Genomic DNA, 72,089 nt, shown 5'->3' on the forward strand with positions numbered 1-72,089 from the left:
TTGAATGTTGCTGCTTATTGGCGCCATGTATATGAGACAACAGACAAGATTAGTCTGCAGGACGGTATAACGACGCTACACTCCGTATGCCAGCCATTCCTGGCATCACGCATGTGCAGTCTTCTATTATATAAATTCTTGCCAAGAATCGTAAGAATAATTTCCAACTATTTTCCACCAAAATTATTATTTAGTATGATTTCTTTTTAACAAACTGTAAAACTATTTTCTTGCTGCATAAGATGGTGTTACAATTGTTCTTTTATACAATGAACAATCTTATGGATCAAGTGCCGATGGTAAATACAAGAAAGGGAAGCCTAACATGGAGAAACAATAACAAGTAACATTGTATCGCCAGTGGGATAGTAAGGAATAGGAAATTGCGGGCAACAAGAAAAGCAATTCAAAGTATAGAGTCAACAATTATAGATCACTAAAATGGATTTATAAGTAGTGATTCTGAGTTTTTTTCTGAGGATTATTCCTTACACATTAGACTCATCTGACTTCAGTTCTCCAATCTTCACATTTTCTGACATCTCCAAAATAACTTCGTTGTGAGTCTGGGAGCGGTCATTCTCAATGACGGGACCATGGTCCCTTATACAGGGTTGGCCCTCTATGATGCAATAATCTGCCCCAGACTCGGCCATAGAGAATATAAGTTCTTCCTGCCATTTACAGAGCATTCTGGGAGTTGCATTTAGACTTCTAGTTATTGATAACCTATGTGTAAAATGTTTTTTCTTGCAGTTTTATAAAAAGTTTGTTTTCCCTTATGACTACAAAGATCAGAATATGAATAAATAATATAATTTGCTATTCAGTATATAATTTAACTGAAAATAATTAGAGTCTGGGTGTGCCCACTGGGAATTGATTCACATCCTCTGTCCTGGAAGGGAGTGGTGGGACAAAATACTAACCGTTCCATTGAATACTCAGGAAAGACTTCACATAATACAGTGGAAGGAAAAAGGGATCCCAGCAAACAAAACTCCCTAGAGCCTATGAAGGTATTGTCCAATAAACCTTCATACAACAGCACAGGTCTGACCAGCATCTACACAAAGCTTACACACATTGTCAGTAAGGCCAAGATCACACACTCAATTTTGATGCAGTTTTTGGCTCAGTTTTTTTAGCCAAACACTGGTGTGGATACAAAAGAAACGAGAAGTATCAGTCATTTCTTCACACCTTTCTTTCCTTTTGGATTCACTTCTGGCCTTAGCGGAGAAAAAAACTGGGCCAAAAACTGCCACAAATACTGCATCAAAACGGTGTGTGTGATCCGGCCCTAAAGGATTTTCTGCCGGATTTTAAGGGTTTGCATACATTTTCTATGAATTATCTTCATTGTTTAAACCATTTGTTCAAGCTTTATCACTTAGAGGGAATGTCCAGGATTCTAAAAATACAGCCGCTTTCTTTTAGGGGCAGTGCAACACATGTCCACAGCTTGTGTCTGGTGTTGCAGCTCAGCTCCATTGAAGTGAATGGGGTTAAACTGCAATACCACGCATAACCTGTGAACAGGTGTGAGGCTGTTTTTTGAAGAAAGCGGACATATTTTTCTAATCCTGGACAACCCCTTTAATATGTGATTGTAAAATAAGACTGAATTTCTATAATTATGACTTGATAATTAGGTAATTTCTTAAGGGTAGTAGTCCAAATCATTCAAAGTTATTTTCTGAAACCCATGCCATAATAATAATAATAATCTTCATTTCTATAGCTTCTTATGTTTATCTAGCGGTCTGTGGCCCCAGACAATTGTCCTTAACAAATATGCAGATGGCTGCACAGACTACAAGAAGGCCACCTATAGATAGATAGATAGATAGATAGATAGATAGATAGATAGATAGATAGATAGAATGAATGAAGCGGTGGCCAAGCATGCGTAGTACCACTCCATTCACATGGGGCTCCCAGGAACGACGAGGTAAGCCCTCGTGATCAGTGGTGGTCCCAGCAGTCGGACCCCCACTGATCAGATATTTATCACCGATCAATAAATTAATTATGGGAAAACCCCTTTAATATACATACCAGTAATTAGAATACATTGGTAATGCCATTTTCTTGAGGGTGGATATAAGCCATCGAAATAATGATAAAACACTGATCATAGGACGTTATCCATATGAAGGAGAGTTGTAGAACAAACATGGAAACAAGTGCAATCATATGTGAGGCGGATTTACTAATGCAATTATTTCCGTTCTCTTATCGCCATATGTATGAAAGCTCGCTAACACTTTAACAGACACAAATGAAAATTGGTTATGTTCCCCTCCACCCTCACCCAGTGCAAAATGATTTATCTAAGTGGCAATGAACAATGGTAGGTACAACATAACATTGTTTAGTAAATTGTGCTATATTCCACAAAGGCACAAGGTAGTGTTACTAAATCTATCACTACTGTGCTGTGCCTATGTTAAAGAGATTGTCTTACAGTAGCCTAGTCCCACCACCTGGATCCACTTGTATTCGGGCGGCGGATTGAGTCATTGTTCTGGTCAGCTGATGAGAATCAGCACTGTAAAAGTGGCTATGAGAGTCACTAAGATAGTCTATAATTTTGATATATTTGTAAAAATTTGATGCAGACCTCATCCCTATAAGCAGTGTCATATAATAATATGTAGAGAACTTACGCTGGATATAAACATCAGATAACGGTCTGCAGAACCTGTTGTCGTAAACAGGAGCTCACAATGATCTAATGTGATAAGAGTTGCCCCACTGCCCCCTGTGTCGGATGTTGGGAAACACTAGGTTTGGGATGTTGAATTTTAACATGTCAGATACTTTCATCCGGGAGACCAGCACTGCAAGGTGAATCTTACGGCTACTTATCCCCCTATGGCAATAAACAAGCATTTAATATACATGTTAGACCATGGAATTCTCCAGGAGAATGGAGCTCCAAACCCTTTGTAATAAACATTAGTACATGGAGCATAATCCCCTCTTCTACCACATAACAAAAGATTTACTATTGTTGGAAGTATATGCTATAAATCTTTTCAGACTAGGAAGATTATAGGAAATGCAGGAGGGAATTGGGTGGCGTAGGACTATGGACAATTACCTCTTTTGCTCTCCCTTTAATTTGGCACTGGCACCATGGTATATGAATTTTGATTAGTAAATAATTCGGTTTTTAATGTTATATTTATTCTGCTACAGAATATAGATGTTCTACTAGAATTTGCCCATTCATTAACCGCACTCTCTCGTACTTCAGTAAAGACGCACTTTTCCTAGAATTCATACAGCTGATGCACCTCAAGTAACTGAATTTGTGGTAAGAACGTTTGTGTTTTACTGTATAAGTTTTATGGATGAAAGAAAATAATTGGTTTCTGTCACCAGTGAAAATGTATCATTACTTGTGGCTCTATTTCACATCCGTGCTGTTGTGCAATTGTACCAGTGCTGTGCTTAAAAGGGAAGGTGTCATGATTTTTTATGTTTTTAAATTATATTGCATTTAATAAAATATAAACAAAAATGTTATTTATTAGTGTTGTGACTTTCTACTTTTTACTGTGTTCAAACTTTTACTTCTCTATGGGGGCTGCCATTTTTTTTTAATCTCTGTATGTGTCGATTAACGACACATACAGAGATGCTATACGGCACATACAGCCCCATAGAGAATGCGAACGGGAGCCGTTCCATTTTCAGAAGTGTACGCCGTCTGTGTGGGAACGGCGCATGTGCCGCTCCCACACAGACCAAAACGAAGCTCGTTCGTAGAGTGAAATCCAGCGCCATTTTCATGTGGACCGGAAGCCGCTGCCGGACAGTAAGATGACGACTTCCGGCCGCGGCTTCCGGCCATATGTTCAACGAAGCAAAGACGCAAAGAATAGGAGCGTAGACCAGCGGAGGCGGCAGGAGCAGGTAATTTATGTTTGTGTATGTGATGTGTGTATTATGTTCGTGTATGTGATGTGTGTATTATGTTCGTGTGATACTGTCTGCTGAGCCCTGTATCTAATCCTCCTACACTGTGCAGTCGCTCAGAAAATGGCGGCACACAGTGTAGGAGGTTTGAAGACATTCAAACCCCTCCTTCTCATGGCACTAGCCAGAATAAGGGTGGGGGGATTGTGGGAGGACACTAGAGGAGAGTGTGTCCACCCCAAATTTGCAGCATAAATCAATGAGGTTGCTTTACCACAGTGACCATGCTGCAATTTTGGGAACTGCTCCCTCTAGTGGCCAGCACATGGAAATGTTATAAATTTGAATTTCATTTATAATATTTCCTGACTTGTGAAAAAATTAAAAAACAATGTGTAATCACTCAAATACTAATTGATTAACTGAAAAAAAAATAATAATTTTTAGCGATACATTCCCTTTAATGTCACTGATGAAAAATCATTGATAACACCAAATATTTTGGTGCAGTAAAAAAGAAAAAACATCCGTAGTGATCCACTATAATGGCCCTCTATGCAGACACCCGTAAATGCCGCATGGAGCCGACAGGAGACAAAATTCTTTCCTAGCACCGCTGCTGGTTTGTTCTAGCGTTCTGCAGGTGTCACAGCTGTCAGGCTAGTAATATGCCACCAATGTCTGTGGGGAGACAACGCGTAACAAATGAAACAATTTAACCATGGAGGGTGTCTATGAATGTATATTATTCTCTTTTATTGCAATTGTAACTAAAGTTATGCAGACCAAAAGAAAAATGGTAGTAATCCAGCACTCAAGAGGTATCAGATAAAACGTGAAATTTATTAATGCATTAAAAACAGATGTCCAACAAGGAAAAAAATAGCTATGAGTAAGGACCGTAATGTCACACAGGTCTGAAAAAAGGTGAGCCATTTTAAACCATTGCTTCGTCCTTATTGGACATGTATTTCTAATGCATCAATAAATTTCAAGCTTTAACCGATACCTCTGGAGTGCTGGATTAGTAACATTTTTCTTTCGGATTGTCCTTCTGTTGCCGATGCAGCCCATTGTTTGTCCATTGCACCCGGAGAAACAGCACACCTGAAACCAGCATCTATACACGGTGAGAATACATCTAAACTTTCCCAATTTTTCTATTTAAAGTAATGCAGATACAGCTCAGAATCCACTATAGCAGTGATCCCCAACCACTGGGCTGCGGACCAATACCGGGCCACAGCATCTGGTAACCGCCCCAGTGGTTGCGGGGAATTCCGGGCGAAAAACCGCACCAAATTGTGGTGCAATTTTTCACCCGGAATGTCCGCTGTGGAAAACTGCTGAGCGATGACGTTTTATCTCAGGAGACCAGTTACATGTGATAAAGCGTCATCCTAGGTGGCCAGCCCTCTGACGTCATCCAGGTCAGCCTCCTGGGATGATGTTTCATCCCATGTGACTGCCGTTATAGCCTGTGATTGGCTGCAGCGGTCACATGGGATGAATCGTCATCCTAGGAGGCCGAGTTGGAGGAAGAAACAGACTTCTAAGTAAGATTTTTTTTCCTGAGTTGCGTTTTTTGTGACGGAATCGCTGCGATTCCGTCGCAATAAATGCAACAACTGGTATTTGTTGTGGGTTTTACCTCCTCATTGAATTCAATGGGGAAAACCTGCAAACAAATAAGCAGCGTTTACGCAAATACAATTGACATGCTGCGGAATAAAGCTTTGCACCGCATGTCAATTGTTTTTTCCGCAGCGTATGGATGAGATTTGTTCTCTCTCGTCCACTTTGCTGCTACTGTATTTTGCTGGGGATTTTCCGCAACAAAATCCGTTGCGGAAAATCCGCAGTATTTACGCATTGTGTGAACTGATCCAAAACACCAACACCCCCCCACGACCAGTTTGTGGAAAAATTGTCTTGCATGAAACTGGTCTTTGGTTAAAAAGAAGGTAGGGGACCGCTGCACTACAACAGTGTTTAAAAAAAATAAAATAAAAAAATATTTCTGGATAAATACTAAATACCCATACATACACACATAAGAGTTCAATGCAGGGTACTCTGCCTCATATGAGGGCAAAGATGAAACAAGTTTAAGGTGCAGGGATGGGCAACATTTCCTACACTGACAGGAAATGGGTGAAGCTTTACTTGCAAATATTACTCAGACAGTCATACTTTGTAGGAAATGTCTTCTGATAGCCACGGCTATTGGTTTCCTGTTTTCAGTTCACAATTTTCCTTTGGCATTACCTAAAATGGACAGGAAGGGCAGAGGATGAAGAGGTCACAGACAGAGTACAGTACTGCATGAAAATACTGAACCATAAAATCAAAACGTTTGGAAGGCATAGCCAACAAGCAGAGGAAATAACAAGTAAACAGATTGTATTTGGTGATGATTTCATTTGGATCTGGATAGATTATGGACTTTCTGTGCTAGTTACATAGTTAGGCCGGGTTTACACGAGCGTGTGAGTTATGCGCACGCAAAAAACACAGCGTTTTGCGTGCGCAAAAGGCACTTAACAGCTCCGTGTGTCAGCCCCGTATGATGCGCGGCTGCGTGCTTTTCACGCAGCCGCCATCATTATGACACTCCATTTGGATGTTTGTAAACAGAAAAGCATGTGGTGCTTTTCTGTTTTCATTCATCCTTTTCAGTGCTGTTGCGCGATTCACACGCGTCACACGGAAGTGCTTCGGTGTGACATGCGTGGTTTTCACACACCCATTGACTTCAATGGGTGCATGATGCGCGAACAGCGCACAAATATAGAACATGTCGTGAGTTTTTCGCAGCGGACTCACGCACCTGTTTGCACTGCCCCATAGACTAATATAGGTGTGTGCGAGACGCGTGAAAATCACGCGCGTTGCACGGACGTATAACACGCTCGTGTAAATGAGCCCTTACATAGTTTGTACGGTTGAAAAAAGACACATGTCTATCAAGTTAAACCAAGGAATGGGAAAAGGGAAGGGAAACATTTCTACACATAGGAGCTCATATTTTTTGTTCTAGGAAATTATCTAAGCCTTTTTTAAAGCCATCTACTGTCCCTGCTGTGACAGCTCCTGCGGTGACTATTCCATAGATTCACAGTTCTCACAGTAAAGAAGGCGTCACCTCCGCAGGTTGAACCTTTTTTTCTCCAGACGGAGGGAGTGCCCCTTTGTTTTTTGAGGGGGTTTTACATGGAACAGGATTTCACCATATATAAAATAAGTTAATCATGTCCTCCCTTAGTCGTCTCTTTTCAAGGCTAAATGGGTTTAATTCCTTTAATCTTTCCTCATAACTTAGATTCTCTATGCCCCTTATTAGCTTCGTTGCTCTTCTTTGTATTTTTTCTAACTCCAGGGCATCCTTTCTATGAACTGGAGCCCAGAACTGAACTGCATATTCTAGATGAGGCCTCACTAATGCTCTGTAAAGTGGTAATATTACATCCCTGTCCCGCGAGTCCATGCCTCTTATAATACATGACAATATCTTGCTGGCCTTTGAAGCAGCTGATTGACATTGCATGCTGTTATTTAGTTTATGATTTACAAGTACACCCAGATCCTTCTCAACAACGGACTCCCCCAGTATAGATCCCCCTAGGACATATGATGCATGCAGGTTGTTCGTACCCAGGTGCATAACTTTACATTTATCTACATTAAACTTCATTTGCCAAGTGGACGCCCAAACACTTAGTGTGTCTAAATCAGCTTGCAATTTACAATACTACATAGCTTGGTGTCATCTGCAAAAATAGAAATAGTGCTATTAATCCCATCCTCTATATCATTAATAAATAAGTTGAATAATAGTGGTCCCAGCATGGAACCCTGGGGTACACCACTTCTAACCAGGGACCATTCAGAGTAGGAATCATTGACCACAACTCTCTGGATACGGTCCTTGAGCCAATTCTCAATCCAATTACAAAACTATACTTTCTAAACCTATAGTCCTTAATTTACCCATTAGACTTCTATAAAGGACAGTGTCAAATGCCTTTGCAAAGTCCAAAAACACTATATCCACAGCGGCCCCTCTGTCTAGGCTTCTGCTCACCTCTTCATAAAAACAAATCAGGTTGGTTTGACAACTTCTGTCCTTCCGTGCTGGCTGTCACTTGTAATACTATTTTTTGTCACATAATCCTGTATATAGTCCCTCAAACATTTTCCCCACGATGGATGTTAAACTTACTGGTCTATAATTACCCGGGGAAGCCCTAGAGCCCTTTTTGACAATAGGCACCACATTTGCCCTGTGCCAGTCCCTTGGCACTATACCAGTCACTAGAGAATCTCTAAATATTATGAAGAGGGGGACAGAAATAACTGAACTAAGCTCTTTAACCCCTTAAGGACGCAGCCTAGTTTTGGCCTTAAAGGAACAGTGTCATCACAAATTATTTTTTTATATGTTAAAGATGTTAGTGCTTTATTAAAAACGTTTATATTTATTTGTGTGTTTGTGTTTTACTTTTTCTTATTTTTACACTTTTTCTTCCCTATGGGGGCTGCCATTTTTTGTTCCATTTCTGTATGTGTCGATTAACGACACATACAGACATGGAATACGGGTCCCGTCCCATTCACTTCTGTGTACGGCGTCTGTGTGGGAACTGCGCATGCGCCGCTCCCACACAGTCCAATTTGAAATTGGCGCCGTCCGGCGCCATTTTCCTGTGGACCGGAAGTCGCGGCCGGACAGTAATATTACTACTTCCGGTCGCGGCTTCCGGACTTGTGCACTTGGACCAGTGGCAGCAGACGGAGCGGACGGGCCGGAGGGAGCCGCGGCGGCAGGAGCAGGTAAGAGATTTCAATGTATGTTCGTGTTTGTGTGTGTTTACTACTGTATGTAAACCTACTACACTGTGTGTTAGCTCAAAAAATGGCGACACACAGTGTAGGAGGTTACACCGTTCAAACCCCTCGTTTATCCCGGCACTAGCCAGGATAAAGGAGGGGGGGGGGATGCTGAGAGCTCACTAGAGCGAGGGCTTTTTACCCAATTTTGCAATGCTGCAATTTTGGGAATAGCTCCATCTAGTGACCAGAAATGGGAAATATTCTAAATTAGAATTAATTTATAATATTTCCTGACTCGTGAAAAAAATAAAAAAAATTTGAACAATGTTTAATCACCCACACACTAAATGTTTAATAAAAAAAAAAACAACATGTCTTTCTGGCAACACATTCCCTTTAAGGCTCAGAGCCCATTTTTCAAATCTGACATATTTCACTTTATGTGGTAATAACGTCAGAATGCTTAAACCTACCCAAGCGATTCTGAGATTGTTTTCTCGTGACACATTGATAGAAAATTTTTAAAAAATAGCATTTTTCAGAATTTAAATGCATCTGCTTGTAAAACAGACGGTTATACCACCCAAAATAGTTACTAGTTCACATTTCCCATATGTCTACTTTAGATTGGCATCGTTTTTTGAACATTCTTTTATTTTTCTTGGACGTTACAAGGCTTAGAACATAAACAGCAATTTCTCATATTTTTAAGAAATTTTCAAAAGCCTTTTTCTTAAGGTACCTCTTGAGTTCTGAAGTGGCTTTGAGGGGCCTATGTATTAGAAATCCTGATAAAACACCCCATTTTAAAAACTAGACCCCTCAAAGTATTCAAAACAGCATTTAGAAAGTTTTTTAACCCTTCAGGCATTTCACAGGAATTAAATCAAAGTGGAGGTGAAATTTGCAAATTTCATTTTTCTTGCTGAATTTCAATTTTATTCATTTTTTTTTCTGTAACACAGAAGGTTTTACCAGAGAAACACTGCTAAATATGTATTGTCCAGATTCTGCAGTTTTTAGAAATGTCCCACATGTGGCTCTAGTGTGCTCGTGGAATAAAACACAAGCCCTAGAAGCAAAGAAGGACCTAGTGCATTTTGAGTCCTCTTTTTTATTAGAATATATTTTAGGCAGCACGCCAGGTTTGAAAAGGTGTTGAGGTGCCAAAACAGTGGGAATCCCCCAATAGTGACCCCATTTTGGAAACTACACCCCTCAAGGAATTCATTTATGGTTGTGGTTACCATTTTGACCGCACAGTTTTTTCACAGCACGTATTTGAATTGGGCTGTGAAATGAAAAAAATGACATTTTTTCCAATAAAATGTCATTTGTGATAAAAAATTCTTATTTTCACAAGAATTTAAATACTCCATTTTGTTGCCCAATTTGTCCTGAGTGCGGCAATACCCCATTTGTGGTGATAAACTGCCGTTTGGGCCCATGGGAGGGCTCAGAAGGAAAGGACCACCATTTGGCCTACTGGGTATTTTCTAGTGCGAAGTCATGTATGCAGAAGTCCCTGAGGTACCAGAACAGGTGAAACCCCCAAGATGTGACCCCGTTTTAAAAACTACACCCTTAAGGCATTCATCTAGAGGTGTAGTGAGCATTTTGACCGGAGACCTACACCCCATAAACTGTAATGTGGGTTCTCCCGGGTATGGCAATACCCTACATGTGGCTGTTATCAGCTGCCCGGGCACATAGCAGGGCTCAGAGGGGAAAGACGAGGGGGGATAAGCTGTGCGGAGTGCATCAGGGTAAGTAAAATTGGGGTAAATTATAAACCAAGGGATGTATGATAAATTTTAAAACACTTTCATACAGAGTTCTGGTTATTCGGGACACGTGTCACATTGATATATTGTGTCCTCCCTTATCCCCCTCTTATAGCAGACTTTGCACCTCTTTTGACTTTTTCCCTTCTTGCCAGTTTGGGGAACTTCTCCTGGAAAGTGTTGCCCTGGTACGATGTGTGTGGCCCCGCTTCCAGAAGTACTGGGTGCCCCCCTTCTTGGTCCCTAAAGATTAGGTTCTTGATAATCACCTCTTGAAATTCCAGGAAAGTTCTCCCGTCTGGCCTGCACATCGACGTAGCACGTACGCAATGTACAATGCCATCTGTAAGATGTGCCCGGCCAGCTTCTTATACCACACCGCATGGCGCTGTAGGGCTTCAGGATTTGATCTGACAAGTCCATCCCTCCCATGTACCTATTGTAGTCCAGGATGCAGTCTGGTTTGGGGGTGGCCTTTCCTTCATATATCCTAAATCTGTAGGTATACCCTGATGCACTCTCGCACAGCTTAGACATCTTCACGCCATACCTTGCCCTCTTACCCGGCAGGTACTCGCGGAATTGAACCCTCCCTTTAAAATGTACCAGGGACTCCTCAATAGAAATACACTTCTCGGGGGTGTATGCATTGGAAAACCGGGCTCTGAAACGGTCTAATAGGGGTCTCCGTTTATACAAACGGTCAAAACTGGGGTCATCTCGGGGTGGGCACGGCTTATTATCAGTATAATGTAAGAAGCGAAGTATTGCCTCATTTATTAATTTTTTTAGGTTCCAGTTCAGTTCTGAAGTTGCTTTGAGGGGCCCATATATTAGAAACCCCTATCAAACACCCCATTTTAGAAACTAGACCCCTCAAAGTATTCACAACAGCATGTAGAAAGTTTATGAACCCTTTAGGTGTTTCACAGAAATTTAGAGCAAAGTAGAGGTGAAATGTAAATTATTTTTTTTGTCAGAAAATCCTCTTTATGCCATTTTTTTTACAACACAATTGGATTTATCAGAGAAACGCAACTTAATACGTATTACCCGGATTCTGCAGTTTTGAGAAATATCCCACATGTGGCCCTCGGGCGGTAATGGACTGGAGCACCGGCCTCCGAAGCAAAGGAGCACCTAGCGGATTATGAGACCTCCTTTTTATTAGGCACCATGTCCGGTTTGAAGAGGTCTTGTGGTGCCAAAACATTGGGAACCCCCCAAAAGTGACCCCAATTTGGAAAATAGACCCCTTGAGGAATCCATTGTAGTTTTCTTGGGGTGCATGCGGCTTTTTGATCCGTTTTTATTCTATTTTTAGGTGGCGTGGTGACTAATAAACAGCAATTCTACTATTGTTTTTTTATTCTATTTTTTTTACAGCGTTCACCGTGCGCTATAAATGACACATTCACTTTATTCTGCGGGGCGATACGATTACGGCGATACCTGATTTTTTTTATGTCTTATGGCGTTTGCACAATAAAATACGTTTTGTAAAAAATCATTCACTTTTTGTGTTACCTTATTCTAAGAGCCATAACGTTTTTATTTTTCAATCAATAAAGCCGTGCGAGGACTTATTTTTTGCGTAACGAACTGTAGTTTCCATCAGTACCATTTTTAGGTACATGCAACTTTTTGATCTCTTTTTATTCCATTTTTTGAGAGGTGAAGTGACCAAACAATTGTGATTGTGGTACGGTTTATTATTATTTTCTTTTACGGCGTTCACCGTGCGGGATAAATAACGAAATAATTTTGTAGTTCAGGTCGTTACGGACGCGGCGATACCAATTATGTACAGTTTATTTGTTTATATATTTTTATTAATAATAAATGACTGAGAAGGTAAAAAGGGGGATTTTTACTTTTAATACTTTTAAAACGTTTATTTTCTTATTTTTACACATATTTTTTTTACTTTTTTTTTACTGTATTACTTTGTCCCACTAGGGGACTTGAGGGCAGGAGGCCCTGATCGCTATTCTAATACACTACACTGCACTACATGCGTAGTGCAGTGTATTAGAACTGTCAGCTAGTCACTGACAGCAAGCATAGTGGGTCCTGACGTTGTCAGGACCCACTAGGCTTCCGTCTATGGCATAGCCGGACGCCATTGTTTGGTGTCCGGTTGCCATAGTCACCATCGCCGGCCGCTATCGTGTAGCAGGCCGGCGATGGCAGCTTAACCCCTAAAAAGCCGCGATCTCTATAGAACGCGGCTTTTAAGGGGTTAATCAGCGGGGACACAGCGATCGGTCCCCGCTGTAGGAGCTGTGACAGCTGCTAAACAAGACAGCAGCTGTCACAGCTCCTGTATGTGTCGGGAGGACGGCCAAAGCGGCCGTTACTCCCGAGACGTGCTATTAGGTCATGGAGCGCGAACGATACAGCTGCCATGACGTAATAGTACGTCAAGGAGCGGGAAGGGGTTAAGAACTCTAGGGTATAACCCATCTGGCCTTGTGTACATTTATTTTATTTAACTTAGCTTAGACCATATGTACATTCAGCCAATTCAGTATATCAACAGATATATTAACAGCACTGACACCAGCAATATAAGCTGCTCTTTCTTCTGTTTATATACAGAGCTAAAGAACCCAATTAGTAACTCTGCCTTCTCTTGATCCCCTGTGACCAACTCCCCATTACCACTATTTAGGGGTCCTACATGTTCAAACTTTGTTTTTTTACCATTTACATACTTGAAGAATTTTTGGGCATTTGTTTTAGGGGGGATTCACATGAACGTGTATTGGGTCCGTGCGGGCCGCGTGGTTTTCACGCGCCACGCACAGACCAATACAAGTCTATGGGGCAGTACAGACAGTCCGTGCTTTTTGCGCAGCGTTTGTCCGCTGCGCAAAAAGCGCGACATGTTCAATATCTCCGCATATTTTGCACATCACGCACCCATTGAAGTCAATGGGTGCGTGAAAACCACGCAGGTCGCACGGAAGCACTTCCGTGCGAACTGCCTGTTTCGCGCACCAGCTGTCAAAAGGATGAATGTAAACAGAAAAGCACCACGTGCTTTTCTGTTTACAAACATCCAAACGAAGTGTCTTTGAGATGAGCGAACCCGGACAACCATACCGAACTTCACCGGGTTCGGCCGAACTCGTTTTGGCCGAACCCGGCAAAAAAATTCCGGTACGCGACGTCAGGAGATAGTCACTGTCCAGGGTGCTGAAAGAGTTAAACTGTTTCAGCACCCTGGACAGTGGCTTCCGATCCCAATATACATGTGTAAAGAAGTTCTGACTTACCGATAACTCCCGGCTTCTTCCTCCAGTCTGACCCCCCGGGATGACAATTCAGTCCAAGTGACAGCTCTAGCCAATCACAGGCTGCAGCGGTCACATGGACTGCGGCGTCATCCAGGGAGGTGGGGCCCGATGTCAAGAGAGGCGCGTCACCAAGGACGCGTCACCAAGGCAACGGCCGGGAGGGAAGTTCTCGGTAAGTACGAACTTATTTTTTTTTAACAGGTTTCTCGATATTGTGATCGGCATTCACTGTCGAGGGTGCTGAAAGAGTTAACTGCCGATCAGTTAACTCTTTCAGCACCCTGGACAGTGACTGACGTCGACTAGACTCATCTCTATGATGGCGGCTGCGCGAAAATCACGCAGCCGCGCATCATACACGGATGACACACGGAGCTGTCAAGTGGTTTTTGCGCGCGCAAAACGCCGCGTTTTTTGCGCGCGCAAAAACGCAACGTTCGTCTGAATAAGCCCTTACTATCATTGGTCACCTGCCTTTCATTTTGTATTTTTGCTGATTTTGTTACCTTTTTGCAGATTTTATTAAGCTCTTTATAATTTACAAAGGCTACAGCTGTACCCTCAGATAGTTATTTTTTCTTTTTTTTATATGTATTCAGAACTACCCACAGTTATAAACTTATTTTAAAAAAAAATAAAAAAGAGGACCTGCCAGCTCTTCTGATGTAATTTACTACTAGAAAAACAAAACAAAAACCCCCGAAAAAAATAGTAAAAAAGTAAGAAGCAAAAATTATTTGGATAGCCTAACAAACAAAATAGTAGTAGCAATTAAAACAGCAGGTACATAAAAACTGCTAAAATATCAACTTAAAGTCTGAGACACTGCCCTACCATGTCCACCCAAAATCATATAAATTATAGCAATATTTTTTTAGGATTATTAAGTTACATATTTTGTTTTGGGGAAAAAGAGAAAAACATGAAATGTTCTATTTCTGACTCTTCTTTTAATTACTTCTGCAAAAATTCAACAAGGGCCGTAATGCCGCACATTTTGTTTGTTAGCTTGCAATATTTACATGGAAACCAAGTATGTGTACAGTTTGATTTGTGCCATAGTAAAAAAAAAAAAAAAAAACCTGCCATCAACCCATCAGACACACCCTGAATTAAAACTGATGGATATGCAAGACAATGGCAATGCTTTTGAAATTTATCACAGCCAGGGAAACTTATTGTTAGGTTACTTTTAATAATAATAGCTTACTGTTTGTAAAGGGAGTAAATCTGATAAATATGAAATTCAAAATGCTTTCAAAAATAGAAGCGTTAACAAAATGTAAAGTGATTGAACAGAAGAAAAATCTAAATCAAATCAATAGTTGGTGTGACCACCCTTTGCCTTCAAAACAGCATCAGTTCTTCAAGGTACACTTACACACAGGTTTTGAAGAAAGGGAGGTTGTTCCAAACATCTTAGAGAACTAACCACAGATCTTCTGTGGATGTAGGCTTCCTCAAATCCTTCTGTCTCTTCATGTAATTCCAGACAGACTCGATGATGTTGAGATCAGGTCTATGTGAGGGCCATATCATCACTTCCAGGGCTCCTTGTTCTTCTTTACACTGAAGATAGTTATTTTAATTAAATTGGCTGTATGTTTGGGGCAGTTGTCCTGCTGCAAAATAATTTGGAGCTAATCAGACGCCTCCCCGATGGTATTGCATGACGGATAAGTATCTGCCTGTATTTCTCATCATGGAGGTTAATCGTGACCAAATCTCCAACTCCATTTGGTGAAATGCAGCCCCAAACTTGCAAGGAACCTCCACCATGCTTCACTGTTGCCTGCAGACGCTCATTTTTGCACCGCTCTCCAGCCCTTTGGCAAACAAACTGCCTTCTGTTGCAGACAATATTTAAAATTTTGACTCATCAGTCCACAGTACCTGCTGACATTTTTCTGTACCCCAGTTCCTATGTTTTCCTGCATAGTTGAGTCGCTTGGCCTTGTTTCCACGTCGAAGGTATGGCTTTTTGGCCGCAATTCTTTCATGAAGACCACTTCTGGCCAAACTTCTCAGAAAAACGTAGATGGGTGTACCTGGGTCCCACTGGTGTATGCCAGTTCTGAGCGGATGGCATTGCTGGACATCTTCCGATTTCAAAGGGAAGTAACCATGATGTGTCTTTGATCTGCTGCTTCAAATATTATTGGAAAAAGGGGAAGATGTAAAAGAGATGTATGGCCCTCTTCCCCTTTTTCCAATAATATTTGATACATTAAAATTGGTGTGGCTCTTCTTGCGATCATCTAATCTATTTATTCTCACCTTATCGTTTGATCTGCTGCACTAAGTTTCCTTGGCCGACCTCTGCGTCTTCGGTCCTCAACGTTGCCCGTTTCTTTGTGCTTCTTCAAAAAAGCTTGAACAGCACATCTTGAAACTCCAGTCTGCTTTGAAATCTTTGCCTGGGAGGTACCTTGCTGATGCTGTATAACTACCTTGTGTCGTGTTGCTGTGCGCAGTCTTGCCATGGTGGACCTGTGACATGAAACGGTATTCCACAACCGCACCTCTGTAGCATAGTTTTGGCTATTCCTCACCCAGTTTTAACCCTCCTACACAGCTATTTTTGTTACAGCCAATGACTGTTTCAACCTACATATGAAAATGATGATTATCACCACCTGTTTGGTATAATTGGTTAAATCATACATCGACTATAATCCTACAAAATCCATAACTTTTTTGTCAATTGATATAAAAAAATAAAAAAATATTAACATTTCTATTTTTGAAAGCATCCTTACTTTGAGGATTTTTTCCTGCCTAAAACTTTTGCACACTACTAAATAAATTTATATATATATATATATATATATATATATATACACACACACACACACACACACACACACACACAAACAGAAAAAGAATAATGGAAAGATTTGGATATCTTCCGTGTTTTGGAAGGACTCCTGGTCTTGGCTTACGAATACTGATGCAAATACTGACCAAATTACTGCCGTGTGAAAGAGACCTAAAGCACATTTCCAAGAAAAACAACAAGAAATGATCATGGAAATCGCCATTTCACTACATTTTATACATAGCTGTAATGGGGCTCCGTGGATGTGCTTAATGCCTCTATTTTACCTCCATATGCCTCTGAATTCATACAGATAAATGTAGAGTAAGGAATATGGCAAAAAAAGAAAGTGGCATGCTCCATTGGACTAGAAGGGAGAATATCTCCATACATTCGGCACCAACCAAAGTCTGTACATCAGCACACGACTGTGCAGCTCTGTACTACAAAGCCGAATAGCCTCCGCGCACATGGTTCTGCCTTGCTTCTATGGGAGAATACCTCCATACATACTCAGTCTTTTGGAGCATGACTTGATTTTCTTTTCCAGAAAAAAAAGGTCGGAGGTACATTAGAGATCTCATGCACCTCTTTCGCCGCTCTATTACGGCTCTGTACAAAATAGAACCGTAATTGTGTGGAACCGGGTGTGTGCTCTCTCTCCTGTAAGCTCATCCGTTTATACTCTAGACTTCTCCAGCTTTCGGTTTCTGGGAGAAGAAGTAGTCAGTCATATTAGTTCCCATGGGGCTGATGTCTAGGTCACCCAGAAGGTCCTCCCAATTCCCTCCCTATGTCAGTCACTAACAAAAAACACCCTCTGTGCCGAGACATGGTTGATTAAATGACTATAAACAACATTACATGACCGGATATTAATAATGTGTCAGACAAGCCATGGTTTTCTGTATAGGGATCCAACTTATTTTCTGCTTCCCAAACAGCCATGTTTGCCAGGAATAATTTATTTATTATACATGGCAGCACGCAGAGTGCATGCAAACAAAAGCCTCCGTTTAAACATATAGCGAAACATGGAGATACAGAAACTTCTATAGAATAATTTTACAGATGAATTATAGCTCTGAACTTGTAAGGAGATGGAATAGCTTTGTGGGCATGAGGCCTCAGGGTTGAACTCACTTACACGTGCTGCTCCGTAGTCCATCCATATGGAAAAGGTACAGAATATGGAACCAGTGTTATTCTATTATCCCAATAGAAGCTCTATTTTGAGGAAATATGGTGTGTAATATGGCATCCATACGGAACTGTACTGATCACAATACAGATTTCTTACTGCACACCATATTACAGACCAAAATAAATGAGGCCTAATGTAGACCGTATTTGGTTACAACGTCTTTTTTGTTCTTCTAAATAAGGAATGCTGGGAACGCTCAAATCTCTGGAAATCTGATTTAAGCTATTACTAAAGACTCTGATATAAAGTCATGTGTGAAATAGCAAAGTTAATGCCTTGCATTAGTTTCATTTGGATGGAAATTGGATTTGTACTTTGTTTTGTGCGCATACAGGGGAACTGATGTAAAATGTTAGGACACGGAGGTTGGGTTCCCACACAGCGTATACACTGTGGATTTTCCGCAATTGAATTATGTGCAAAAAATTTCGCAGCATTTTCAGTAGCAGCAAAGTGGATGAGATTTGAACAAATCCGCTCCATAAATTGACTTGCGGTGAGTTGTTTTTTTTAATCCGCAACATGTTCATTTATGCTGCGGAATTGTTGCACTTCCAATGTGGAGGTAAAACCCGCAAGATAGCAAATGTTGCGATTTTTGCATCAGAAAAGTTGCGATTCCACCGCAAAAATCACAAATCAGAAAAAAAACTAAAACTGTATTCTGTTTAAATTTCATTAAAAAAAAAAAACTTTACTTACTCCCCGGCTGATTCCATAGCAACCCATCCCTCTGTACTCCATGCAGTCCAGCCTCCTTGGATAACATTTTATCCCATGTGGCTACTGCAGCCAATCACAGGCTGGTGCAGTCACATGGGCTGCATCGTCATTACAGGAGGCCGGGCTGCATGGAGAAAAGAAGGGACGATTCGCTATGGCAACGTCAGTGAGGTAATTATTGCCTGTTTTGTTTTTTTGTCCATCTCGGTTTTCTGCATCAGAGATTCCGGCCTAAAATCTGCACCACAATTTCATGCGTTTTTTCAGCAGGAATTCCCTGCAGGTTTTTGGTCAGATACACTGCATACTTTTACACTGCGTAACCAACCCTGTGTGCACATACCCTTATAGAACGAGTTGCTATACAGGTGTCACATTCATATAAACAAATTAGAGGTTACTAAATTCCCAGAGTGTTAGGCTGGGTTCACACGACCATGTTACGTCCGTAATGTACGGAACGTATTTCGGCCGGAAGACCCGGACCGAACACAGTGCAGGGAGCCGGGCTCCTAGCATCATAGTGATGTACGATACTAGGAGTTCCTGCCTCGCTGCAGGACAACTGTCCCGTACTGTAATCATAATTACAGTACGGGACAGTAGTTCCACGCAGAGGCAGGGACTCCTAGCATCGTACATCACTATGATGCTAGGAGCCCGGCTCCCTGCACTGTGTTCGGTCCAGGTCTTCCAGCCGAAATACGTTCCGTACATTACGGACGTAACATGGTCGTGTGAACGCAGCCTTACAGATGTCACATAACAATAAAAAAGGTGAGAAAAAAAAAAACGAAAAAAACTTTATGTAAAAATCAAGACCTCTTCATAGAACTCAGCCCAGCAACTTTACAGTTCGGATTCTCAGATATGCTTATTATTATTGTTATAACTGGTTTAGTCTTTAGAGGCTTATACAAAAGAGCTAAAAGCGGACATCTCAATGGCAATGCTGTATCTATGTGTACTTCCTGTATAATACACACCACAACATTGTGTCCTACACCTAGCAACACCAACTCGAATCCCTCTCATATTCATAGCCATTACAATCATCTCCTACACAAGTACAGGTTTTGGTAAAAAACGATAAAGGAAATGTAATAAGAACAGGTGAGAACCTAAAACTCCAGTGGAAAGAGGATTTATTTCACAAATATATAAAAATAGAATAAAAAGCTTCATACATCAATATTTTATGGAATGTTTTTTTTATATGAAGACTATTCTTTTGTGAGGCAGCTCTTACGGATGTTTACACAGTGCAGATTTTGTGCAGTTTTAGATGTATTTTTGACAAACAATGAATCTTTAAAAAAAGAAAGACTACTCCTTTTTTTTAAATCCAGTCTTTGTTTTAAACCCCTTAGTGACCAGTCTATTTTAGACCTTAATGGCCAAGCTATTTTTTATGTTTTTCCATTGTTTTATACAAAGAGCTATAACTTTTTTATTTTTGCATCGCCATAGCTGTATAAGGACGTGTTTTTTGCAGGACAAGTATTTTTTATTTTTTTTTAATAGCACCATTTTGGGGTAGGGCTTAATAGATGCCTGTCAGAATCACGATATACTGCAATATAACGACCGCTGGTTGAAGTCCCCTTAGGGGGACTAATAAAAAAAAAAAAGTTAAAATGTGTTCGTTTTATTTTTTTTTGCAGATAAATGTCCTCCCTAGGATACTTTATCTGTTACAAGCCCCCCCCCCCCATTCATATTCCCGCTCTTTTTTCAATAAAATAGCCAGAATCACTAAAACACCTCTATAGACATAAACAAAATGGGGGCCTTGGCCTACCTGATATCCATGCCTACTATAGAGCCACGCACCTCGCTAGATTAGTCGTTTGGCATTGCCATGCCGATACCAAACTTTGGGTTCCTTTAGAATCCCATTTCTGTCCTTCCCTCTCCAGATTCTAACCTGGCTGCCCAATCCCTTACCACTTTCCATCCCACCATATCTCCCACTTTGACGATAATCAAATTATCTACTTATAGCCAATTCCTACCATGTCCTTTCCACATGCTTCCAATCCTGGGACACCCCTCCCTCGCACCAAGCCTGATATTTCGCGCTAAGACCCTGTCTTTCATAGATGTGCCTCCTCTGGCCGCAGCAGGGCCACACATTTTCCGACAGAGAACTCCTGGCCATCACTAGAAGCTCTCATGAATATATCAGATCCCTGCTCGTTGGGATTCTGGAGAGCAAACCAACTCCACCATTTCCACCTCTCCCTCCGACCCCCTTCTTCCCTTACCCGAGGGAAGACCCCACTCGAGACCCTTTGTACCAACCAGGGCCCGGTGATATATTCCTGGTCTACCATCTACACCATTTTGGCATTCCCCCAACACAGCCTCCACCACCCTTTGTGGGTAAATGGGAAAACTACTTAACATTTATCTTTCTCTGAATCAATGAATGAGAATATACAATCTAACACACGGCTCATCTTTATCAAGCCGAATCCAAGAAGCAGGCTACAAAATATTATCTAGGTGATACGATGTCCCATCCAGACTACGCCATGTTTCCCAACGTCTCGCTGGAGATGGCAGGATGCCGAGTGTCAGGGGAGTAGCGAAAGGCTCATGGGCCCCGATGCAAAAGTCCTTCATGGGCTCCCCCCGCCCCCAGTTCTCTTCATGGCTGACGGCCCACAGCTTTAATTTCCCCCAATTAAAAATCTATGTGTGTGTATGTGTATATATATATATATATATATATACACATATATATACACACACACACAAATATATAATTATATATTGGAGACAGCATATCTGTAGAACTATGACCCTGTAGCTATCGATAAGATTAGATACAGTGGCTCAGCAGACAGTATCACACATGATAGGATTAGATACAGCGGCTCAGCAGACAGTATCACACATGATAGGATTAGATATCGGTTGTTGGACTACATCGGATTCGAGGACTACTTCGATGACGGCAGTTTTTTACTCTGAACAAAATGGTTAACAAGGGTTTCAATAAAATAATTTTTCTGTCTTTGTGTTTTTTTAAACTTTATTACTACCGCCATAGTAATGGTCGCTGGCTGATTGACAGTGTCCATTACTAAGGCGGGGCTTAATGTTAGCCGGTGAAAAGGTCAACACTAACCCCCATTATTACCACGGTATCCTTCGTCACCTGGCTTCAGGGCCCAGTCTCAATTGTGACCGCCGCGACCTCAATGGCTATGTCACTGTCCAAATCGTAATATCACAAGAAGAAAAGAAGAAAACACAGGTATGATGAGCGCTACAGGAGGAAGCCAGTAGTTTGTGGATTAATGTAAATAATTACTTTATTGTTAAATACTAAGGCCTAGTTCACACAGAGTTTTTTGCAGGCAGAAAAATCTGCCTCAAAATTCCTTCAGGAATTTTGAGGCAGATCTTGACTTGCCGGCAGAACACTTGCCGTATTTTTTGGCCACAGCCATTGAGCGCCGCAGGCAAAAACCGCTGCGGAAAACACTTTCTCTGACTCCCATTGAGGTCAATGGGAGGTCAGAGACTATGACGCCTGAAGAAAGGACACAACGCTTTTTTTCCGCTCGCGGGGAAAAAAAAACACCTTTGCCCCCCATTGAAAGCAATGGGAGGCGATTTTGGACGTTTTTTGGCCCAATTTCCAAGGCGGTTTCCACGTCAAAAACAGCGCCAAAAAACTGTGAACTCCCCCTAAGCATTACGGCACCGAACCGTAATCATGTAATTGATAGAGGCACCACTTGGTAGTTATTAATCAAGTAATCATTTAAAGAACTACTGGCTTCATTCTGCAGCGCTCATCATACCTATGTTGATATTAGGATGTACCGTGTTCACAGTGCGGTCAAATTGCGTTTTTTGCAACGGTTTTCACAAAATCGCAGCACATGATGTGATTTGACAGCACTGTGTCAATTAAGCGTAATGTTTTTATGCGTCTTGTACTACTTTTAGGCTATGTTCACAAAAACGGCCCGAAAATGCCTCGCGGGAAAAAGAAGCGACATGCCCTATCTTCGGCCGTTTACGCCTCTGACCTCCCATTGACTTCAATAGGAGGCAGAGGAAGCATATTTCGCTGTGTTTAATGCCCACGGCGCTAAATGGCCACGGGCGAAAAACGCAGCGAAAATCGGCGTGCAGGGAGAGGAAAATCTGCCTCAAACTTCCAAACGGAATTTTGAGGCAGATATTCATCCTGCAAAAAACTCTGTGTGAACATAGCCTTAAGCAATCTTCGAAATTGTGATATAAATTGGTGTGGTTTGCTGCAAGTTTCATAATAGTGCCAAAACCGCGCCATTTTTGCCACGATTACAAAAATCGCGGCAAAACGCATGGTGAATTAAAAAACTTAAACGCTACAGGAGTTGGGGTCAGGAGAGACAAGTAAAGAAGAGACAATGGGGGATGCAGGGAGAGAGGGGGTTAAGGAAGCGCTCACCAGGACCTGAGAGGTGGACGTGCTTTCTCTTCTGCCGACTGTGCTGCTGCTATACTGTGGTAGAAGGACCTGATCGATGGGCGTGGCTTCTGTTCCTCAAAGGCGAATCAGGTCACATGGGCATGACGTCATTAAAGGTCCTTTAGCAAACAGAATCTGTCCAGCTTTAATGCTGCTTATGCAGCGTTTTTACATTAGTAACCTCACAAAAAGGTGATGGGGGGGCCGTGGGCCCACCAGGCTTCGGGGCCCGGTCGCAATTGCAATCGCTGCGACCCCTATAGCTACGCCACTGCCGAGGGTACCATACTGTCTGCCTTCTGGGACTGTCCAGTGTTGCTACCCTTTTGGTGAGCGGTATGGAGAATTACCACCCCCTTCTCTGATTATCCCATAACCTTCACACCAACATTCTGCAGGCTTCACTTTAGCGACATTCCTATGAAATCCTACAAAAGGTCTCTCCTTCAACATTCGGTCAACAGTGCTCGAGCATGCATACCAGCCTCGTGGAAGCACCCGGAGACCTCCTCTCCGATGTTAGTTCCTCTAACTAGAGGGGAAAAAAAAACAAAAAAAAAAAACACATGGGGGATCTAACCTCTCAATTGAAGGATCAACGTGATGAGTTTTCTAAAATCTGGTATCACTGGATTGTTTATAAAGATACTAGAGAATACAAGTCTATTATAACCTCTTCATATGGTACCTAACTATAGTCAAACATTCCTCTGATGTGGAGTCATCTCGTGTCCTCGGAATAGGTGATTTTATTTTTATTTTTTTCTTCCCTAACTTCCTATTTCCTCTTCGATACTGAAAGTATTTCATTTGTAAGTTTCTTATGTGACATGTCGGGGCCTGCATGCCCTTGTTATCCGATAGTGTGTATATATACTACCCCCTTGAAGATGGGCATATTCCACCTCCATCCTTCTCTTCCTATTTGTAAACCCTTTTTCTTTTTATAACTTGAAAAATGTTTTAATAAAGAATAAAAAAAAAAATACATCATCATGCAAGTTCAGTAGAATTGAATTTGTTTCTTTCTTGTTTTTTTTTTATCTATGACGCTGCGGTTTGTGTAAATAACTGCTGTATTGATACCAAGAATTGCCAGGCCAACACCCCAAGTATAGCACCCCAATTTCCAACATTAAGGCTTGGGCTCCATGGTAACAAAGCGTTTGCAATTATCGCACACATGCATCCATGTTAGAACGCAGAGTGATATCACCACTAGGCCTTCTTTACACCAGCATGCCCGATCTGCGTCCGCAAAGAAAAACAGGCTATTTTTCATGCATATGACTATTTGCGTTGCATCAGTGTGGTTTCCGTGTTTCATCCGTTTTTCTCCTCTACAAGCACTTCCTGGTTTTACTTTTTTTTTTTCCTCTGCATTTCTTTAGCAACGGATGCGTGAGAAACAGAAAGCACACGGATGTGGTCGGTGTGCGGTCCATCTTTTCCCACACACGCATAGACTTCAATAGGCGGGTCTGATCCACAAAAACACATCAGAATAGGACATGCGGTGAGTCTCATGCAACGGACGCATTTTCCGTGAAAAAAAACCAAACCAAGACTGTGTGAATAACCCCACTAAATTGCATTGGTCAGCGTACTGTCGGTTATTTAAACGTACAGCACACGGGCATAATGTGAATAACTACTACGACCATGAATCTGTCAATTCTAAACCATGAGGCATTGCCAAGACTTTCCTTACATTACAGAGAATAAAGTCATTGTTCTAATAAAGGTCACAACTGTCTTGAGTGTATGTGCTTTCCAATCAATTCTCTTCGGTCACTTCATGACCCAATTTCTGCAATTTAAATATATAACTAGATTACCCTCTATTTTTGCAAAGCCGCATTGTTTTGCCGCAATTTTGCTAAAACTGCAGCAAAAAAAAAACAAAAAAAAAAAAAACTCTGTATGACTGAAATCGACAGTGTAAAAAAAAAAAAAAATTCGTAGTGACATGTCCGAAGCTTTGATTGGTGGGGGTCTGAGCACTACGATCCCCACTGCTCGCTAAAACTTTTTCCTTTAAGCGCCAAGCGTGCGGTGTACGGACACAGACTTTCTACTGAGCCTGTACACTTCTTGCTCGGTTTCTGAGGAAAGCCGAGCTTGAACGAAGTGGCACAGCGCTTCTGCCCCTAGCTTTAGTGAGCGGTGAGGGTCTTCATGCTCAGACCTCCATTGATCAAAACTTCTGACATGTCAAATGTTTTTTGAAAAGTATAGCTACACTGACATCAGTTGTGTATTACTGGTAGAACGGCTTTAATCTACATTTATGTAGGGGTGTGATCCATTGTTAGAAAACTATTAGTTATTCCTGTTAGAAATTGATGGCATATCCCTAGGATCAGGAGAATGAAGGAGCTACTGATTCAACTCTACATCCCTTTCTAGGAGGTGAAAAAAAACCTGTAAAAAGGAGACCGTGCTAAAGCAGCATTCTCAAGATCATTGGGGGTCTAAGGAGGTCAGACTCTCACTGGTCATAAAGTGACGCCATGTCTAAGCAGTATATAACCCTTTAAAAAAGGGTAACTCAACTACCGCTTTAATAATCAGAAAAGGAGGACCCCGTCACCAGCAGCAGAGGCTGTGATACTAAGTGGTTATAACTTAGTCATAATATTAAATGTTCTTGCAGACATCAGTATTAGGGTATACAGATATAGTAGTGAGGTATATCAGACTCTGTTCTGCTGTAGGTAGGGGCCTATATTTTGTAACCTTGCACATGCTCCGATGCATTTAGTAGTGTGATCTGTATGTGCATGTCCTAGGTCTATAAGATATATGTTATATATAGATACAGTGGTGGAAATTTAAGCTCTCCTCACCAGTTTTCTTGTATGAAAAGTTACAATTTGCACAACAATGTTGTGCCTCCGGCACTTTTAAAAGGAGGTGGTTGGGGCTTAGCAGGAGGGGCCACTTCGGCCCGATAAATTTGCCATGATTTACGGCAGAAAACAGTCATAAATTATGGCACAAAATTTACTAAATCTCAGACGGAGTATATTTGATTTTCTGGCGCACGGATGGCCAGAGATGCGCATATTTTATTAAGAGGCGCATCTTACTCCAATTTTCTTTAGGCCTCATGAACACGACCATATTTTTGCGGCCACAATTTATCAGCATTTTTGCAGACCTATTCTTTCCTATGACCCCATGCACACGACCATCATTTACATGGATCGGTGCAGGAGCCACAAATTCAGAAAGCAAAAACTCAGGACATGTCATTTTACGGTCCTGATTTGCAGATTCACCAACACTGGTGAATTGTTGTGGATCTGTCAGTCCGGATGACACACAACGAGGATTTTTTGAGGTCCGATGGAAAACCCATTATTGTCATGTGCATGAGGCCTAAGATGCGGATGAAACGCCAGTCTTAATAAATTGCCACCAGTGGCTGCAACCAGTTATCACATGACTCTGTAACAGGCAACAGGTTGGCTTTAAAATTCACTTGTAAGAATGGGGCACTCTATGGAGATCATGTGCATGAGACCTTAACCCAAACGGTTCTTGAAGATTTAAGCATTCGTTTAAAGTTTAAGAAACCTTTTAATGGGTGAAATAAATACTCCAAATACATGCAAAGTAAAAAACGGACATAAAAATGACAATCATTTTATTATAGTGTACATTCAGGAAACACACTCACTATAACCCACCCCCAACAGTAAGTCAGCACATAGGAAGAGAAAAAAAATAAAATGTGGCTTTTACCTCTCTCTCTCTGTGCTCTCTACATTCTCCATTCACACCCCATTTGCAGGATTAAAAAGGGAGCTACATCCAGCAGCTAGAAGCCGTACAAAAGGTCAAAAAACTTTATTTAAAAAAAAAAAAAGTGAGGTAACCCCTTTTATTCCTGCTGATCACACACAGAAAGAAACATCCCGGTGGGAAGCATGGAAGACACTGACCCAAAAACCGCACCCAGCACGGATTTCAAAGCCTTAATAATGCCACTTTTACGCCAGGACTTGTAGTAAAAAGGGGCTTTGTGCTAAGGGAAAAATAAAAAATGTAAATTAAAAACGGATTGCGGAAGCAGGATAAAACAGGCCGGGGATGGGGCGCGCAGCATTAAATAAGAAGCATTACCTTTTGTATCCCCTGCCACTCCAGCGCCACCGCTCGTCCGCCGTCTTTGGTTACTGACCTGCAGTGATGAGGTCAAGTTAACACGTGACTGATGCAGTCACCACTAAGGCAAACGATTGGTTGCAGTGGTCACATGTATCGACGTGATGTCATCGCTGGAGTTCTGTAACCGAAGACCAGCGGGGGAGCATCGGAGTGGTGGCGCTGGAGTGGCAGAGGATAAGTAATGCTTCTTATTTTATCTCACCCCCCCCCCCCCCCAGCCTGTTTTTTCCAGTCAATCACTAAGAAATAACCACACTCTGGCAATAGAAAGGATTGGCCAATGACAAGTATACAGCTTCATAGTCATGGTGATCAAACATTGCAATAGTGCAAACTAAACATGGTGTTTTCATTGCTCAAGACGGTGATAATAGCGTCAAAGTAAAAGTGAAACTTAACCTCTCAATACAAGAGTAACTTGTAGTTCTGGTTTATGTACTTATAGGGGGTTCCTGTAGGTTAATATAACAGAGCATGAAATGTGCTGGTACTTTGTAGCAAGTACTAAGCGCCATGTTGCAGCTTTAACACTCACCTCAACCCAAAGTGCCTTAGGTGACAGCACATGTGTCTATCAAGAGTGCGGCTGGTCAGTCGCTGGTGAATTTCGTATTATAGACGGTTGTCAGGAGACATTTTGAAAACAGTGACAGCCCTTTAAAGTTTGTTCCCAGAGGTCTTTAAGATGACTGCAGAGGGCGTAGGGCTTATTTACTAGTGAACTTCCATTTAAAGGACTATGGGAGCTCAATATACAGATTAACCTCCAGTCAAGTAGAACATAAAAAAACAAAACAAATCTGTGGTCTTAAAGATAGGCTCTCAGGGACTGAATTTCGGCATAGTTTATATCAACGATCCGCAACCTTTGACTCGTGTTATTGGGAAACTACAATACTTAGCAGCCTAGGGCTATCATTGCATATTGGAAGTAGACTCTTAAAACCTGGAGATTGTAGACCCGCGCTTTATATAATAAACATTCAGTGCTCTGTTACATAACATTTTTAAAAAGGAACCTTTTAGTAGGTTTGGAGCCGCTAAACCACCAGCATGCCGTTATGCAGACGGAGTTTAGTGCTCTAAACCTTCCTACCTCACAAACAGACGTTTCAGGAATCAACTTACCTAGATCAGCCCTGGAGCGGAATCGGGCACAAGAAGCCTAGGCCAGTACACCGATCTAGCCCAGTGAACTGAACTCGGCTGCAAGTGCGCATGATGCCACCGGACTCCCCTCGGTAAGTTCCAATTGACTATTCCCTAAACGTCAGTTTTTGAAGTGGGCAAGTTTAGAGCACTAGGACCCAGCTGCATAACCGCATGCTGGTGGTATAGGGGCTCCAAACCAACTGACAGGTTTCCTTTAATTAGAAAAATTCCTGTTCTAGAAAAAAAAATAAAAATACACCAAGGTTTCACATATTTGCAGGCACTGAAATGTTATTACTAAGAGTTAAGCTATGTTCACACGGGGTATTTTGCCGAGTTTTGACGCGGAAACCGCGTTGCAAAACTCAGCAGAAACGGCCCGAGAACGCCTCCCATTGATTTCAATGGGAGGCGTCGGCGTCTTTTTCCCGCGAGCAGTAAAACTGCCTCGCGGGAAAAAGAAGCGACATGCCCTATCTTCGGGCGCTTCCGCCTCTGACCTCCCATTGACTTCAATGGGAGGCAGGAGAAAGCGTATTTCTCGCTGTTTTATGCCCGCGGCGCTCAATGGCCGCGGGCGAAAAACGGCGCGATAATTGCCGCGAAAATCGGCGTGCAGGGAGAGGAATATCTGCCTCAAAGTTCCAAACGGAATTTTGAGGCAGATATTCCTCCCCCAAAATACTCCGTGTGAACATAGCCTTAAACTCATTGAAGAATTCTGTACTTGGGTAAGCAAACAATACAGCAGAGAGTTATTTTCCCCATTCTATTTCGCTGACTGGGAACCACTCAATTTCAGAGTAAAATTTTCATAACTTGGTACAAATGAATAGAATATGCAGCACTGTAACCAATAGATTTTAATAAGGAAAGATATGAACGTTTGGTCACTTGTCCCTAAATGTATTATGTCACTTGACTCTTGGAACAAGACTGATGGCTCAACTAGGCTCAGTTTACACATTGCGGTTTCATGAAATAACAGTCAAGGACCAAGTGCAGAAAGGCAATTTACGTCGTCAATGACCAACTGTGTAAGGGTGCCCGTACCCGATGCGGCTGAGCGAGCCACGTTAATCGCAGCGTGGCCCAAAACCACGCAATTTACTTCAAATTGATGGTGCTTTTTATAGGCTTCACCTGTACTTGCCGTGAAATACCAATATTCGGTAAACCGTGTTTTGTTTTATTTGCCACGCAGTAATTAGGCGGGTCAACTATTGAATGTGGAACATAAAACAAGTTACTCCAGAGACATTCGATATTACTTAGCAGATCCTACCTATTTAAGCAGAATCTGCTAGACGTATAAAGTCTATGGGGCTGCTAGACATTCCCCAATGGGGAACGCAGAGATAAAAAGTTACAAGTTAAGAAGGCAATTGGAAGCCAAAATAATTATAAAACCAAGGTCCTTGTGCAGAGATCTTTGACTGGACTATTGCTGTATGGACAGGGTAAGTTTTGCTATACACATGCACAGCCACACAGATCACCATTACAAGCCGCATAAACTGATCTCTTCAACAGCTTAACATCTGCGGCGGAGGCTTCGTTACGAGCCTCATTCGCAGACCCGTGGGAAATGCCAGACAAAATAGCGCAGCATGCTGTGCTATTTGTCCGGTAAAATGACCAACATCAAGTATCCCCGAACTAACCCATTAAAGTCAATAGGTTTGGTCGGGCACGGTTGTTGCAAGTCATGTAACGGCTCCTGCGCTGCTGGTTTTCCATTGTTCTGCTCCTATGGCTGAGCAGTGCTACAGAACACCAGAATGCGGCCTTACTCCATTGATGAGCGGAGTACAAGCTGCTTACAGCGTTCAACGTACGCCCCTCGTCTATAAAATAAGCGGTGTGCCATTTATGTGTTTAGTAAACCAGGTACTGCCCATAAAAGTGCTGTCCCAACAGATCTGCCATCATGTCATTTGTGGGGGCAGCAATGTGTAAACCAGCCTTTTACATATGAAAGCCTTACAATAGAATAGGTGGCACAACACCCCCCCATAGCAGTGTTGGCACCAATAACTTCACATGGCCTCCACCCACAACTTTAAATATTGTCACTATCCCCTACTAAGGTGAAATTACATTTTCAGAATCTAGCACCTCCAGTCTAAGAATCTGAAGATCAATATTTCGTGCATCACAGGCCTCTGTCTAGATGGGAGAAGTGTAGTTAAAACTGACTTTTCTTTGGTAGAAGTGAGGGAAGGGCATATTTAGGGCGATTTCACAGAATTGGAGTGTACTGGCGGAAGAGTTCTAGGAGACGAGCGCTCTCTCAGGGCCTGAGATAACAGGTTGCAGCCATCAGACACGGCACAAGCTGAGCTCCGCAACCGGTCCTTATAGTCCGTCATCTTGCTGCTGCTGTCTGAGTGCTGGGTTATATCCCTGAGGCATTGGGTCAGGAGCACACAGGCCGACACCACACTCATGGCACCCCCTAAGATGGCAGTCTGCACGGCTTTCCCCTCAGGGTTCAGAGTGGCAGTTTTGCCCAGGAATTGAGGCTCTGTGGCAAAGCCCACCAAGGCATGAACCGCCTGAACCAGGGGACCACCGAAGAGGGCACAGCGGTTTCTGGAGAGTTCACTTGGAGAAGTCTTGACCTCCTTGATGCAGGCTAGTAATGCGGTGGCACTGGTGCTCATACACTTCACCCCAAGTTTAAACTGTTCCTTTGCAAATTTATCCCTGGACTTCTCGCTGGCAACCACGCTGGCATCTGTGAGGGTTTTGAGGTTAGTGGACAAGTTCTGGGAGACTTCTAGCAGGAGCTGAGGGGTGAGGTCCTGTAGAGGCACTGTCCGGAGAGTGGCACAGTTCTGCTCCACCTCATGTCTGCACCGAGTCACTTTGTAGCGATCCACCAAACCTGGCAGCGCAGCTTGGGCACCCGGCACCTCTACAGCTGCCAGGTAAGCTGCATGGGCAGACAGCTCAATGAGAGAGACCACCAAGTCCCCCATTTCCTGAAGACTCTCACCCACCTCTGTGAAGCGGCCCATGTTGAGCTGGCTCTGGACATCATGGGTGAGGATGGACAGTCCCTTGGTCCGAGCAATGACGGTGTCTCTGCACTTCTCGAAGGCCTCCCCCAGCTGGGCACAGCTCTCAGTCCTGACAGGCCGGGGCTCGCTGGACAGCAGGAGCAGGTCAGCCACCAGCTGCATCTTGGCCTTACACTGGTCACAGATAGTCAGTAGCTTCTTGCGGGGCTGGGAGCCGCCTTGGCCCACTCCAGAGGGCAGAGAAGACCGGGCGGAACCGGAGCCGCCGCTAGCCATCCCGCCGGGAGCAGCGTCTCATACCTCGGCCAGTGGCAGCTGTACCCCGCGATCTCCACCGCCGCATCATCCCATGGGTGGGTGGCGGGCACAGCCCGGGAGAGGCGGTGATGGTCAGACCAGGTGACGGCTCTCTGCCTCCCGCATGTCGGGATCAGCGAGGTTCTCAGTGCCCGGAGAATCAGTAAGGAGACCCGCCCAAAAGCTGCTCTGTCTCTCCCGGCCCGGATAAGGAACGTGGGACGGCGCCGCCCTGTGACGTCATCCAAACGACACCAGTGGGGAGCAGCAAACAGCGACACCTAGAGGCTAAACCACTACTCAGCAACACTGTACACTGTATGTGTCAGGCTAAATATAGCCGCAACCAGTAGAATTCCAAACCCCATCAGGCACTTGTCATGTTATCCTGCAGCCTCCGAATCTAGATGGCAACGTATGTTCTATAAGTTAGAGCTCAACATAGGCACACAGACACACACAATTTCAACTGTCCTGTCACTTGCATGTGACAGAGGCAGCTGGGAAAAAAAGTTTGGTGTGGATTATCAACCATAGTGTTTGAATTTTTTTTTCCAGGTACACTCAGGGTGTGGCGACTTTGGTGGGCGTATCTTATAGGAGCGTGGCTTATCTATTGGGTGTGGCTTATCTATTTGGTGTCATGGTTCGGCTTCAACTGCAAAGGGGAGACATTTCCTCAACCTGTTGCAGGAAAATTTTATGGGCCAGTTTGTGGAAGACCCGACTAGAGGTGAAGCTCTGTTGGATCTGGTCATTTCTAATAATGCAGATCTTGTTGGGAATGTCAATGTTCGTGAAAACCTCGGTAACAGTGATCATAATATAGTTACATTTTACCTATACTGTAAAAAACAAACGCAGGCTGGGAGGGCAAAAACACTTAATTTTAAGAAAGCCAATTTCCCCAGGATGAGGGCGGCAATTCAGGATATAGACTGGGAAGAACTAATGTCAAATAATGGTACACGTGATAAATGGGAGATTTTCAAATCTACTTTGAGTTATTATAGTGCAAAATGTATTCCTATAGGTAACAAGTATAAACGACTCAAATTAAACCCCACATGGCTTACACCTTCTGTGAAAGGGGCAATACACGACAAAAAAAGGGCATTTAAAAAATACAAATCTGAGGGTACATCTGTAGCCTTTGTAAAATATAAAGAGCTTAATAAAATCTGTAAAAATGTAATAAAATTAGCAAAAATACAAAATGAAAGGCAGGTGGCCAGGGATAGTAAAACAAATCCCAAAAAATTCTTCAAGTATATAAATGCAAAAAAGCCCAGGTCTGAACATGTAGGACCCCTAGATAATGGTAATGGGGAGTTGATCACAGGGGATCAAGAGAAGGCAGAGTTACTAAATGGGTTCTTTAGTTCTGTATATACAACTGAAGAAAGAGCAGCTGATGTAGCCGGTGCCAGTGCTGTTAATATATCAGTTGATATACTGAATTGGATGAATGTAGATATGGTCCAAGCTAAATTAAATAAAATAAATGTGCACAAGGCCCCGGGACCAGATGGGTTACACCCTAGAGTTCTTAAAGAGCTTAGTTCAGTTATTTCTGTCCCCCTTTTCATAATATTTAGGGATTCTCTAGTGACTCGTATAGTGCCAAGGGACTGGCGCAGGGCAAATGTGGTGCCTATTTTCAAAAAGGGCTCTAGGTCTTCCCCAGGTATTTATAGACCAGTAAGCCTAACATCCATCGTGGGGAAAATGTTTGAGGGGCTATTGAGGGACTATATACAGGATTATGTGACAATAAATAGCATTATAAGTGACAGCCAGCACGGTTTTACTAAGGACAGAAGTTGTCAAACTAACCTAATCTGTTTTTATGAAGAGGTGAGCAGAAGTCTAGACAGAGGGGCCGCTGTGGATATAGTGTTTTTGGACTTTGCAAAGGCATTTGACACTGTCCCCCATAGACGTCTAATGGGTAAATTAAGGACTATAGGTTTAGAAAATATAGTTTGTAATTGGATTGAGAATTGGCTCAAGGACCGTATCCAGAGAGTTGTGGTCAATGATTCCTACTCTGAATGGTCCCCGGTTATAAGTGGAGTACCCCAGGGTTCAGTGCTGGGACCACTATTATTCAACTTATTTATTAATGATATAGAGGATGGGATTAATAGCACTATTTCTATTTTTGCAGATGACACCAAGCTATGTAATATAGTTCAGACTATGGAAGATGTTCATGAATTACAGGCAGATTTAAACAAACTAAGTGTTTGGGCGTCCACTTGGCAGATGAAGTTTAATGTAGATAAATGTAAAGTTATGCATCTGGGTACCAACAACCTGCATGCATCATATGTCCTAGGGGGAGCTACACTGGCGGATTCACTTGTTGAGAAGGATCTGGGTGTACTTGTAAATCATAAACTCAATAACAGCATGCAGTGTCAATCAGCTGCTTCAAAGACCAGCAAGATATTGTCGTGTATCAAAAGAGGCATGGACTCGCGGGACAGGGATGTAATATTACCACTTTACAAAGCATTAGTGAGGCCTCATCTAGAATATGCAGTTCAGTTCTGGGCTCCAGTTCATAGAAAGGATGCCCTGGAGTTGGAAAAAATACAAAGAAGAGCAACTAAGCTAATTAGGGGCATGGAGAATTTAAGTTATGAGGAAAGATTGAAAGAATTAAACCTATTTAGCCTTGAAAAAAGACGACTAAGGGGGGACATGATTAACTTATATAAATATATTAATGGCACATACAAAAAATATGGTGAAATCCTGTTCCTTGTAAAACCCCCTCAAAAAACAAGGGGGCACTCCCTCCGTCTGGAGAAAAAAAGGTTCAAGCTGCAGAGGCGACAAGGCTTCTTTACAGTGAGAACTGTGAATCTATGGAATAGCCTACCGCAGGAGCTGGTCACAGCAGGGACAGTAGATGGCTTTAAAAAAGGGTTAGATAATTTCCTAGAACAAAAAAATATTAGCTCCTATGTGTAGAAATTTTTCCTTCCCTTTTCCCTTCCCTTGGTTGAACTTGATGGACATGTGTCTTTTTTCAGCCGTACTAACTATGTAACTATGTAACTATGTAACTATATAGTGTGGTGTGGCTTTTCAGAATTTCTGCATACAAATAATGAACAAAAATGTCTGCACTAGTTTGGCTGACAGCTGCTATGGTGGCCGGTATCTCTCTGGTTATCTGGCTGTTTACAGGCACGTGATGTCTCACTTTATCACTAGGGTTAGGTGATATGTGCTGATCACTACTGGTAGTGTAAAAACCAGCGTAGATAGTGCCCCCAGTAGATATTGCCACACACTGCTTCCTGTAGATAAAGTGTCACATGGCCCCTGATAGATAATGCTACATGGCCCCCCTGTAGATAGTGCCACATGCCCCCCCCCCGTAGATAGTGCCACACACCTACCTGTAGATAGTGCCACACACCTACCTGTAGATAGTGCCCCCAGTAGATATTGCCACACACTGCTTCCTGTAGATAAAGCCACAATGCCTCCTGTAGATAGTGTCACATGGCCCCCGATAGATAATGCTACATGCCCCCCTGTAGAAAGTGCCACGTGGCCCCCCCTGTAGATAGTGGCACATACTCCGCCTGTAGATATCGCGATACTCCTCCTCCCAGTAGATAGAGCCATCATGGCTCCTTCTAGGAGGGGAATCTCCAGCCAGAGCAATGCCGACACTTTGGCCGGGGATTCCAGTGCTCCATATATAAACAGTCCATATATATATAAACAGTAGATCCAAGGGTTTAGGACTATGGGCAGCACAGCAGAACAGCAAAGCCCCCAGGGCAAACGGGTGTCGGCCTCCAGGAATCTGACTTGAAGATCCCACAGTGTGCAGAGAAGAACAAGAGAAAGAGGCAGCATTCCAAGTTGAAAATATCAAATAGATGGATTTATTCTCCCGTATGTGCAATGAAGTAGTGCAACGTTTCAGGTGCTCAATGCAGCCTTTTGTCAAGTCATCAGTGACTCCCACTATGAGCGGAATCCCAGGACAATGGAATGTTCGGCAATGCTCTGGCCAGGGATTCCGCTGCAGGAGGTGCCCCTGACGTCACTTCCCTTATATGGACAGTGAAGTCAGAGGCTCCGTCTGTGAGCGGAATCACCGGCCAGGGTGTCGGCAACGCTTTGGCCGGGGATTCTGCTCCAAGAGGAGTGAATGGCAGAGCAGGAAGCAGATAGTTTCCTGCTCTGCCATAGTATTCAATTGTATCTGCATCCTGAGGACGCAGATACAATTTAATGTAGCAGTTACCGGGACAAGTCCCGGGACAGTAATTTTCCGGGATAGTCTCTGTAAATTCGGGACTGTTGGTAAGTATGCTATCAACCCATCTCTGGGACTTGTACCCTACCTGGCCAGCTATAGCAGCCAAATATAGGATAGGAGAGGTGGCTGCGCATGCACGTGGCCCTCTCCACTGAAGTCTATGGGAGTTATGGAGATAGCAGAGTCAGCAATTCTTTAGGTCCCATGCACACGACCGTGCCCATAATCACGGCCGCGGACAGTCATGCATTTGTGGGCCGTGCTCCCATTATAAAGTATGAGAGCACAGTCCGTAAAATAAAAAAAATAGAACATGTCCTATTTTTTACGGAAGGTTTCTACGGCGTAGGCACCTTTCCGGAAATATATGGGAAGGTGTCTGTCGGGCATAGAAATTAAAGGGTGCGTAATTACGGACGAAATCTATGGTCGTGTGCACCATAAGCATATGTCTCCACCTCTTCTCAGCTGTTTAGGATCACAGAATGGCCAGGGTGGGCAATGGAGGTCCCCTTGGTCTCCAAGGTGGTGAATGCCCAAAAGGCATTTGCCCTCTATATAATCTGGCCCTGGCAATTGTTGCGTTATCAGCACACAACTGTTAGGAACATTTTTGTTACATTGTTGCACAACAATTTCGTGAAAATCTCATGAAAGTTACATGTATCTGATAGACAATGTACTATTACTTTCGCAAAAGATTTGTTGTGCCATAGAGATATTAAAATAAGTTTTGATCAGTGGGTTCTGGGTGCTGAGACCCCCAATGTTGCTGAAACGAAGATGCAGAAGCGCTCAACTGAGCGCACTGCACCTTTGATTGTGCTTGGCGCTACTTGTTAGGTTGAAGACTTACTCATAGACTTTCGATAAGAGCCCGTGTTCAGCCTAACGAGGAGCGCCGATCACATCCAAAGGTGCACATAGCTCAGCTGTTTCCGTCAGCCCTATGAATTACGAATGGAGCGGCAACACGCATGCCCGACCTCCGCTCCATTCAAACGCCTCCTAGCCATGGCTAGGGGGGGATCAGTGTGTGGAGATTGATAGGGGTCCCAAAGGTCAGACCCCCACCGATCTAGCATTTTTTTTACCTATCCAGTGGATAGGTGAAAAATTCTAAAGACTGGAATACCCCTTTAATTAAAAAAGGTGCAAAGTAAAAAAAATAATAAAACAATTTTTTCCATAAAAATTGGTTTCTATGTTGTCAAAGTGTAAAAAAAAATTAAGAACACAAATATATGGTATCGCTGTGATTGTAGCGATCCGAACAATAAAGTTACCACATTATTTAAACCACATTGTAAATGGCATAAGAAAAACAACTCAAAAAGCAACGGAATTGCTTTTTTTCCATCTCCTTTCCCCAAAAAAGTAATAAAAGCTAATCAATAAGTCCCTTTTCCCCCCAAAATGGTACCAGTGAAAACTACATTTCGTTCTGCAAAAAACAAGCCCGTGTATGGCTACATCGACGAAAGAAATAAAAAAGTTATGGCTCTTGTGATACAACAATGCAAAAACAAATTATATTCTTTTTTAAAAGTTTTTATAGCGCAAAAGTTAAAAAACATGAAAAAAACAATACATATTTGGTGTCGTCGTAATCGTATTGATCCAAAGAATAAATTACACTGCACGGTGAATGGCATAAATTTAAAACGCAACAAATAATGGTGAAATTGCAGTTTTTTTCAGTTTCCCCCCCAAAAAAGTTAAGAAATGTTAATCAATAAACTATATGTGCCATTGAAAAATGCAACTCATCTCGCAATAACAAGCCCTCATAAAGCTATTTTGATGAAAAATAAAAAAGTTGAGGCTCTTTGAATGTGACGATGAAAAAACGGAAAACATTGCTTGGTAATTTAGAGTCAAAAAAGGGCCATTCATTAACCCTTTCCCTGTGCTGCCAATTAGAATTTTTGATTTTTCGTTTTTTCCTCCCCGCCTTCCAAAAGCCATAACTTTTTAATTTTTTCGTCTACATAGCCATACGAGGGCTTGTTTTTTGCAGGACAAATTGTAGTTTTTCATCAGACCATTTATTGTACCATATAATGTATGTGGGGATCTGAAAAAAAAAATCTTTGTGGGGTCATAAAACAGCGATTAAGTCATTTTTTTGGGGGTTTAGTTTTTACAGCGTTTATTGTACTGTAAAAGCGACATGTTCACTTTATTCTGTGGGTTGATACGATTACGACGATACCAAATTTCTATGTTTTTTTATGTTTAACGACTTTTTTAATATTGATTTTTTTTTACAGCGTTCACCGAGTGGGTTAAATAACTTTATATTGTAACATATCAGACTTTTACAGATGTGGCGAAACCAGTTATGTTAACTTTTATTTTTTCTAACATTGCTTTAGCCAAAAAATAGGAAGTGTTTTTTTTAACTTTTAATATTTTTATTTATTTTTTTTCACTACTGAAAAATGTATTTAACTTTTTTTGACACTTTTTTATTAGTGTGCCTTAGGGGACTTGAACCAGCGATCGCTGGTACAATACACTGCTAAACTAATGTATTGAAGTATATTGTCAGTCTTACAGGCTCCTGCCAAGCCCTGCCGGAGGCAGTTAAAGAGGCTCTGTCACCAGATTCTGAAATCCCTATCTCCTATTGCATGTGATCGGCGCTGCAATGTAGATAACAGTAACGTTTTGTTTGTTTTTTAAAACGTTCATTTTTGGCCAAGTTATGAGCTATTTTATATATATGCAAATGAGCTTTGAAATGGACAATTGGGCGTTTTTTTTCGTTATGTCCAACTGGGCGTGTATTGTGTTTTTAACTGGGCGTGTTTACATGTATGACGCTGACCAATCAGTGACCAGTCAGCGTCATACACTCCTCTCCATTCATTTACACAGCAGCGATGTGCAGCCACATAAACAGAGATTAACGTTAATCAAGTGTCCTGATAATGAATACACATGAAATCCAGCCTGGACGTCATGTGTACTCAGAATCCTGACACTTCTGACTCTTTTCTTTGAGATTTCTAGCAAGGGAAACGAAATCTCGCGAGATTACGGAGGTAAACGAGATTTCGTTTCCCTTGCTGGAAATCTCAAAGAAAAGATTCAGAAGTGTCAGGATTCTGAATACACATGACGTCCAGGCTGGATTTCATGTGTATTCATTATCAGGACACTTGATTAACGTTAATCTCTGTGTATGTGGCTGCACATTGCTGCTGTGTAAATGAATGGAGAGGAGTGTATGACGCTGACTGGTCACTGATTGGTCAGCGTCATACACGTAAACACGCCCAGTTAAAAACACAATACACGCCCAGTTGGACATAACGAAAAAAAAAACGCCCAGTTGTCCATTTCAAACCTCATTTGCATATATATAAAATTGCTCATAACTTGGCCAAAAATGAACTTTTTAAAAAAAACAAAAAACTTTACTGTTATCTACATTGCAGCGCCGATCACATGCAATAGGGGATAGGGATTTGAGAATCTGGTGACAGAGCCTCTTTAAAGGGAATGTGTTGTCAGCAAAACATGTTTTTTTTTTTTTTAATTAAACATTTTGTGTGTAGGTGATTAAACATTGTTCTAATTTTTTTTTTTTTTTTCACGAGTCAGGAAATATTATAAATTGGATTCAATTGGATTCTAATTTATAATATTTCCCATTGCTGGTCACTAGATGGAGCCATTCCCAAAATTGCAGCATTGCATGTGGTAAAGCAACCACATTGCTTTATGCTGCAAAATTGGGTAAAAAGCCCTCGCTCTAGTGAGCTCTCAGCATCCCCCCCTCCTTTATCCTGGCTAGTGCCGGGCGAAACGAGGGGTTTGAACGGTCTAACCTCCTACACTGTGTGTCGCCATTTTTTGAGCTAACACACAGTGTAGTAGGTTTACATACAGTAGTAAACACACACTGAAACACAAACATACATAGAAATCCCTTACCTGCTCCAGTTGCCGCCGCTCCCTCCGGTCCATCCGCTCCGTCTGCTGCCGCTGCTCCATGTGCACAAGTCCGGAAGCCGCGACCGGAAGTAGTAATCTTACTGTCCGGCCGCGACTTCCAGTCCACAGGAAAATGGCGCCGGACGGCGCGCATTTCAAATTGAACTGTGTGGGAGCGGCGCATGCGCCGTTCCCACACAGCGGCCTACATGTTAGTGGATGGAACGGGCCCCGTTCGCAGTCCCTATGGGACTGGAGCTGCCGTATTCCATGTCTGTATGTGTCGTTAATCGACACATACAGAAATGGAAAAAAAAATGGCAGCCCCCATAGGGAAGAAAAAGTGTAAAAATAAGAAAAAGTAACACACAAACACACAAATTAATCCAAACGTTTTTAATAAAACACTAACATCTTTAACATATTAAAAAAAAATTTGTGGTAACACTGTTCCTTTAAGTGGCATTGAAGTGGTTAAATGGCCAGGAACAGAGCGCTCGCTGTTCCTGGCCGTTAGTCTCGGATATTAGCTGTAATACACAGCTGACACCCGGAGCGTATTTCCTGACTCGTGAAAAAAATAAAAAAAATGTGAACAATGTTTAATCACCTACACACTAAATGTTTAATTAAAAAAAAAACAACATGTTTTTCTGGCAACACATTCCCTTTAAGACAGCTGTCTTTAATGCAGGCACCAAGTTGATTTGGAGCGTGTAACTGGTCTGGAGGAGGCTGAACTCTTAATGGTTGGTAGGGGATCAAATACTTATTTCTCTGTGCACAATGCAAATAAATATATAGAATTTTGACTATGTGATTTTCTTTTTTTTTTTTTATATAATCTATCTCTCACTGGTAAAATTAACCTAGCCTAAAAATTCTAGACTATTCATGACAGTGGGCAAACTTACAAAATCAGCAAGGGATCAAATACTTATTTCCTTCACTGTATGTGCTGCAATGTTTCCTTAGCAGTGCCCAGAATATGTTTAGGCTGCTGCTTAGTAACAAAAGGAGTGGCAGGCTGGTGACAACTCCAGATCTCTATGCCCAGGGGGAAATCCAGTATTGTCACAGAAATTATACAGAAAGGCTGATGGGTGAATCCTTATTCAAGCACATCCCATCCCAGGTAGAGGAATAACACCGTTTCATGGGGGAAAGGGGATGTGTTTGCGACTGGTCAGACTTTGGAGTTTCCATTAGGCATTTGCACCTAATGCAACATCTGTATTAATGCGTGTTGCTACTTTTTACAGTGACACATCTGTGCACATCTGTTTTTAATGTTTACAAATATCTCACAGACACAATAAATTTTACTGAGAACGTAAAGAAAAAGTGACATACACATGAAGCTATTAATATGCAATGTACAAATTGAGGAGACACTTTCTCTTTACGCATTCATTCCTATATTGCTTGAATATTTATGTTTAATGGCGTTTGACAGATGTTAGAAGCTTATTCTGAAGTGAAGCTTTAAACACCTCTAGAATGGTCTGGAAATTGCCCAAAACAAACATGGACGTTACAGCTCTTCAGGAGCTACCAGTCAGAGGAAAGAACAGACGTCGCTCTACTATTGGCTCTTCGCGGTAGAAACAGCCAATCAGTTGTGCTAGATGAAGCTCGTCTGGCCACTCCCCTCGGTGGTCTGTGGTCGTTAGTGTGCGCATGTCCGCAGTTTGTAGAGGGTCATGGCGGCTATCCGTGTGAGGGGGCTAAGTGTCTGTCTGCTGCTTGTTCTAAGTCTCACAGCGGCGGCAGAGGAGGAGAAGAGAAAGAAGAAAGATATCCGGGACTACAATGACGCCGACATGGCCCGGCTGCTGGAACAATGGGAGGTAAAGAGCTGTGGCTGACTTGGCCGGCGTCAGAACCTTTACAGCATGAACGTGAAGATATCACACAAGGGTTGAATGAGGTTCCTATCTGTGTAAATTGATATCCTGTTCATAGTTATTATGAGTGCCCAAGAACCAGTAGCTGGTCGCATAACTTTCCAGACCCACAGAGCAGATTTCCTTTGGTGGGCACTTTACAACCAATCCTTATTACTTTCCCCATTCCTTGATCGATTAGATAGGACAGTATTACTGTGAATGGGGTGGGTGGTCAACTACTGGGGTCCCCACTGCTCCCAGAAAAGGGGATGTCAGAGGGGGCTTTTTCCTTCGAACATGTCCAATTTTACAAATACCTAACAAGGGTTAGCTAAAAATCTAATCTGGGCTAGCCCCTATAGCTAAGACTGAGAGCTTCTGCCACCACTTGGTTCTGGAGGGTGGCAGAATGCTACTGAAAACAATGACCCCTGTTCTCTCAATGTCCTCCATGCATTACTACTTTATCGCTGCTGGGAAAATAGCTGGTTTGTAGGGGCTCCTAATAGTGAGATCTACTTGGGTCCTGTTGACCTTTATTCATAGCATCTTGATAACCTCTAAAATATCTCCCACCACCTCCTGTTATCACGGCAGGATTATGATGATGTCATCAGCGCCATGTGTCCACAGTGGTGACTAGTCGGTCGTGGGTAATATCACCACTGCAGCCGGTGATTGGCTGCTGCAGTCTTGTGGTGCTGGGTGACCAATCATCTTGCTGTGACAGTAACAGGAAGCAGTGGGTTACCCGGTGAACATTTAAACTGTTTTAGGCGTCTTAAAAAATCCCTTTAAAGGGAATGTGTTGCCAGAAAAACATGTTTTTTTTTTAAAAATTAAACATTTAGTGTGTGGGTGATTAAACATTGTTCAAATTTTTTTTATTTTTTTGCACGAGTCCATGTAATATTATAAATTATTTCTAATTTATAATACTACCCATTTTTGGTCACTAGATGGAGCTGTTCCCAAAATTGCAGCATTGCAACATTGGGTTAAAAGCCCTCGCTCTAGTGAGCTCTCAGCTTCCCCCCCTCCTTTATCCTGGCTAGTGCCGGGATAAACGAGGGGTTTGAAAGGTTTAACCTCCTACACTGTGTGTCGCCATTTTTTGAGGTAACCCACAGTGTAGTAGGTTTACATACAGTAGTAAACACACACAAACACGAACATACATTGAAATCTCTTACCTGCTCCTGCCGCCGCGGCTCCCTCCGGCCCGTCCGCTCCCTTTGCTGCCGCTGTTCCATGTGCACAAGTCCGGAAGCCGCGACCGGAAGTAGTAATATTACTGTCCGGCCGCGACTTCCGGTCCACAGGAAAATGGCGCCGGACGGCGCCAATTTCGATTAGGACTGTGTGGGAGCGGCGCATGCGCAGTTCCCACACAGACGCCGTACACGGCAGTCAATGGGACGGGAGCCGTTCACAGTCCCTATGGGACTGTGGCTGCCGTGTTCCATGTCTGTGTGTGTCGTTAATCGACACACACAGAAATGGAACAAAAAATGGCAGCCCCCATAGGGAAGAAAAAGTGTAAAAATAAGAAAAAGTAAAACACAAACACACAAATGAATATAAACGTTTTTATTAAAGCACTAACATCTTTAACATATAAAAAAATTATTTGTGATGACACTGTTCCTTTAAGCTGAAAACTTCTGAAATGAATGTTTACAGATTTCCTTAAATATAAGTGTAGTTATTAATTTAATATGTTAATCTAGTCCTGTTCTCTTCCTCACAGAAAGATGATGACATAGAAGAAGGTGACCTGCCCGAACACAAAAGAAAACCCGCCCCTGTAGACTTCTCAAAGCTTGATCCGAAGAACCCAGAGAGCATCCTGCAGATGACCAAGAAGGGCAAGACTATCATGATCTTTGCCACTGTCACTGGAGACCCAACGGAGAAGGAAACGGAAGAGATAACAAGCCTGTGGCAGGGCAGCCTATTCAATGCCAACTATGACATTCAGAGGTAATAGGAAGAATATCAAGGCCCTGCATTATTATAATTTTTTTTGTAATCTTGGGCTTTAGTTTAGAAATGGTGTTCCCAAAGTAATTCTAGGTTGGTCAGTTTGTCAGATCTTTAGGGTATGTTCACACGCTAAATGGAAAAACGGCTGTAAAATACGAAGCTTTTTTCAATGGAAAACCGCCTCTGATTTTCAGCCGTTTTTGAAAGCAAAATTTTTTTTTGAGGCCGTTTTTGGAGCTGTTTTTCTATTGACAATGAAAAACGGCTCCAAAAAACAGCTCAAGAAGTGACATGCACTCCTTTTTACGGGGCATTTTTTCAAACTGCCACGTAAAAAAACGCCCTGTCGGAACGAAACTCCGTCTTTCCCATTGAAATCAATGGGCAGATGTTTGCAGGCGCTAAGCTTCCGTTTTTTTTCAGCCGGTTTTCGTTTCGTTTACGCCCCGAAAAACGTCTCAAAATAAGCTGTGTGAACATACCCTTACAGTCACTTTTTATGGATGAATTTCAAGCCACCAAACTTTGTAGAGTCTAGGTTGGTGTAAGACGGAACACAGTTGAGAATGATAAAATATTTATTTCTGAGTGACTTAGAGGGGTTGTCTGGGATTTTCAGTTGATGGCCTATTTTTAGGATAAATCATCACTGTATGATTGGTGCAGGTCGGACACCCACCGATCAGCAGAACGAAGGGACTGTAGTGCGTTTTGCAGCATTCAACTTAGCCAGGCTGAGCTGCAATACCAAGTATAACCGTACTCGTGTACACTGGAAGGCCAGGGATTGTCACGATCCTTTCATTCTGCTGATCACAGGGTTTCAGGGGTTGGTCCCCCACCAATTGAGAGGCTAAGCATAGGCCATCTATTGAAAACCGTAGACAACCCCTTTGACTTGATGCCAAAGTATATCTGTCTCCATCAGATCAGTCATGATTATTTCATAATTAAATTATTTTTTTGGGGGGAGGGGGCAAAAAAGAAAAAAAAATAATTTATACTTTATTTTTTATTTTTCTTGGGCTCTTACCTACACCTTTTAGGATTAGGTCAGTTCCTGGTTTTCAGCTTATGGTTGATTTCCATTCACTTCCTGCTGTAAGAGTTAGTTATTGTATTAATACAAAATCCACTAAATATATATTTCTTTGGTTCACTGTAGGTTTATTGTGGGATCAAATCGGGTGATCTTTATGCTCCGTGATGGTGCCTTTGCCTGGGAGGTGAAGGACTTCCTTGTGGGTCAGGACAGGTGTGCGGATGTGACACTGGAAGGACAGGTGTACCCGGGCAAGGGAGGAGATGGCAGTATGACAGCCAAGAACCTGAGCAAACCAGATAACAAGAAAAAAAGTGACAGCAAAAAGTCAACGTCGTCCACCGAAACGAACAGAGCATCTGCTGCCAAGGAAGATTTATGACCGAGCCCTGATGTTCAAACTTTAAGGAAAGGTTATGCTTTTCTAACATAAAATGTGTAAGGATTCCAATTGTAGGACAATATGGTGAACAGATCGTATCCGGCTGATCACTCAGATTCCAGGATCTAACTGGTCTTGCATGGGATGAAGTCTAGCCGAGGTCAACCATCTGTGAGGCCTCTTTCTGTCCTTTAGGCAACATTGGAGCTGTTCGGGTCTGATCCTTCTCTTTTCTGTGAGGAAAGAATCGCTTAAAGCAAGAAATGTTCTAATACTGCTGGTTGTCATAAGCCATTGATATCTCCCCATACCCTACATATCCCGACTCGGGCCGTTCGTTACATCAGGCCAAAAAAAATCAACAAAATGTATTTGGCCGTGAATAGAACAATAGCTGCATTATGTCCAGCGCCTCTATCCATCCTGTATCACTTGCTCGCATCTGTGCCGTGAAGGGCTCATTGTGATCTCATTTCTTAGGCCTTATTCACACGAACGTGCCCGTTTTGCGTGCGTAAAAAACGCAGCAGTTCTGTGTGACATCAGTGTATGGTGCGGTGCGTGTCTGCGTTTTTATATGCGCGTATGTCATTACGTCACGCATTTCATGTCATCAAAATAAACTGAAAGAGGTGTTTTTCCTTCATTCCTTTAGCAACTGTTGCGTGAATCACTTCAATGGGTGCGTGATGCACAAAAAACGTACAAGTATAGGACATGCAGTGAGTTTCATGCAGCGGACACATGCTGCGTGAAAAACACAATGTCTGAATGGCCCCATTGACTTGCATAGGTCCCTGTGACGTGCGTTATTTTCACGTGCGTAACACGGATGTGAAATACGCTCGTGTGAATTAGGCCTCACTGTGTGCAACTGCTCCAACTTTCACGTGGACTAGGTTTTATACATCCTGCCGCTCTGGGGCCCTAAAGCGGGAAGCACGAGAACTGAGTATTACAGCACAGATTGTCTATAGTCCGTGCTGCCGGCCGCTCATGACTGCAGTAGGAGAGAGGGCTTTCTCCTTATCTCCATTCCTCCCACATCCAGAACGGCCGCCAACACTGTAGGTTCACATTACATTCTAAATTGCTGGCGGCCGTCCTGGATGCAGGAGACCTGGAGACAACCGGGAGGCTCTCCTAATGCAGGGCTATGAACAATCGGTGGGACAGACTATAGACCGTCCTTGCTGTATTTAGAAACCGAATTGCTAATTCAAGTAATTTAGAAGAACAATTTTTGTGCAGACTTCTGCACTATGATCCTCTTTTCCATGCCATGTCAGTATGACTGGAGGTAATCTTTAATATGGATGCAGATTTCCCCATTCTCTCCCAATTTGGGACCTTCTATATATGTCGCTGATACTGGGGAAATACTGAAATGACTCAAACCAAAAACAATGTACAACAAGGTTCACACAATAGGTAGTTAGAATGTGCTTAAAAACCTACAGAGAGACCTTTTATATTATCCTTTTTATATCCAATTTTTCATGCAGTAAAAAAATAAAAAATATTCTTTGCTAATTCATTTAAAAGTAAAGGGATAGAAAACCTTCAGGAAGGCAGCCCAAAAAATATAGTTGTTTTTTTTTTGTAGATATGAATTTCTTAATTGTTTCTAGTGTTGTGAAATTCCATATTATGATGATCTGTGCTGGACTATCAGACTTGCCAGTTTAAAGGAATTTGACTGTTGTGAGAATTTGATATGATTCCCCTGTTTAATAGAGTGAAGATGCATCTCCGCAAACCCTGGTTAAACCTAGACCCGTTCTTGTTAATGTGTAGAGGTCTCTATAGGTGACATCAGGACAAATGTTTAATCCACTAGTGACGCAGCTGAACGCTCCCCTGCACTGCTAGGTAGAACTTATCTTCCTATGGGTCGGTTTCTGCCTCTGACCTCCCATTGAAATGAATAGTAGGCAGAAAAAACCTGAGGCGCTCGTTTCTGAGCACTTTTTGCTGCGTTTTTTTTTTTTTTTTTGCCTGCGGTCCTTGCATTAGCTACAATGGTCGCAAGACAAAAACGCTGTGGAAAAATACATGCAAGCAGTTACGAAATTCCTGAAGGAACACTGAGGCAATTTTTTTTTTCTTGCAAAAAACAGTTTGAACAGGGCCTAAGTATTATCTACCAGTATTTCCCATGTACAAACAACTGTCATATATATTGTGCCAATAATCCTCATTCAGTATAATGGTATATTTTATATTTGGTCTCCTGTTTTTCTTCACAATTGAATTAACCATAATAATTACACAATGTTTTCAATTTCTGTGTCAGTGATCTTTAGTTTTTCATGTGTGTTGGGTTCTGTTCACACTCAGAACAGTGTAGCATGCACCATTATTCTAGCTAGTAAAAGAAGTGGAAACTTGGCGGATCCATTATAATTCAATAAGGGGAAAAGTATTCTTACAGATTATAGGACCCATCAAACAGCATGGATGAAGCATATCCATCATGGATTCTGTTCTAAAAAAAACCTCATGTGAAAACAGCCCTAGGCCCTGTTCACATGGCAGTATTTTGGTCAGTATTTGTGATCCAAAACCAGGAGTGGCACATAAACAGAGAACAACCATAATGAAAATAATAGACATCTCTTACTTGTTTTGGCCCCTTTGGAGCTGGAAAATTGCAATTTTACCAGAAATTGTGGGTGACCAAATGTCACTGTTGGGCCCTAGCCTAAGAATGAACGGAAAAATGCCAGTGTGAAGATGTCATATGTTCTTGTATTGGTGAGCTTTCTATAGGGTTGTCGTGACTGGAATAGAAAATATAGAGGTCACAACAAAGTCAGTAAACAGTAGAGGAGAAAAAAACAACACAAAGTGCACATAGTGCAACAAATGGTATAATAAAAAAGCCACAGCTAGGTGATCAGTTCTGCTGACCTGGTTGGTTGTGCTAGGAGCACAACATCCTTGAAAGCGTGTTTTAAAATCTTGCTACAGCCTGGGTTCCGATCCGGATCCAAAGGGTTCAGTGGTAAATGGTAATTTGAGAAGTTTGAGGAAAAAACAGATTTTCCCTGGCGCTGCTAACTGGTAAAACCCTTTTTGATTAATGAGGATTTAAAACAAGCAAATGTAATATCAGATATTCTTTTAATTACAATACAGTAATTAAAACTATCTGATATTATATTTTCTTGTTTTAAATCCTCATTAATCAAAAAGGGTTTTACCAGTTAGCAGCGCCAGGGAAAATCAGTTTTTTCCTCAAACTTCTCAAATTCCAACAAAGTCAGTTGCACACAACAAAACATAAAAGTTACTTAGAATTAGGTCATACAAGTGGTTTAGCCATCAGGTATAATGATGACCTAAGCTATTATCAAGGATATTCCTGTGGATTGGGGCAAGGCTGTTTTTTACACGTGGATACGCTGCAGATTTGCGGGTGCCGGTTTTTCAAAATGGGCGCGTGAAAAAACGGCCCCGAAAAAGAAGTGCATGTCACGCCTTCATCCGTTTCTGGAGCCATTCTTCATAGACTATAGAAAAACTGCTCCAAAAAGGTCCGTGAAAAACGCGACTTTGAATAAAAAACTTCTGAAAATCAGGAGCTGTTTTCCATTGAAAAGCGCTCCGTATGTGCAGATGTTTTTTGTTTTGTGTGTGCACATACCCTAACTCTCAATCCATGGCTTTACACTTCCCCAGTCTCACGTCCACTGCCTCTGGCTTACCTTGGATGTGCAGTTTGAAAGACAGAGCAAAATCAAAGTCCTAACAACCTTTTGCCACCTCCACCTCAAAATATTTCTCGAATCAGCTCTTTGAACAACCCCGAATCAACAAAAATGCTAGTACATGCCCTCATCATCTGCCTTGGATACCGCAACATTCTTCTCTGTAGCCTCCCATCTAACACACTTGCAGCTCTCCAACCCACCCTCAACTCTGCCGCCAGGTTAATTTTCCTCTTCCCAATTTTTCACCTCTCCGCTTCGCCAATCCCTTCTCTGGCTACCCATTGTAGTTCAAAATATTAATAATGACCTACAAGGCTGTCCACAACCTGTCCCATCTATACATCTCTGCCCTAATCTCCCGATACCTCCCACATGTAGTCTCTGGTCTTCACAAGACTTGCTGCTTTGCTCTCCTCTTATCTGCTCCTATCATCGTCTCCAAGATGTTTGCTGTGTGTCCCCCATATTCAGGAAATCTCCACCCTTAACACATCAGACCATCCAAACCTTTAGATGCAATATAAAAATCCACGTCTTCAGAAAAGCTTATTACCTGAAATAACACTTCTGCCACTCCTCTGCCAGATGAACAGCTTCTACTCTCACCTACTGCCTCTTTCTCTTGTAGATGGTAAACCCGCGCGGAAAGGGTCCTCTCTCTATACCAGTCTGTCATTCCTTATGCTTATGTTTATTGTACTTGTTTTTTTTATGTACTTAGAGGCTCTGTCACCACATTATAAGTGCCCTATCTCCTACATAAGGAGATCGGCGCTATAATGTAGGTGACAGCAGTGGTTTTTATAAAAAAAAACGATCTATTTTTACCACTTTATTAGCGTTTTTAGATTTATGCTAATGAGTTGCTTAATGCCCAAGTGGGCGTGTGTTTACTTTAGACCAAGTGGGCGTTGTACAGAGGAGTGTATGATGCTGACCAATCAGCGTCATACACTCCTCTCCATTCATTTACACAGCGCATAGGGATCCTGCTAGATCCTTATGTGCTGTCTTATACTAACACATTAACAATACTGAAGTGTTTAGACAGTGAATAGACATTCCACGGGATGTCTATTCACAATCTCTGCACTTCGTTACTGTTTCTATGGTAGTTACAGCAGAGCAAGCGTAATCTCGTTGTAACCTGTAATTTACCGCGAGATTACACGTCCTCTGCTGTAACTACCATAGAAACGGTAACGAAGTGCAGAGATTGTGAATAGACATTCCGTGGAATGTCTATTCACTGTCTAAACACTTCAGTATTGTTCATGTGTAAGTATAAGACAGCACATAAGGATCTAGCAGGATCCCTATGCGCTGAGTAAATGAATGGAGAGGAGTGCATGAGGCTGATTGGTCAGCGTCATACACTCCACTGTACAACGCCCACTTGGTCTATAGTAAAAATATGCACACTTGGGCATTAAGCAACTCATTAGCATAAATCTAAAAACACTAATAAAGTGGTAAAAATAGATCTTTTTTTAAAATAAAAAGCACTGCTGTCACCTACATTATAGCGCCGATCTCCGTATGTAGGAGATATGGCACTTAAAATGTGGTGACAGCCTCTTTTAAAGAGGCTCTGTCACCAGTTTATGAGTGCCCTATCTACTACATAATCCGATCGGCGCTGTAATGTAGACAACAGCAGTATTTTTACAGTATTTTAGGCTAATTAGTTTCTCAATAGACAACTGGATGTTTTTTAACTTTTTACCAAGTGGGCGTTGTAAAGAGAAGTTTATGATGCTGACCAATCAGCATCATACACTTCTCTTTATTTATGGTTAGCTGTACTCACAGCACAGCGTAATCTCGCGAGATCACTCTGTGCTGTCACGTGCTCCCACAGTAACTTGAAGTGTCTTGAGAGGGAATAGACGTCGTCTCCAGCCAGGAGGCGATGTCTATTCACACTCCCGATACTTCGGTAAAGTTTCTGTGGGACTTACTCACAGCACAGCGTGATCTCGCAATATCACGCTGTGCTGTGAATCAAGCTGAGCTGGAATGAAGAGAAGTGTATGACGCTGATTGGTCAGCGTCATACACTTCTCTTTACAACGCCCACTTGGTAAAAAGTTAAAAACGCAAGTTAGGCATTAAGAAACTAATTAGCATAAATCTAAAAGTGTTCATAACTTGCTCAAATGATAGTTTTTTTTAAATAAAAAAACACTTATCTACATTACAGCGCCTATCAAATCAGGTAGGAGATAGGGCATTTATAATCTGGTGACAGACTTTATACCCTTTTTCATATGTACAGTGCCCTAGAATTACTGGCACTTTAAAATAATTAATAATTTTTTTTGTCCATGCTTGCACAGTATTTTCCCTATATGTGTACTGTGCTCTTATTTCTCTCTGTATGTTAATATGCTGGCGTGTATGAGACCAAAGGGAAGTAAAACTGTTAGAAAAAAAAGTTATATAAATTCTGTGCAAATGTATAAGTTGGAAATTCCCATTTCATTACATCTAGATTTGTTTGCCGATATTTCTTAAATCTACAACATGTTAACGTGACCTTAGTCTGATTAAACCCTGAAACTGTATGTGTGACTTCTGGTAACCCACTTTATCCCATTCTTCCTCCTTGTTAGGGTATGTTCACACGGCCTATTTACGGACGTAAATCGGGCGTTTTTGCCCCGAATTACGTCCGAAAATAGCGCTGACAAACATCTGCCATTGAAAGCAATGGGCAGACGTTTGTCTGTTCACACGAGGCGTAATTTACGCGCCGCTGTCAAATGACGGCGCGTAAATAGACGCCCGCGTCAAAGAAGTGACCTGTCACTTCTTTGGCCGTAATTGGAGACGTTATTCATTGACTCCAATGAATAGCAGCGCCAATTACGTCCGTAATTGACGCGGCGTTCAAGCGCCTGCACATGCCGTTACGGCTGAAATTACGGGGATGTTTTGAGGCTGAAACATCCCCGTAATTTCAGCCGTTACGGACGCCCTCGTGTGAACATACCCTTACACTCCCATGGTTCAAGAAGCTGAGGCGTGGAGAAGTTTAGCCAGGTCCTTGCACTGGACACCTTGCATGTCGTCGATATAGAGAAAAAGTGGATATGAGACATAAGTCCTTCCTTTTTATTTCCCTGAGCCCATGAAAGACATTGCTGCTATTGGTTAAAATATTGTCATGTTTGGTTTTGGGACATACAGATGTAGCAGAGCCGAATTTGTCATTTACAACTTGCATACAGTGTCAATCTCCAGGGTTTTCTGCAGCTACTGAGATTTTGCAGGTGTTGATTTCTTCTATTTTTGGCTGGTAGAACGCAGAAGGTCAGGATTCTTAGGGTATGTTCACATGCAGTGGTTTCAGACATAATTTGGGCGTTTTATGCCTCGAATTACGCCTGAAAAAACGTCTCCATTACGCCTACAAACATTTGCTTTCAATGGGTTTTACGATGTTCTGTTCCCACGAGCCATTATTTTACGCGTCGCTGTAAAAATACGGCACGTAAAACGACGGCTCGTCAAAAGAAGTGCAGTACATTTCTTGGGAGGTTTTTGGAGGTGTTTTTCATTGACTCCAAAAACGCAGCGAAAAACGTGAGTGGATTAAAAAACATCTGAAAATCAGGAGCTAATTTCCCTTGAAAACAGCTCCGTGTTTTCAGACGTTTTTGGTTAAGCGTGTGAACATACCCTAACAGTGCTGGCTCCCCTATTACAACTAGAGCAGTGGGTGAGGCTCCTGCTGCAGTCAGATGCCTTAGGGTATGTTCACACGGAGTGTTTTCGGACGTTTTTCTGGCCGTAAACGTCCCGAAAAATGGCTGATATATCGGAAGCAGAACGCCTCCAAACATCTGCCCATTGATTTCAATAAGAAAAAATGCGTTCTGTTCCAACGGGGCGTTTTTTACGTGGGCATTTTTCAAAGCGGCCGTAAAAAAGAAGTGCATGTCACTTCTTCAGACGTTTTTGGAGCCGTTTTTCGTAGACTCTTTAGAAAAACAGCTCTAAAAACGCGATTTTAATTGAAAAAAGTCTGAAAATCGGGAGCTGTTTTCCCTTGAAAACATCTCCGTGGTTTCAGAAGTTTTTGAGTTTGCGTGTGCACATACCCTTACTGCTACAGACAGGTCTGATTTTGTGATTTCCTTCAGTTTGTATAGCACCAATATATTCTGCAGTGTCATACAGAGATTACGATCATCAATATCAGTCCATGTACCCAATGGGGCTCACAATCTGATCTGAAGAATAATTCTAGATTTCAAACCGTTTTGATTTCTTTATGAGACTATAGGATGGTATTAAGGGAGATATTGCTGGGATTTCTTTTATGTATTATCGAGTGTTGCAAATTAAAAAAAATTCAAGTAAATTACTTATGTTCATTATATTTTTTTTTAGTTTTTTTTGGTGTATTTTTTTTTTTTTCTTCCACAAAGTATTAAAAATGAAATAATAAATTTACATGTTTTCCTATGTTGGCCACCAGAGCGAGCACTTCCAAGAATTACAGCAAGGTGAATCAGGCCGAAGAAACCTGACTCACAGCTGCTGTAAATGTGGGCGGGAGACTCACCCCACTCCTTATTTTTGGCTACAAGCCAGGAAAAGGTGTCTTAAAATTGCTAAGCATTGTCCAGCTCCATTTTTTTAAGAGATTGTACAAATGGTAGCTGGCTGAAGCTAAAGAACACACCAAAAGTCTCTAAGGGCTTGTCCACACACAACGGAATTGCTGCAGAAAATGTTGGCAGCGATTCCATTGAAAATAGCAGACATGAGGGGGCGTGGCTTTGACATACCTCTTCTAAGGGGACTTTTTCTTTCTTTGCGTCCTTCCCTTCCCCTCTCTGTCTTCCTCTTCCTCCCCCACCATGTCTAACATTAATATTGTTTCCCTGAATGCACAGGGTCTGAACATCCCTGAGAAGAGGTCCTCCATTCTCCGTCTCCTCTGGAAGAAAAAAAGCACAGATGGCCTTCCTTCAGGAGACCCACTTTCGGGCTGATTGTATGCCGAGACTCACGGACTCACATTACATGGATGGGTATCCTAGTATGTGTCCGGATTCTAAGACAAAGGGGGTCTCCATCCTGATTTCTCGCTCTCTCCCTTGGGAACATGTGGCGACTCGCACTGATGGAGCAGGAAGGTATCTCTTCGTGAAAGGTAGACTGGCCAACACACTGTTCACACTGGCCTCGTATTATCTCCCTAACTCTGGTCAGGATGCCTTTCTAGAGAGGGTCCTGACGGAGTTGGATGACTTTCTGGAAGGTACTCTAATATTGGGAGGGGACTTGAATGTGCCCCTAAATCCCACCTTAGACTCCTCACGAGAGCACTCGGCCTTATCTAGGTCTGCTCATCATCGCATTCGTCGGTTGGTCCATGAACATCAATTAATCAATGCGTGTCGTCTCCCGCACCCGTCGAAAAAAGACTACACATTCTTCTCGGCTCCACATAACTCATACTCCAGGATAGATTATTTCTTTCTACGCCATATACACCTTTCATGCCTCACGTTGGCTTCCATAGATATTACCTTTTCTGATCACGCTCTTATAACACTTAATCATTCCCTCCCAACTGTCCACCCTCGTTCCTGGCAGTGGCGTGTGAACGAATCGCTTCTACAGGATCCGACAGTATTGACAGATATACGTAGGGACCTACAGGATTATTTTGCCACCAATGTCTCCCTGGACGTTGACCCCCATAGCATTTGGGAGGCACATAAGTGTGTGATTTATGGTTCCTTCATTCGCATTGGTTCTAATCTAAAGAGGGAATGGGCTGCACACTTGTTGGATCTCTTGTCCTGAATACATTTGTTGTAGCAGTCCCACAAGGCCTCCCTGGACCGGGATGTCGGGGCGGAGCTGGGGCAGCTGGGATTTTATACTGGCCACCTTATGGTATATTGGACTGGGTACCCATATGATGCAATGGATTTCGAGTCTCTACTCCTCCCCCTCTGCCCAGGTTAAGGTTAATGGACATTTCTCCTCCATGCTCCCTATCTCGAATGGTACTAGGCAGGGCTGCCCCTTGTCTCCCTTAATATTAATTTTATGCTTGGAGCCCTTCTTGTGTCATGTGCGATCCAAACCCAGATATAGCGGGCGTTCCTCTGGGGGAGAGGTCCCACAAAGTTGCAGCATATGCGGATGATTTGCTAATTTTTTTACTTCACTCAGGATTTCTATGCCTAATCTGATGGCGGAGCTGAGTAGATACTCGATATTGTCCAATTTCAAAATTAATTACCAAAAATCGGAGGCTCTCAATATCTCATTATCGCAGTTTCTTGTGGAAGATTTGACAGAGTCGTTCTCCTTTAAATGGGCTAGGAATTTTCTCAAATATTTGGGTGTCCTACTTACCAGTGACCTGTCCTGCCTTTATGCGGTGAATTATCCCCCCGCTTCTTCAATGCATAAAGAGCAATTTGGAATCCTGGACGACGAGCACATTTAACTGGTTTGGTTGGTGCGCAATTTTTAAAATTAATATTTTACTGCAGATTTTGTACCTCTTCCAAGTCCTGCCCATCCACATCCCTCATCCCTTCTTCCAAACCCTGTTGTCAATCCTACATAGTTTCATATGGGTGAGGAAACCAGCCCGTATTGCCTGTTCTATTCTTTTACGTGCTAAATGTGAGGGTGGTGTTGGCCTCCCGTATTCTGTTGCATACCATCAGGCCTCACATTTATCACGAATCCTGGACTGGTGTAGACATTCTGGGGTTAATCAATGGGTGTCTATGGAACAGACCTCCTTTGATTTCCCTCTGCAGATGCTCCCCCGTTTAGGCAAACGCATTCCCCTATCGGCCCGGACACACCAGACTATTGGGCCCACCTTGGCGGTAGCGTCCCGGCTCTTTCCTCGGAAAGGAATCTCGCCGTCCCCCTCCCCATTGTTCCCTATTCTGGGCAATCCTGCATTCCCTCCTGGACAGGAACGGGGTCAATTCCACCACTGGTTGCGGGCAGGTAAGGGTCACGTGGCTCATTTCATCCAGGGTGGGAATTGGATGCCCTTTTTTCTCCACGGTTTTCGGTCCGGTTTTTGCCCGCGGCCATTAAATCTAAAGCAAGGACAAAAACAGGTAATGCTAGGCTGGTGCTGCTGCTATCTTCTTTCTGGCTGGTTATGAAAATGGGGGGACCCTCTGTTATTCTCATCAATTATTTATTGATTTTCTTTACGAAAAAAAAACCGATGTGGGGTCCCCCCATTTTTTCATAACCAGCCAGATACAATGAAGCAGCAGCAGCCTAGCATTAAGTGGGAAGTGTCACTGTTTTTGGCCCTTCCCAGCCTCATAATACCAGCCTGCGGCCGCCCGAGTACCCCGACCATCACTACAGATGGTCGGGTAATGGATTGTACCCGGCTCTTCCCGATACCCCTGGTGGCGGTGGGTACCGGGGTAATAATGAGCGTTAGTGCTAGACTTTTTACTGGCTAACACTAAGCCCCGCCTTAGTAATGGACGCTGTCAAACAAACAACTGCCTTTACTAAGGGGCTAATAAAGTATTAAAAAAAGACAGAGACATAAGAAAATATTTTTTATTGAAATAAAAACTCCCCCATACAACCCTCTTTCACCATTTTATTTAAAAGAAGAAAACTAAAAACTTAGATCATCGCAGTAGATAGATAATACATAGATATGAGATAGATAGATAGATATGAGATACATAGATATGAGATAGATAGATAGATAGATAGATAGATATTTGGAAGAAAAAAAAAGAAGTGTTTTATTATTACCATTCTCCCTCTCCTGACAGCCTGCTGGGAGAGGGAGAAATTACAGCAGGTCAGCAAAGGGTCCGCAAAGGGAGGGGCGGGGGAAGTCGTGAAGGGGGGGGGGGGGTGCAGCACCCCCGCCACAAACATGCAAAGAGCTCACACACACTTACCTGCAGTGCGACCGGTCTCCAAAATGGCAGTACGGAGCTAGACGGCAGAAGCAGAGGACATGCGAACGGGAACCGTTCGTATGGCCTGTAGATGCCATATTCCATCTGTGTGGGTGTCGTGAACAGACACATACACGGATAAAATAAAAAATGCCAGCCCCAGTTACGTAAAAAAGTTGAAATAAAAAATTTTTTTTTTTTACAAAAAGTAAATAAAGTAAAGATAACATTTTATTGAATAAAAACACAAAAAAAAAATCATGACACCTTTCCTTTAATTGTTGCTCCTAAACTGGTCTGTAGAGTGCCATAGCCCATTTACCCTAGAAATGAGCGGTAGTCCAAGCTCCACTGATGCGATCTTCTCAGTTGGTCTATATGACATGTCAATCATGCCTGGTGGACTTCCACTTAATGTCATGTATTTAATTTTAGTTTCATTAATTAGATTTAAATATATAGATGATAAATAATGTGTTCTGTCTTTATTTTTTTCAAATGTTGCTATTTATTTTTGTTTTATTTGTACAACTTTCTCTGGGGTGGCTATATTGGAGACACACACTTCTTCCTGTGAAGTCAGTACAGCAGGCTGTGTGTGCTTTATGGCAGCTGAAATAAATGGGAGTCAAATGACATAGTAATCTTGAAGATTTGTACAGTCCCCAGGAAATAATAGAGTATAGCAGCTCCCACAGAGACAAGGGAATGACAGGGGAGCAGCATACAGCGCCTTATTTGTGAGGATAGTGTTGCTAGATGTTGCCTTATCTAGACTTCCAGTAATGCAATAGAGCTGTCATTAATTCACCATTCCTCTAAAGATAATGACAGGATTCTCCTCGTATATACTTCAAAGCTGACACGTGAGCTATAGAGAACAGGAAATATCAGATTAGGCCCTCTGCACATCTCGTTTTGGCCTTCCGTTGAAGATATGTCACGAGAACTTACGACGGAAGGCTGTAACCTATCCCACTTTATGGTATACAGTGGAACACATTGTCCGGAGTCTCCGGCCCTAGGGAATCTCCTGAAGTTACTGTCCGTATATATGGACAGTGACGTCAGGAGCTTCCCCGGCAGAGCATCAGCTTAGCGCTCTGCCTGTGGACTTATGGTATCATGACCTTGTGTGCCGGTCCATGAAGAGAAATCGGGAGCAAAGAGTGATAAATATCTCAACCAATTTTTTTAGTCTGATCTGGAGTCTTATTAAGTTAGGGATCTGGTCTGGAAACTCTGTTTATTATTTCTAATCAAATCTAGGGTTTGATTAATTAGGGGGCTGATTGTGGTCTCTGTTGTTTAGAGAAAGAAAAATGTGGGAATTCAAGCTGATGATAACATTCCAGTCATTGACACAAGGCCTCAATCTAACACCAGGATTTATGAGCCACTACATGGACACACGTCACGTCCCCCATCAGACTGACTCCAGATGCCTTAAAGGAACAGTGTCATCACAAATTATTTTTTTATATGTTAAAGATGTTAGTGCTTTATTAAAAACGTTTATATTCATTTGTGTGTTTGTGTTTTACTTTTTCTTATTTTTACACTTTTTCTTCCCTATGGGGGCTGCCATTTTTTGTTCCATTTCTGTCTGTGTCGATTAACGACACATACAGACATGGAACACGGCAGCCACAGTCCCATAGGGACTGTGAACGGCTCCCGTCCCATTGACTTCCGTGTACGGCGTCTGTGTGGGAACTGCGCATGTGCCGCTCCCACACAGTCCAATTCGAAATTGGCGCCGTCCGGCGCCATTTTCCTGTGGACCGGAAGTCGCGGCCGGACAGTAATATTACTACTTCCGGTCGCGGCTTCCGGATTTGTGCACTTGGACAAGCGGCAGCAAACGGAGCGGACGGGCCGGAGGGAGCCGCGGCGGCAGGAGCAGGTAAGAGCTTTCAATGTATGTTCGTGTTTGTGTGTTTACTACTGTATGTAAACCTACTACGCTGTGTGTTAGCTCAAAAAATGGCGACACACAGTGTAGGAGGTTACACCGTTCAAACCCCTCGTTTATCCCGGCACTAGCCAGGATAAAGGAGGGGGGGATGCTGAGAGCTCACTAGAGCGAGGGCTTTTAACCCAATGTTGCAATGCTGCAATTTTGGGAACTAGCTCCATCTAGTGACCAAGAATGGGTAGTATTATAAATTAGAAATAATTTATAATATTTCCTGACTCGCGAAAAAAATAAAAAAAATTTGAACAATGTTTAATCACCCACACACTAAATGTTTAATTTTTTAAAAAAAAACATGTTTTTCTGGCAACACATTCCCTTTAACTTCTAAGTCATCACCCCTATAACCTCAGATTTATTGCCCTAGCTTATCTTAAAGGGGTTTTCCTACGAGAGACATTTATGACACATCCACAGGATATGCCATAAATGTCAGATAGATGCGGATCCCACCTCTGGGACCCGCACCTATTTCTAGAACGGGGCCCCCTAAACCCCGTTCAGCCGTTATGTGTTGTGGCTGAATTAGAAATTCACTGTATTAATTAATATATATAATTGTGCTCCCACAATATAGAAAAATTGGAAATTCACTGAAGTGACATTTGAGTAAAATATACCTTTTATTAGTAACTCGCTAAAAACAGGGGTAACACACCACTGTGAAAAAAGCCCCACCGTGTATATTAAAAATGTATTAAACAGTAAACACTGAATCATTTAGATAAGTATATCTCAGTGTTTATAACGATATTCACCGGAATCAGCATTTAACCTGGGCACAACAGTAGTACGAGCCCCAAGAACCCACCAGGGTCCGTGATCAACACCGGAATCTCCTAGCGCTGGGTCCACCACAATGCTACTGTCCCCTATGCAACAATCCCATATACAAAAACGACCCAATTAGGTATTTTCCGACCATGAAAAATGTTTACGCTGTTTACGCAAGACTTATAGAACTTAATGGTAGATACGGAAACAGCGTAGCTCGCATGCTACGCTACTTCCGTTACTGCCATTCACTACTATTGGAGTTACGGAAACAGCGTAGCTCAGCGAGTTATGCTGTTTACGTAACTCACGGCCATGAAAAAATTTTCATGGTCGGAAAACACCTCATTCAGCCACAACACATAGCGGCTGAACGGGGTTTAGGGGCCCCCGTTCTGGAGATAGGTGCGGGTCCCAGAGGTGGGATCCGCATCTATCTGACATTTATGACATATCTTGTGGATGTAGCAAAGTAAAGGATTTTGAAGCAGCACAAATCCCGAGTCTGGTGCAGTGCAAACCCACTCCGGCATGATATCAAATTCCAGAAAAAATAGTAGAATAACAGCACACGTCTCCAGATAATCAAAGTGGTTTTATTGTCAGAACATCCACCACAAACAGGCAACGTTTCGACCCATAGTGAGTGCGGGGTCTTTGTCAAGCCTAACATTACATCTAAAAACATCATACTAAATAGGTGAACTCAAATAATCACATGGTACATTGCAGCCAGTGAGAATCGTGATCCCGGTCTCCCAGGTGAATCATACATTAGTCTAAATGACAACCAGCAACTTGTTACATAATGATACAAAAGTGTATAAATCCGACATACAATACATCTTCAATCCATAGTTAGTACTTAAGACATCAATCGTTAATCTTCAAGTCAAAAACGAAGAAGGGAAGTCCACCACACTCCAGGTTCCAGCTCCGATCCAAGGACGCTACTGCGCATGCTCCGCAATCAGTGTATCGTAACGGCACAATGAAAGCAAAAAAATTATTTATTATTTACCAAAACATATCTTTCAATCAAGTGCCTATGGAAGACATAATATCCTCAATCTCACATTATGTGGTTCAGATATATCAATCCACACAATGTAATTGCAATCATATGGAAAGATGCTATAGGATCTAATCTATTATGTTGTCAAGGACGCCATCACTGCGTGACAATAAGTCACATGTGTCCAGGTATCCAATAAAATGAGAAAGGGAGAAGGTAAATTTAAACCGTCCCTTGCTGATTGTACGGGTCAAAAAATGGTGAGATCTTCAAGTCATCTACAGTGTTAGATCGCCTATATGAATTAGATCACAGAAAGTGGTCAAAAAATAATTGCAGGGAATGCTCGTAATATGTGTCCGATGGAATACATCGGACAGTTATACCGCATAATGAACACAAGACTTCTAATTGGTTATCGATCGTCACTTATAATATCCCCATTGAGATCTCTATGGTCTCCATAATAGATGCAAAAACACTCGCAATAAACAAGAGAAATGAGGAAAAATTATATTCTTCATCCTGGTCGTATGTCTGCTGGTGTGTGGTGAACGAACCTCCCTGGAGAATAATCCCCAACTGTAAAAGATATACAAAAAATTTTAAAATATTTATTAATATCTAAAATATAAAAAAAAGGGAGAAGATAAGAATATCTCGACAGTCACCCATAATGTGCACAATATTAATAAAAAAATGTTAAAAACAGCAATGAGGTCTCAGAGTCCAGGTATTATCTTATATTCTAGATTCAAACCTCTGGGGTGTAAGGTGTCAAGTTCAAAGATCCAACGCAATTCCTTCCTTTTCAGTAGTTTCTGTCTATCCCCTCCCCTTCTGAGTGGTGGGACGCAATCTATTATCCTGAATCTTAATTGATTCAACTGATGGTTTTTCTCAATAAAATGCCTCGGTATTGGTAATTCAATCATTTTCTTCCTGATTGTGCTCTTATGTTTATTAATTCTCAATTTAATGGGCATAGTCGTTTCTCCTATGTAGATTAATGAGCAAGGACATGTAATCATATACACAACGAAATCTGAATTACATGTAAACCTATGTCTGATATTAAAAGCCTTCCCAGTGTAGGGGTGCTGGAATTTATTCCCCTTCAAGATGCTGTTGCAATTGCAACAATTTAAACATGGAAAATTTCCATTTTTAGGGGGGCAAAGCAATAATTGTGTGTTCCTCTTTCTACTACCCACATCCGATTTAACCAATGTATCTCTAATATTTTTGGTCCTCCGATAAGACATGATAGGTGGTACAATCAATGTGTCAATCTCATTATGTCCCTTCGATACTATCGACCAATTCTTTCGCAGAATATTGCCTATGTGACCACTCAAGTTGCCAGAGGTCGAAATAAACGGTATGCGTTCTGCCTGTTTAGACTTGGTTTTAGATTCCAAAATATCAGTGTCTAGTCTATCCCTATGTTTCTGCACAAGATTTCTAGGGTAACCTCTCTTTTTGAATTTGTTACACATCTGTGTCAACCTCATTTGTTTCTGTGTTGTGTCTGATACAATTCTGTCGACTCGTAACAGTTGACTCCATGGTAAAGACTCTATCATGTGTCTGGGATGGTTACTGCTATATAGGAGGAGATTGTTTCTGTCTGTGGATTTCACATATAAATCCGTGGAGAACACTCCATCCTTCAATTGTACTAATGTGTCCAAGAACTGCAACTCATGGTCAGAACAAACCATGGTGAATTGCAGGGCTGGAATGTGGTTATTTAACTCCAACAGGAATTGATCTAAGCACAATCTGTCTCCCTCCCAGATGACAAAAATGTCATCAATAAATCTCCACCAGCAGCGGATGTGACCCATGTGTGTCGAGGTGTAGACATGCTCCTCCTCAAAGGTGGACATAAAGATGTTGGCATACGTAGGGGCCACATTGGACCCCATCGCTGTCCCCCTAAGCTGCAAGTAGAACTGGTCACCAAAGAGGAAATAATTCCTCCCTAGTACCAACTCCAGCAGCTGGAGGATGAAGCGTCTACACCCTGGGTCACATCCAGCTCTGGCGAGACAATTCTCGACTGCCCTTAAACCTCTATTGTGTTCGATGCTGGTATATAAGGATACAATATCAAACGAGACTAACAATAGTGGACCTCTAGCCTCAATGTTCTTTAATTTACTCATAAAAAATCTGTCGTATCTTTGATATACGATGAAGCCTTGATGGCGAAATCTCTTAGAACTTTATCAAGGAAAATGGCGATGTTATTGAAAATTGAACCTCTCCCTGATACGATAGGTCTACCTGGGGGGGCATGTACATTTTTGTGAATCTTTGGAAGTGTATATAGTACTGGAGTGATGGGTTCCTCTACCTTCAAAAAATTCCCTAACTGTTGGTCAATAATGCCTTGTTCCACTGCAACATCTATAATCACTTTAATCTCTCTGAGTAAATCAGGTTTAGGGTCTCTCGGTAATAATTGATATATTTCAATATCTGCCAGTTGTCTATAAATCTCAGATTCATATTTACTACTATCCAAAATGACTGTGGCCCCACCCTTATCGGCCTGTTTTATGGTAATCTCCTTATTACTCATGAGTTCCTTCAAAGCCTTCCTTTCCTTACTAGACAGATTCGAGTTGATCCTTGTATCATGGATTGTACTCTCTTTTAATATCCTTATCTCTTCTAGCACAATCTTGGAAAATGTCTCAATGACTGGGCTAGAGGGAGGTATATATGTACTGATTGGTCTAAGACCTAATTTATTAGACTGAAAAATACAATTTGAATCAATCTTATCACAGACAGTATCACTCTCTTTAGAAAACAGCACTTTAAGGTTCAGACGTCTAAAAAAACTTTTGAGGTCCAAATCTAATTGGAACCAATCAACATTAGTATCAAGGCAAAATGAAAGTCCCTTCTGCAATACTCGTAGTTGGTCATTCGTAAGATCAATAGAAGAGATATTTACCACTATGTTTTCGTTCTTGGTGGATTCCTCCTCATCAGGGGTCTCGATCTCGAGCGGAATTTGCCTCTAACTTTGCCGTTGATGTTTCCGTCCCGCCCTCCTGGACCGTCCATGTTTCCAAGTGGACCTTTGTCTAAAAAAGGTGCGTGGTTGGCTTCATCAGTAGAATCAGAATCACCTGTGGTATACAGAAAATTGCCGCTCCCCGGTTTCCTTGATTTTCTACGTCTCTGGGGAGGACCATATGCATTGGTGTTTTGCCAATTGTAGATTTTACCATTTCGATAATGAGATTGACACATTGATTGTACCACCTATCATGTCTTATCGGAGGACCAAAAATATTAGAGATACATTGGTTAAATCGGATGTGGGTAGTAGAAAGAGGAACACACAATTATTGCTTTGCCCCCCTAAAAATGGAAATTTTCCATGTTTAAATTGTTGCAATTGCAACAACATCTTGAAGGGGAATAAATTCCAGCACCCCTACACTGGGAAGACTTTTAATATCAGACATAGGTTTACATGTAATTCAGATTTCGTTGTGTATATGATTACATGTCCTTGCTCATTAATCTACATAGGAGAAACGACTATGCCCATTAAATTGAGAATTAATAAACATTTTTAACATTTTTTTATTAATATTGTGCACATTATGGGTGACTGTCGAGATATCCTCATCTTCTCCCTTTTTTTTATATTTTAGATATTAATAAATATTTTAATTTTTTTTGTATATCTTTTACAGTTGGGGATTATTCTCCAGGGAGGTTCGTTCACCACACACCAGCGGACATACGACCAGGATGAAGAATATAATTTTTCCTCATTTCTCTTGTTTATTGCGAGTGTTTTTGCATCTATTATGGAGACCATAGAGATCTCAATGGGGATATTATAAGTGACGATCGATAACCAATTAGAAGTCTTGTGTTCATTATGCGGTATAACTGTCCGATGTATTCCATCCGACACATATTACGAGCATTCCCTGCAATTATTTTTTGACCACTTTCTGTGATCTAATTCATATAGGCGATCTAACACAGTAGATGACTTGAAGATCTCACCATTTTTTGACCCGTACAATCAGCAAGGGATGGTTTAAATTTACCTTCTCCCTTTCTCATTTTATTGGATACCTGGACACATGTGACTTATTGTCACGCAGTGATGGCGTCCTTGACAACATAATAGATTAGATCCTATAGCGTCTTTCCATATAATTGCAATTACATTGTGTGGATTGATATATCTGAACCACATAATGTGAGATTGAGGATATTATGTCTTCCATAGGCACTTGATTGAAAGATATGTTTTGGTAAATAATAAATAATTTTTTTGCTTCATTGTGCCGTTACGATACACTGATTGCGGAGCATGCGCAGTAGCGTCCTTGGATCGGAGCTGGAACCTGGAGTGTGGTGGACTTCCCTTCTTCGTTTTTGACTTGAAGATTAACGATTGATGTCTTAAGTACTAACTATGGATTGAAGATGTATTGTATGTCGGATTTATACACTTTTGTATCATTATGTAACAAGTTGCTGGTTGTCATTTAGACTAATGTATGATTCACCTGGGAGACCGGGATCACGATTCTCACTGGCTGCAATGTACCATGTGATTATTTGCATTCACCTATTTATGATGATGTTTTTAGATAGAATGTTAGGCTTGACAAAGACCCCACACTCACTATGGGTCGAAACGTTGCCTGTTTGTCGTGGATGTTCTGACAATAAAACCACTTTGATTATCTGGAGACGTGTGCTGTTGTTCTACTATTTTTTCTGATATCTTGTGGATGTGTCATAAATGTCTCTCGTAGGAAAACCCCTTTAATGATGTATCACCTCATCTTCAAACCTCCTACACTGTGTGCCGCCATTTTCTGAGCGACGGCACAGTGTAGGAGGATTAGATACAGTGCTCAGCAGACAGTATAACACGAACATACACGAACATAATACACACATCACATACACGAACATAAATTAGCTGCTCCTGCCGCCGCCACCGGTCCACACTCCTATTCCTTGCGCTTCCGCTTCGTTGAACATATGGCCGGAAGCCGCGGCCGGACGTCATCATCTTACTGTCCGGCTGCGGCTTCCGGTTCACATGAAAATGGCGCCGGATTTCGCTCTATGAACGAGCTTCGCCGTTCCCACACAGAGCATGCGCCGTTCCCACACAGACGTTGTACGCTTCTGTGAATGGAACGGCTCCCGTTCGCATTCTCTATGGGGTTGTATGTGCCGTTTTCCATCTCTGTATGTGTCGTTAATCGACACATACAGAGATGAAAAAAAAATGGCAGCCCCCATAGAGAAGTAAAAGTAAAAATACATTAAAAAGTCAGAATACAATTAAATAACATTTTTGTTAATATTATATTAAAAGCAATATAATAATAATAATAATTAATAATAAAACAAAAAGTAATGACACCTTCCCTTTAAATGTTGTGCTTTTGTCATTAATTTGTAAACCTGCCTGAAGAAGGATCCTGTGTGCTCGGAAAGCCGCAGATATAATTTTTATGGTTAGCCAATAAAGGTATCATACCTACTATACTTTTGTCTTTTTTGTCTTTCATTGCATATTGTACTACACTATTTTTTTTACGTCACTTAGCATGGAATGACCACAAGATGGCACTGTGTATCTGCAAAATGCTGTAATTCAGCTTTAGCATTTGAGGTGTGAAAGTAGTGGGGGAATCACGCTGTCCAGAGCAAAAGCCCTTGGTGTCTAGAAATGAGCTTTTATTGGAGCTCTTTTGCGACACATTTCAATCCAGTATCTTCTTCAGAAATAGTTATAATTTACCCCATATACTCGTATATACCTAGGGAGCGGGTTAGATATAATTAGAATGGTAGATTAATAATAATGTTGAAGTCTTATTTGGGGTGACGCATATCAGCATATAAGAAAACAATGTTTAGAAAAATTATTTAAAAAATAAAAAAAAATAGATAAATAAAAAAGAGGGATCATGAAACCTTAGTATAGCTCCACCGAACCTCATGTATCGCCATTGTGGTGGGTGTATGAAACGCGTTGAAAAAGAGCTCATTAAAGGTTTTTCTTTTTGGGAAGGGGCTTGTGGATGCACTGTTATTTGATTCAGGAAAGTACAGAGAAAATGGAAGGACTTTTGTCTTCCATTGCATGGTGTTTTTTAGTCTCTGATCTATAAGTCCACCAAGATCAAACGTTACTTTCTAAACCAGGAGTCTGAAACGGGCCGCATGTGGCTCCTGATTGCTGTCATCTGTGGCCCGCGGGGCACCGAAGCTTCCTCAGTAGAGGAGAGAGCAGAATGAAGAAGGAGCGCGGTCCCTTTCCCGCGATGCTGGATTGACTTCATGAAGGATCGCAGTCCCTTTCCTGTGATGCTGGATTGTTGGTGGTAGGTGAGCAATGGCCGCAAGTCCCCTGTAGATAGTGCAACCCTCCCTTGTAGATAGCGCCCCACACACCCCACCCTTTTGACAGCGATCACACGCTACCCTTTTGACAGCGCTACACCCCCCCCCCCTCCCTGTAGATAGCTCCATTGGGGTTCCCTCTAGGAGTGGAATCCTCAGCGAGAGCGTTGCCGACTGCTGGACAGTATATATATGAACATCGACTTCATGGGCTCCTCCAGCAGAAGAATTCCTGGCCAGAGCGCTCTGGCCAGGGAATCCGGTCCAGGAGGATCCCCAGATGTCACTGTCCATATATGGACAGTGAATTCTGGGGCTCCTCCAGCAGAGGAATCCCCGGCCAGAGCGTCGGCAGCACTCTGGCTGGGGATTCCACTCCTAGAGGGAGCCCCTATGGAGCTATCCACACGAGGGGCTGTGGCACTATCTATAGGGGGTGTTTGTGGGGCATATCTGTAGGGGTGTGTGTGGCATTATCTACAGAGGGCATTGTGGCATTATCTAGGGGGAGGTGGCACTATCTAAAGAGGGCACTGGTATTATCCAAAGAGGGCACTGCCACTATATAAAAAGGGGCTGCCCAATCCTGACATTCTTGTGTATGCCAAACGGTGCCAACTGAGCAGACAGACTGCATTTAGCGACACTTCAGTAACGTTAATGTGTCAGTATAAGACAGCACATACTGATCTAGCAGGATCCCTATGCGCTGATTACATGAATGGAGAGAATTGCATGACGCTGATTGGTCAGTGTCATACACTCCTCTGTACAGCGCCCACTTGGTCTAAAGTAAAAACACGCCCAGTTGGGCATTAAGAAAGTCATTAGCATAAAGCTAAAAACGCTCATAAAGTGGTAAAAATTGATTGTTTTTCTAAATAAAAAGCACTGCTGTCACCTACATTATAGCGCCGATCTCTTTATGCACTTATAATGTGGTGAAAGAACCTCTTTAAACTGGAAAACTGGATTGTTAACATAAGCACGTTGTATAAACTTGCAAATTTCCGATAAGTTTAAACCTAGCGCTATTATTATAGTAATGTATTATTATAGTATCTTTATAGTAGTTCAAATAACTAATTGATTAACAATAATTTTGTAATGTATCAAATTTGAAAGTAATGCGGCCCGTCAACTTCACATATTTTCTATGTGTGGCCCGTTTACCCGGCCAAGTTTGAGACCCCTGATCTAAACCTATAGACCTTCATTTACCATTTTGCCATCTATGAGGGATAGTGTCAAATGCCTTTGAAAAGTCCAAAAATACTATGTCCATAGCGGCCCCTCTCTTTAGGCTTCTACTCACATCTTCAGAAAAACAAATCAGGTTGGTTTGACTGCTTCTGTCCTTAGTAAAACCGGGCTGGCTATCACTTATAATATGTTTTTCTGTCACATATTCTTGTATAAAGTCCCTCAAGGGATGGTCCGACGACACAAGCCACCCCTCAATCTACTATTATAATGAAACTAAGCAACTATATAAATGAATGTCAATATAAAAAATTTACGGTTTCCCTGTTTGGTTCAGCGGTCATTTAATGCCGCTTGCCAAAAACCTTCCACTGTTGTCACGGACACATCAGTCATAATCCTGTGTGGCTCTGTGTACTGTTACGTCATCTGTAAAATCAATCTCAGTGGGCCATCCTTTCTGCATCTTAAGCTTTCCCTGTTTGCCCCTGTTAAGCCATGCCTCGAACCCCGCCCATACACACCCAGTACAGACCACACAGTATCATGCTCCCATAGTGCCTCCCCACAGTATAATGTCCCCATAGCTGCCCCCACACAGTATCAAGCTCCCATAGTGCCTTTCCACAGTATAATGCCCTTATAGAACCCCCCACACGGTATAATGCCCTTATAGCTGTCCCACACAGTCTCATACCCTATAGTGACTTCCACACAGTATAATGCCAAATAGCTGCTCCCATATAGTATATTGCCCATACAGATGCCCCTATACAGTTTAATGCCCCATAGCTGCCCCATACAGTATCATGCTCCCTTAGCAGGTGCCCACATGCAGTATAAAGCCCCCTTAGCAGGTCCACCATATAGCATAGTGCCCCCGTAGCAGGTGCCCCATACAGTATAATGCCTCCTTAGCAGGTTCCCTTATACAGTATAATGCCCCCTTAGCAGGTACCCCCATACAGTATAATGCCCCCTTAGCAGGTGCCACCATCAGTGGCGGATTATCCTATGAGCGGTTCGGGCGGCCGCCCGGGGCTCCCAGGGGGCCCATGGCAGCCCGAACCGCACATCGTTTTATAAAACTATTCAGCACGCTAGCGCTGCTAACTGCCGCTACGAAGATGGGGAGGAGCAGGGAATTGGCTGGGGTAGGTAGCAGGCGTTAAGCACGTCTGCTAGTGCTTAGGACACGCCTCCCTGACAGTGCGGGTGCCGCCATTGAGTAACAGAACAGCGACGGACGGCTGTTCTGTTACTCCAAAGCTGGAAGAGAAGAGCCGGGCGGGCGGTCACCGTCGCTGAGGTTAGTACTGGCTTATCCTCCTGCCCAACTGGTTCCCGACCGCTGGCTGTATTTTTACGGCCAGCAGTCAGGGACGGGTCCTTAAAACCCGAGAAATAGACTTTTTACGGCTCGGGTTTTAACTTGCTGCCCGCGCGATCGGGCAGCTGAATGTCGGGTCTCCGGCTGTCAGTGACTCCCATAGAACTGAATAGTAGTTACGGAAACAGCGTAGCATGCTACACCGCTTGTGTAACTGCCATTCATTACTATGGGAGTTACGGAAACAGCGTAGCTCAGCAAGTTACGCTGTTTCCGTAACTCATCCATGTATTGCAGTGTATTGTACCAGCGATCTAATGATCGCTGGTTCATGTCCTCTTGGGGAACTAATGAAATGTGTACAAAAAAAGTTAGATAAATTTTCAGGAGTATAAAATTTTTTTAAAAGTTCAAAAATAAAACCCTTTTTCCATTTTTCCCCAGGCACAATATAAAAATAAAAAAATAATAAAAAAATTGGTATCGCTGAGTCCATAAAAGTCCAAAACTATTACAGTATAGCATTATTAGACTCACACAGTGAACGGCGTAAAAAAATTAATTTAAAACCCCAGAATCGTGGTCTTTTGGTCACCATAGCGCTAATAAGATTGAAATTAATAAAAGTGATAAAAAAATCGTATGTACTAAAAAAATGGTGCTAATAAAAAACTACAGCTCGTCCCGCAAAAAATAAGCCCTCACACCGCTCAAACGATGGAAAAATATAAGTTATGGCTCTCAGAATGTGGTGAAACTGAACAATTTTTTTTTTAACCAATAGTTTTTTCTTTGTAAAGGTGCGTCTTATAGTCCGAAAAATTACAGGTCATAAATACTAGACTGTGGAAATGGGAGGTTAATCCAGGGATTTGTTCTGATTGCCATGTTTGGAGTCGGGGGAGGAATTTTCCCCTAATGAGGCAATTAGCATCCACCTTTTACCTTCCTCTGGATTAACACGGTAGGATTATAGGTTGGACTTGATGTACCTGTGTCTTTTTTCAACCTCATCAACTATGTAAATTTTTAGCCTGTGAAAATGGAGGAACTATGTAAAAACTGGATGTAATTCCTAAACGGTTGAAGGGATTGTCTCATGACAGCTGAGTTACGCTGTTACCGTAAATTCCATAGAAGTGAATGGACGTTGCGGAAACAGCGTAGATCGCTGTTACACTGTTATTGGAGACACACACTTTCTTTGTGAAATGTCTGTATAGAGTACAGCAGGATTGCGTGTGCTTTATCGTTGCCGATAATTGCCCTGTGTAAACAGGGGAACGATCAGCAGATGAACGAGCAAACGCTCAATCATCTGCTGGTCGTATCATAATAAAAAAAAGTAAAATATTATCGTTGTCGGCAGCACATCTCCCTGTGTAAACAGGGAGACGCACTGGCATCATGATAATAATGTATGGGGAAGAGCGATCGGAGTAAAGACCGCTCGTCCCCATCCATAGCTCCGTGTGACAGGAGCAAGCGAGCGCCGATCAACGGTGTCTCATCGACTGGCTCTCGCTGCACCGGCCGAGTGTCGGCCGGTGTAAAAGGGCCTTAATACAATCTCTAGAAAGATGAAGTACTGCCTCATCACCAGAACGTGACAGATGCATTCAGAGTCTTATCGTATTATGTTACCTTATCTAGACCTCTAGCATTACAATAGAGCTGTCATTAAATCGCCTGCCCTCTGATCACCCTACTTCAGTCTACACAGCAAAGCAGAGAAGTGAGCGACAGATAACAGGAAATGGCAGCCTATTGTGACTGCTCTAATGGCACCCATATGTAATAAGGAATATATTCAGAATTAAAACTTGATTAAAAAAATAATAATTTTGAGATTATAGATTATTTTTAAACCCCAGGCCCATCGCTCCATTTACATACACTCCTCAACATGGAAATTGCAACATCAAGAAGGAAAAGTTTTTGAATCGTGGAAATCACAGGATCGATAGACATGATATTCAAATGATAAAGAAATGTATACAAAATATTCCAAACACTTTGCTTTATTCAGTATTGAGTATGAGCGCCACGCACAGAAATACACGCACTTACACGCCTTGGCATTGTTATCCCCGCGGTCGCTGATATGTTATACTCACCGGCAGCCGCGACCGAAGGACACTTGGAGTTTGCCGGCGTCTTCCTTCCTGGAGACGCCAGCGCACGCAGCTGCGCTGTTCCACTGTTTCCCCTAGGGTGCGCACACTCGAGTTCCCGGCATTGAAGGGCCAGTGCGCGCAACTGTAAAATAGTCCCCACCCAATCCCTTTGCACCCTGCTCTATAAAATGGACTCTGCCCTCTTCCTTCTTGCCTGAGCGTTGTTGTGAGTAGTGCGTATTTTTAAAAAATCCTTACCCTTCCAAGGTCATATTTTTGATCGTGTTCTTCAAATGGATCCGGAAAAGGTGAAGTCTGTCTTGGAGTGGCCACATC

The 72,089-nt window shown here is 42.3% G+C and overlaps 2 protein-coding genes and 1 long non-coding RNA gene across 3 annotated transcripts; 1 reads left to right on the forward strand and 2 right to left on the reverse strand.

Annotated features, from left to right (window-relative positions):
• Window positions 1-4,394: 4,394 nt before the first annotated feature.
• Window positions 4,395-18,687, reverse strand: LOC142749748 (uncharacterized). Its single transcript, XR_012882449.1, has 3 exons — window positions 18,574-18,687; window positions 6,124-6,198; window positions 4,395-4,611 (listed from the first exon to the last, which is right to left on the reverse strand). It is a non-coding gene; the product is annotated as an uncharacterized LOC142749748 (long non-coding RNA).
• Window positions 18,688-29,247: 10,560 nt separating this feature from the next.
• TLNRD1 (talin rod domain containing 1) lies at window positions 29,248-31,974 on the reverse strand. The gene has a single exon (XM_075858148.1). It carries the CDS (start codon window positions 31,699-31,701, stop codon window positions 30,631-30,633), a length of 1,071 nt encoding a protein of 356 aa, XP_075714263.1. The 5' UTR covers window positions 31,702-31,974; the 3' UTR covers window positions 29,248-30,630.
• Window positions 31,975-41,620: 9,646 nt separating this feature from the next.
• Window positions 41,621-45,914, forward strand: MESD (mesoderm development LRP chaperone). Its single transcript, XM_075858149.1, has 3 exons — window positions 41,621-41,811; window positions 43,601-43,833; window positions 45,002-45,914. The coding sequence occupies exons 1-3, from the start codon at window positions 41,665-41,667 to the stop codon at window positions 45,258-45,260; spliced, it is 639 nt and encodes a 212-aa protein (XP_075714264.1). The 5' UTR covers window positions 41,621-41,664; the 3' UTR covers window positions 45,261-45,914.
• The last annotated feature ends 26,175 nt before the right edge of the window (window positions 45,915-72,089 follow it).

The sequence above is a fragment of the Rhinoderma darwinii genome, chromosome 3 (assembly GCF_050947455.1).
Source record: "Rhinoderma darwinii isolate aRhiDar2 chromosome 3, aRhiDar2.hap1, whole genome shotgun sequence".
NCBI classification, from domain to species: Eukaryota; Metazoa; Chordata; class Amphibia; order Anura; family Rhinodermatidae; genus Rhinoderma; species Rhinoderma darwinii.

Coding starts and splice junctions, on each gene's coding strand:
- TLNRD1 (XM_075858148.1), bottom strand. CDS start 31,701: ATGGCTAGCGGCGGCTCCGGTTCCGCCCGGTCTTCTCTGCCCTCTGGA.
- MESD (XM_075858149.1), top strand. CDS start 41,665: ATGGCGGCTATCCGTGTGAGGGGGCTAAGTGTCTGTCTGCTGCTTGTT. Junction 41,812..43,600: donor GGCTGCTGGAACAATGGGAG/GTAAAGAGCTGT, acceptor TCTTCCTCACAG/AAAGATGATGACATAGAAGA. Junction 43,834..45,001: donor GCCAACTATGACATTCAGAG/GTAATAGGAAGA, acceptor GGTTCACTGTAG/GTTTATTGTGGGATCAAATC.